Source organism: Musa acuminata, chromosome BXJ1-10, assembly GCF_036884655.1.
Source record: "Musa acuminata AAA Group cultivar baxijiao chromosome BXJ1-10, Cavendish_Baxijiao_AAA, whole genome shotgun sequence".
Classification (NCBI taxonomy): domain Eukaryota; kingdom Viridiplantae; phylum Streptophyta; class Magnoliopsida; order Zingiberales; family Musaceae; genus Musa; species Musa acuminata.
The window spans coordinates 15,749,655-15,821,743 of NC_088336.1; the positions used below are offsets into that span (position 1 = coordinate 15,749,655).

The 72,089-nt window shown below is 38.1% G+C and overlaps 4 protein-coding genes across 6 annotated transcripts; 2 read left to right on the top strand and 2 right to left on the bottom strand.

The window, feature by feature from the left end:
• The first annotated feature begins 10,596 nt into the window (after positions 1-10,596).
• Positions 10,597-17,558, top strand: LOC135595231 (probable ADP-ribosylation factor GTPase-activating protein AGD6). The gene is made up of 3 exons (XM_065085874.1): positions 10,597-11,644; positions 13,142-13,219; positions 16,937-17,558. The coding sequence occupies exons 1-3, from the start codon at positions 10,835-10,837 to the stop codon at positions 17,396-17,398; spliced, it is 1,350 nt and encodes a 449-aa protein (XP_064941946.1). The 5' UTR covers positions 10,597-10,834; the 3' UTR covers positions 17,399-17,558.
• Positions 17,559-18,724: 1,166 nt separating this feature from the next.
• LOC135595115 (uncharacterized) lies at positions 18,725-20,458 on the top strand. Its single transcript, XM_065085633.1, has 3 exons — positions 18,725-18,817; positions 19,859-20,073; positions 20,149-20,458. The coding sequence occupies exons 1-3, from the start codon at positions 18,725-18,727 to the stop codon at positions 20,456-20,458; spliced, it is 618 nt and encodes a 205-aa protein (XP_064941705.1).
• Positions 20,459-23,621: 3,163 nt separating this feature from the next.
• LOC103973638 (probable serine/threonine-protein kinase PBL7) lies at positions 23,622-27,094 on the bottom strand. 2 transcript variants are annotated; one of them, XM_009388267.3, is made up of 5 exons: positions 26,907-27,094; positions 26,002-26,219; positions 25,458-25,647; positions 24,970-25,361; positions 23,622-24,270 (listed from the first exon to the last, which is right to left on the bottom strand). In XM_009388267.3, the coding sequence occupies exons 1-5, from the start codon at positions 26,974-26,976 to the stop codon at positions 23,947-23,949; spliced, it is 1,194 nt and encodes a 397-aa protein (XP_009386542.2). In that variant the 5' UTR covers positions 26,977-27,094; the 3' UTR covers positions 23,622-23,946. The 2 variants fall into 2 exon arrangements, with proteins under 2 accessions (XP_009386542.2, XP_018677067.2); XM_018821522.2 differs by having other exon boundaries at positions 26,002-26,222.
• A 1,581-nt stretch (positions 27,095-28,675) lies between these two features.
• On the bottom strand, positions 28,676-46,915 carry LOC103973639 (two-component response regulator-like PRR73). 2 transcript variants are annotated; one of them, XM_009388268.2, is made up of 9 exons: positions 46,621-46,915; positions 45,867-46,314; positions 40,187-40,348; positions 39,943-40,076; positions 39,549-39,707; positions 37,285-37,450; positions 36,770-37,205; positions 35,865-36,684; positions 28,676-29,022 (listed from the first exon to the last, which is right to left on the bottom strand). In XM_009388268.2, exons 2-9 carry the CDS (start codon positions 46,237-46,239, stop codon positions 28,906-28,908), a joined length of 2,367 nt encoding a protein of 788 aa, XP_009386543.2. In that variant the 5' UTR covers positions 46,240-46,314; positions 46,621-46,915; the 3' UTR covers positions 28,676-28,905. The 2 variants fall into 2 exon arrangements, with proteins under 2 accessions (XP_009386543.2, XP_064941947.1); XM_065085875.1 differs by lacking the exon at positions 46,621-46,915 and having other exon boundaries at positions 40,187-40,322; positions 45,867-46,188.
• Positions 46,916-72,089: the final 25,174 nt, after the last annotated feature.

The window sequence follows — 72,089 nt, forward strand, 5'->3', positions numbered from 1 at the left end:
ACTTGACCTAAAGCCAATCACCTATGTTTCTGATCCCTAACAGACCCCTATGATGCTCCAAGACAATATGAGATAATGGCTTTATCAATTGATCTACAATATTATCTTCGGATGGAACTCTTTCCACTACTACATCTTCTCCGGCCATGATCTCTCTAATATGCTAGAACCTCCTTTAAACACTTCTGATGAGACTCGGGTTCCCTTATTTGAGCAATGGCCTTGTAGTTGTCGTAATATAAGGGAATCGTCTCCTCACTGCCTAGCACGACTCCTAGATCTGTGATGAACTTCTTTATCCAGACTCCCTCCTTTGTTGCCTTTGCTGTAGCAATGTACTCCACTTTTGTGGATGAGTCAGTAGTAGTATCTTGATTGAAACTCTTTCAGCATATTGCTCTACCATTCAGGGTGAAACATATCCCGAATTAGACTTGCTATCATCAACATCGGATTGGAAACTCAAGTCCATGTAACCTTCAACCTAAGGCTACTACCTCCATATACCAATAAAAGATCTTTGGTCATTCTCAAGTACTTAAGGATACACTTTATTGCTTTCTAGTACTCCAATCCTGGATCCCCCTGAAACCTACTCGTGACACTTAGAGCATGCGTTATATCAAGCCTGGTATATAACATAACATACATAATAGACCTTATCGTTGAGACATAAGGTATCCTATTTATGTTTGCCCTTTCTTCAGGTGTCTTTGGGGACATACTCCTAGAAAGTGATATCTCATGTCTTATCGGTATGAGATCTCTCTTGAAATTTTTCATGCCAAACATTTTGACAATTGTGTCTATGTACCTGGACTGGGATAAGCCAAGCATCCTCTTAGATTAATTTATATAAATCCGAATCCCCAAGATATAGGATGTCTTCTCTAAATCCTTCATGGAAAAGTGTTTAGATAACTAAATCTTTACAGTGGATAAGATTCCTACATCATTCCCAACGATCAAGATATCATTCACATATAAAACCAAAAAGGTGATAGCGCTCCCACTTACCTTCTTATACATACAAGGCTAATCTTCATTCTTAACGAAGTCATAAGATCTGATCGTCTCATCAAATCTTATGTTTCAACTTCGAGAAGTTTGCTTTAGTCCATAAATGGACCTAAACAACCTACACATATTATCTGGGTAGTCTTTGGATATAAATCCCTCAGACTGTATCATATACACCTCATTCTCAAGGTTATCATTGATGAACATGATTTTCACGTCTATTTGCTAAATCTCATAATCATAGTGTGCTACAATAGCCAATCGAATTCGGATGGATTTTATTATGACTATGGGTGAGAAGGTTTCATTATAGTCAACACATTGCCTTTGACGATACCCCTTAACCACTAGCCTTGCTTTATAGGTCTCTACATTTTCATCTCCTCTGATCCTCTTCTTGAAGATCCACTTGCAACCAATGGGTATAATACCCTCTGGTGCATCAACTAGGTTCCAAATCTTGTTGGAGTATATGAAATTTATCTCAGAATTCATGGCTTTTTGCCACATCCCAGAGTCTATACTCATAATAGACTCCTTGTAGGTTTGAGTATTAATATCATCAACATTCTCTCCTCTAATATGTCCTACATATCTCTTAAGAGGATATGATACTCCGTCGGACCTACATAAAGTTGGAACTTTGTGTTAGGTATATGAATAGACTCGGGCTATGGAGTGGTATTTGAGCTAGGTTTTCAAACCTCACTTAACTCTATCACACTCCCACTGTCTACGCCAAGAATGTGTTCCTTCTCAAGGAACACTGCTCTCTTGGCTATAAAGACCTTTTGGTCCTTAGGGTGATAGAAATAATACCCACAAATTTCCTTGGGGTATCCCACGAACTTGCATCGCTTCATCCTCGATTCCAACTTATCGGGGTTGTGTCTTTTAACATAGGCAGGGCAACCCCAAATCTTAACAACCTTAAGATCTGCCTTTTTCTATTTTCATATCTCATATAGTGTAGACACTATCGACTTAGTAGGAACTCTGTTCATAAGGTAAGCTGCGGTCTCTAGAGCGTATCTCCAAAATAAGATGAGTAGGTTGGTGAAGCTCATCATGGACCGCACCATGTCTAACAGTGTACAATTTCTCATTTCAGATATACCATTGAGTTGAAGTGTATAAGAAGGTGTCTATTGGGATAGAATCCCAAGATCTTTGAGGAATTAGGTGAACTTTATACTCACCTCCTCGATCTGATCAAAGAGTCTTAGTACTCTTTCTAGTCTGGTTCTCTACTTCATTCTTATACTCTCTGAATTTCTTGAAGGCCTCAGACTTATACTTCATCAAGTACATATGTCATTACCTTGAGAGATCATCAGTAAAGGTAATAAAGTAGGAGTAACCACCTATGACATAAGTTGATATGAGACCACATACATCATTATGTATAAGTTCCAACAACTCATTGGCTCTCTCTCCAATTCCACTAAATGGAGGGTTGGTCAGTTTTCCACAAAGGCAAGGCTCGCAAGTTGCATATGACTCATAGTCGAATGGATCTAAATATCTACTATTTAGCAACTTTTGAATCATTCCCTCATATATGTAACCTAGCATACAATGCCACAAGTATGTATTGTTCACCTCATCTCGTTTCCTCTTGGATATACTTATATTCATGATGTGTGAAGCAATGTCTAGCATAAACAAACCATTATGCAATGTTCCTCTCGTGATGATCTCATTATCTAATAATATTGAACAACCATTATTCTCAAAAACTAATTTATATCCACTAACTATCAAACATGAAATAGAAATAATATTTTTGATAATATAAGGAACAAAATAACATGCATCCAATACAATAATAACTCTACCAGGAAGATATAGGGTGATCTCGCCAATAGCTACTGTAGCAACATTTGCTCCATTGCCCATCTCGAGGTCCATCTCACCTCTCGCTAATCTCCTAGGTTTTGCTAGAACCTGCTACGAATTATAAATATGATAAGCACTACCGGTATCTAATACCCATGTATTATCATAAGAGTTTGAAAAATAGAGACTAATCATAAATATACTTAAAGCTTCTCCAAGCTTTTGTTTTACGCTCTCTGCAAGGTACTCTTTTCAATTCCTCTTCCAATGCTCATCTTTGCCGTAGTAGAAGCATTGGCCTTTTTCCTTTGTCGGGTCTTTCTTAGCAACTTTTGCTTTACCTGGTCTACCCTTGCCCTTGCCCTTCTTAAGGGACTTTTCTGCCTTCCTTTTCTTTCTAGTCTCACTAATATATAGAACTAGCTTCTCTTTCTTGATAGTGCTTTTTGCCTCTTTCAACATATTAAAGAGCTTAGGGAGAGTCACCTTAAGCTTATTCATATTAAAATTCATTATGAATTGTGAAAAGGAATCTGGCAGGGACTAAAGCACAAGATCCACACACAGGTTATCCTCTAGGACTATTCCTAGACTTGTGAGTTTCTTTATCCACTCTTGGATATCTCATATCATTGAGTTCTTCCTTGTTCCTCAAATAGTTTATAGACATAGGAGAATAGATCTAGCATCAAGCTTTTCATATTATCTCTATAACTCAAGAGTCATGAAGCCCAACATGTAACACTGAGCAAGAGTGGAGTCATCTATGTACTTAATGTAGCAAGCGATCTCATCCCCGCTTGCCCCTTTCTTGGGCATAGGCATCACCGTATCAAGGACATACATGATTTTCTCTATAGTGAGAATAATTCTTAGGTTGTAGAGCCATATAATTCAGACAAGTGAGCTGGTTGATATTAAGTATGCCATGTAAATAATTTGAAAGTGACATATTTCTAACAAATAGGAGATGTAGCATACATAAATAACATGCAGATTTTACAGAAAAATAAATAATCAAGATATGGACTTCTATCTTATTCTACTCTCACTATTTTTCTAGCAAGTCACGCGACACCCTCAATGCATGAAACGGAAGTCTCCAGTAGACTTCTAGTAGGGATCGAGATCCAATCAGTGTCTTAGTGTAACCTCGAGGGACTCGACCAATCACACTAAGCCCAAAAAGTAGGCAACTTTTGACGATTACAACTCCTTGTGATTCTCATCCTGTTCAGCCTCCGAACCATGATGGTCTCGAGGGACTCGACTAACCATGATGTTCGGTTAAGTTGATACCATCATTACAAGATGAGTTTGATTCGATGATATAACCTCGAGGGACTTGACCAAGCATACCATGTCCTCAGGTCACCGATGACATATCTATGTCGTAAGCAAGATATCTAATCACAATATATGTGAGCCTTAAGGGACTCGACTAACTCATTAAATGTCGGGAATCGGTCCCTACTTATAACAATGGAAGGCCATGTGGGTCAATTTAATTGTCTCATTTTTACCGACTTAATATTATCAAGAGAGAGGATTTTGATTTGGTCTCCTAATATGACATGTCATACACATACATATTTAATATACATCTACATTATATGCAAATATTTATACATATCTAGTAGATGTATAAGCAGTCACATAAGCAATCATACTAGATGATCATAGACCACAACCTAATGTGATTAGGCCCGAGCCAATGAACCTAATTACTCACATCAAGATCTATATATGTAGTAGTACATCTTCATGTCCTGTAATCGTTTATCTCGTCCTCGATTTCATCGGCATCTCGACGCATCTCTATATGTCGCGATCGTCCATCTCTGTCTCACGGGCCCCGCTATCGCTTTCACGCTCCTATTGTGCCTCCTTATGTAATTACAACTTAATTATAGGCACACATGCCCGACAATAAACAAGAATAAAATTGGAGGCTCGTAGACCCCAATAATAATAATCACATCACGTGTACACACATCACATGGTTCATGATCATCCGTCCACATCATAAATTATATGTACACATCATCATCATGCAGGGACACTAAATAATAATAATAATTAATTAAACTTTTAATTAACTAATATTTTCTAAAATTGAGAATATGTAGGAAATTTTTTGAATTATGAGGTATATTTTGGTAATTTGGATAGAAAAGACATAACTTGAAATTTTTAAAATTCTGAGGGGCAAAACTATCATTTGGCCAAAAACCCTAATTTCCTTCTCCTCCCCTATTGCGTTGCAGCCGCCGCCACCTTACCAACGCCGACCACTACGTTGTGTGGGGGAAGGGGGCGCCACCCTTGCCTGCGGGTGGTTTTGCTTGTAGGCGACACTGCCCCAGCGGGTGTTTTTGCCCACGGTCGCCGGTGCAGGTGACCATTACGGGTGAGCCCCGGCCCTATAGGCGGCTCACATGCGAGCGCTACCCACCCTTGCGGGCAGGTGACCTGCGGGTGGCGCTGCACCTACGGGCGAGCGCTGCTATGAGCCCTTTGCCCATAGGCAGCCCTGCCTGTAGGAGCCCAAACCATTGGTGGTGCCTATTGTAGGCAGGTCGTTGGCCGCCAGCCCCTTGTATGCAGATGGTGGCTAATGCTGCCATTTGTGAGGGCAACAAGGGCAATAATAATTGTTGCCCTTTCTCGCTTTTGCGTCAATAATTTTGACATCAAAAGCCTATCTAAAACACAATACACATAGTTCAAAACAATTTTTCACATGAACAACCTAGCTTTGATACCACTATAGGGAAATCTAGGGGTGACATCACATGCAAAGCAGAAGAACAGAAAACAAAAATCCCTAAATTTCTCAAAAATGTATTTATTGTTGTATGAGGATTTGTGCGCAAAACCCACAAAACTTAAAACCACACATGAGATAGTTGTGTTACCTAAGGAGATTGTATATCTCTGAATCCATATAGATCTGTAGGAGAGGATGAATGAGGTCAAGCATCCTCCTCTCTAATGGTGATCCACATAACAGGGTTACGACGACGCTCCTCAAATTTTCAGGCCTACTATTTGAGGAGGAGAAGGGGAGAGGAGAATAGGAGGTGGCAACCAAGAAAACCTTTGGCCTGTTAGTGTTTAGTTCCCTCTTATCAACTTAATCATAATGGATCTTGCCCTATTGGATATTGGATCTCCATCCAACTATCCAAACCTATTAGATTAGTGGATCTCTATCCAATAATATCTCATTGGCTCTTATTAGATCTGATCCATAAGATCCAATAATTCAGGACTTATTAGATATCCAATAAGATAGGGGATTTGACAGATATCTCATATCTGAACCTGTACTTATCGTAAATCCTACCATATTTATGTGGCCCTCTAGGCACAATATCGAGCTGGCTATGAGTCATTCCTATCAAAACTTTTCTAACTCAGTGAATTATTATTTTTATAATAATTTACAACTATCTCATGCGTGGACTTTAGTTTTGTAGATTTTGCGCACCAATCTTCGCACGACGACGAACACATCTTTGAAAAATTTGGGGATTTTGTTTTTTGTTCTTCCGCTGCGCATATGATGTCGCTCCTAGATTTTCCTACATATAAGCTACAATGACTTCAAAAATGGAGTCAAAAAGTGTTTCATCCTGGGTTTCCAGGGTACTGGCGGTACCACTACCTGATAGAGTCTCGGAGATTGGGCTCTGACGATACCACCGCCTAGTAGTATTAACTGTCGACGGTACCACCACCTAGACCACCTGGGAGGTTGAGCCTCAAACGATTCCACCACCCAGTCTGGGTGGTGCCATCGCTTGACGTGGCTCCGAGTGGCTAAATGGGTTATCCAATCGGCCCAATTCAGTCATGTTTAGGGCTCGGTTAGCCCTTTATTTAGTTAGTAGGATTTCTACTAAAACTAACTCAAATTAAAGTCCTAACTATGATAATTAAGGCTAATACAATTCCAATACAAGCAATCTAAGTTGTTTGGAACGTCAATTGTTCAACCAAACCCTCGGTGAACTTACAGTGAACTCCCAGCGATCTTCCGGCGTGTTTTCTGCGAACTCTCGGTGAATTTCTGGTGAGCTTTCACTACATCATCTGATCCTTTGGTATATCTCCCGATTCATTTGGCCCGATGCTCGATTATTGACTTTGGCTCAACATTCAATTCTTCTTTAATTGTTTTACGTTTTTCGCGATCGTATTTAGTCCTGCATCACTTATCTCAACATATGGATTAGATCATTAATTCATCAATTGATTCCATCATCAAAATATGAGATTCAATAGGTACTATCGCTAGTCTGAGCGGTACGACCGCCTGATAGAGCCTGGGAGACTAGGCTTTGGTGGTACCACCACTTGATAAGGTGGTATCACTACTTGACAGCATTAACTATCAGTGGTACCATCGCCTAGTCTGGGTGGTACTACCGCCCAAATAACCTAGCAGGCTGAGCCTTAAGCGGTGCCACCACTTGGGCCAGCTAAGGATCACTAAATGGGCCTTCCACTTGGCCCAAAATAGCCCCAACTCAAGCTCAATTGACCCCTAATTAAGTTAGTAGGGTTACACCCAAATCTATTTCAAATTAAGACCTAACTTCGACAATAAAGACTTTAAACAATTACAAGATATTACATCTAAGTTATCCGGCTTGTCATTTATTCATCCAAACTCTTGACGAACTTTCGGCACATCATCCGAACCTTCAGCATATCGCCTGATCCATCGACAAGTTGACTCCAGCAACTTTTGATCTTGACGCAATGTTTGATTCTTCTTGTTTCAATCATTTTGCCTCCAGCAACTTTTGATCTTGACGCAATGTTTGATTCTTCTTGTTTCAATCATTTTGCCCTTTCTAATCAAAGTTAGTCCTATATCACTTTTCTCAAACAACATATTAGATCGTAAACTCATTAATTAATTTCATCGTCAAAATCTGGTATTCAATAATCTCTCCCTTTTTTATGATGACAATCAATTGATGATGAAGTTTAAACTAAACTCCCCCTATCTATATGACATATTAAAAGAAATTTTGAATTTAGAAAATGATAACTTTAGAATTCAAATCAAAATAATTTTAATCATTTTCTTCGCAAACTTCATCATTTCACACTTCATATGCATAGCATTACATATATCATATGCATCATCATAATATCATTACTTCCATTATATCCATATTATTGCATGCATCATTCCTTGTATAATAGCAACTTGTCCTCACACTTGAGATATATCTCATAGTCAGTCAACTTATCATAGAGTTCTTCAAATGACACTGGAGAATCACGTGCACGTATTGCTGTTGCCAATTCCTTGTACTCATGTCCTAGGCCATTGAGGATATGGACAGTAAGTTCTTCATCATTGAGGGAATGACCTATCAAGGCCAAGTTATCGATGATAATCCTTATGTTATGTAGATAATCAGCAACAGTACTTCCCTTTTATTTTATCGTCATGAGACTGGACAGGAGACTAAGCATGTGAGTGCGGGAACAATTGGCTAGGGTGGTTTGCAACTTGCACCAAGCTTCGGCAATAGTGTTACATGAAGAAATGAGTGGGGCGAGGGATCCAGCGACCGAGGCTTGAATAGCTTGAAGGATGAGACGATCCTGGCTTAATTATAATTTGTGGTCCGGATTTGGTACTGGATTGAGTGCGCCTGGGATGTTGAGCGTCGTCGGTGGACAACGAAGAGAGCCATTGACATAGCCTAGAAGATCAGAACCAAATAGTAGATTAGAGAATTGAGTACGCCAAGATGCGTAGTTGCCACCTTTGGATAATTTGAAGGAAATAAGGGTTACTGCATTTATGGAGATAAGGCCTGTATGTGGGAAAGTACTGTGGTTCCTTGCAGGAATAGTAATGGGAGCATTAGAGATAGATGATGAGGACATATGGAGGATATGTACCAATATGTGGGAGCAACTAGAAGTCTACAACGAGACAATGATCAGGGAGGAAGAGGTGTTGGTGGCAAATGGGTTGTGGTGGTAAATGGTGGCAAATGGGTTGTGGGTTGTTGATTAATATTGACAATGATCAATATTGTGTAAAGCTGTAGATCTCTGTGTAGCAATGCTGCAGTCTTTGTGCAACAGTTCTGCAGTTGGGAACTTAGAAATGGTTTCGGATGCTGCTTGTTGAGGCGAAGAAGAAGCAGAGGATAGTAGCTTGGGAGAAGAGCAGATCACTACTGCAGCTGCTGCGGTAGAGAGGGCTACTGCGACTGCGAGGGCTGCTGCGGCTGTGAGGGCTGCTACGACTGCGAGGGCTGCTACGGCAAGGATGACGGCAGCGGCACTTCTCGCTCGAGCGAGATGCGGGAATGAGGAGGAGAGGTCGCTGGCCGGGGAGCAGTTGCGAGGCTACATCGGCTCTGCTTCTGCAGGAAGAGGCAAAGGAAGGGCGACAGTAAAGAATGCCGTTGGGATAAGGAGGAGAAGTGGGCGCGGCTTGGTGTCCCTTATGAAGGAGGCCGACGCAACGATCCTAGAGGACGTCCGTGGAAAACGCTACATTACTTTGAGATGGAGTCGCGGTCCACGAGGTAGTAGGAGAAAGAGCCAAGATTCGATGGAGTCCGGCGAGGAGATGGGTCTACTTCGAGATGTTTAGAAGTAGCCTTCATAGTGAGAGCTATGATACCATGATAGAAATAAAATAGAAAGAAAAAGATTATATTGATTGAAATAATACATAATACTTGTGAATCGTATCCTTTGTACCTGATATATTTATTGAAGAGAAAAAAATATTCAATATGCTTGATGCATCCAATAAAATGACAATCAAAAATCAATTTAATTATTTTTTAATATAAATAACGAAAAAATCTTAAAATAAATAATATATTTTATCGTGGACAAAATCAATATCTCAAAGCACAATAAAAGGAACAAATGGTATGATTATTATTTTCGATCAATTCGAATGATATACAGACTCAAATCACTCCGTCAATATAACATATAAAAGATGTTTTTATATTAAATTGGTCGATAGAAACTATATAAAATAATCTCTCAAAATGTAACTTTATTCCGAACTTAAGATATAAACAATAAATTCTTTATACGCTTTTATGCCTAAAACTAAAAAGATACTAATTTAATCATTAAGAGAGTTTTTATCGGATAAACCCAATTTAGTCTTTATAGAAGTAGATAATGGATATGACAAGTGTTTTCTACCTTGGGAGCAAAACATTCCTCCGTCCAGTTTCATCATCATCAATAATATTTCCTAACGTGGATCGATGATAAGATTTGACCATATCAGTCAAATTGCCAAATCGAGAAGGATTTTTTTGGATAAGTTTCTCCGGAATTTAGATGATGGATTGGGGTTGGAATAAGTCGGGTTGAATTGAATCGAAAGAATATAATCTTTCCTTCTCTCTTCGAGTTGAAGAAATCCATCCATATTCCTCCCAATGCTTAGACAGTCAGAGGTCAAAATACATTCCGCAGGTCGTCAACCCTCACGTTGATATTGAAAGAACATGTCCCACGTCACCAACCACAGAAGCAGCGCGACGACCTGCCCGGTGATGTGGCACCGAGATCCACGTGCAGAGGAATGCTCCGCGGTTGTCGTTGTCAAAATCGTGAGGGGTCTCCGAGGCCGAAAGCGGCCGAGTTGTCATCGTCGTTATAATACAGCGAGGCTCCGGCCACGAGTTCGGCACCGACTGTCCGCTAATCGTGCGCGATCCACGCCATTTCCACTTCGCGTCTCCCACTCAACACGCGAAACTTTATTCCCCAAAAAAGAAAACCTGAAGGCTTCCTTTGACATCGTGTCGGCGACCACCCACGAAAACGAAGCCGACGGAGAGAGAGAGAGAGAGAGAGAGAGAGAGAGATTAGTAAGGAGAGGATCAAGCCTTGTTAGATCAATCAATCCCTAATCTCTCGTCCCTCTTCTTATCCGGGACACGTCCGGATCGGGATGGCTGCCGCCGCGGCCTCGCGACGCCTCCGCCAGCTCCAGTCGCAGCCGGGGAACAAGTCGTGCGTCGACTGCGCCCAGAAGAACCCGCAGTGGGCCTCGGTCTCCTACGGCGTCTTCATCTGCCTCGAGTGCTCCGGCAAGCACCGCGGCCTGGGCGTCCACATCAGCTTCGTCCGGTCCGTCACCATGGACTCGTGGTCCGAGATCCAGCTCAAGAAGATGGAGGCTGGCGGCAACGACCGCCTCAACGCCTTCCTCGCCGGATATGGCGTCTCCAGGGAGACCGACATCGTCCCCAAGTACAATACCCGTGCGGCCGCCGTCTACCGGGAGCGCATCCTGGCCCTTGCTGAGGGCCGCCCCTGGACGGACCCGCCGGTCGTCAAAGAAACTCCCGATGCCGGGGCGAAAAGGCCGCCTTTGGTGCAGAACGGTGGGAATGGCAGAACCTTGACGGGCAACGGTGGGTGCGACAGTTGGGACAACCATGGCTTCCAGTCCTCCTCTTCCGATGTGAGAAGGAACCAATGGACGGGTGATTCCAGGGACCCGAGTGCTGGAGGGGCGCACCAGCCGCCCAGAAACAGATCGACACAGGATATCTACACCAGGGCACAGCTGGAGGCCTCCGCGGCGAACAAGGAGAGCTTTTTCGCAAGGAAGATGGAAGAAAATGGATCTCGGCCTGAAGGAATCCTGCCATCGCAGGGGGGGAAATACGTGGGATTCGGGTCGACACCGCCGCCGCCTCGAAGGAATAATTCACAGGGCGATGTGCTCCGAGATACAGTATCTGTTGTTTCTCAGGTGACGAACAAGGCACATATGACTTGCCTATCTGTATACTCTATCTTCGCATCTGTCTCTTATCTGTAGTTAGGCGACCAAGAGAATTCCATTTATACGAGTGTGAAACTCCATGATCGATAAGGTTTTCTAGAGCTTTATAAGCAAAGGTGCAATCACTTGGTGTATTGCGTTGTTCTTCTAGAAATCATAACAAGAATTGTCATTCACTAAATACTGTTTCTCACTCAGCAACATCAGTTTGATACCGAGACCCTTTTTCTAAGTCATGTGTTCTTTCTTGATCATGGAAATAATACATTAACATAAGTTCACACAAAAAATACCTTCCGGTTCATGTTCTGATATCTCAAAATAACTATGTTTTCATTGCATGAATGTTCTTCGCTTTGGGGTTTAGAAGACTCATGGGTCATGTATTTTGTGATTCCTGAAAGTATATATTGTAATAGGTGACTTTGTTGATCAATATTCTTTCTTCAGTTGCATTTATATGGCCTGCTAGGAGACCTAGTTGTGTTGCAACTTTTGAAAATTTTTGGGCCACTGGCCACTTTTTGATGACTTAGCAGATTCCTTTTTTAACTAATAAGATTTTGGGCAAGAAGCCCCTTAGTGAAATTTTTTTTTTCTTTCTTGAGTTTCATACCTATACATATATAGTTTGCCACAAAGCGTGAGCTTTTAAATTATGTGTGTTGCATTGGTCCCAAAATTTAAGGTTGATCTGCATGGAACCCCTTTTTACCATGTTGCTCTGCTAGTTCAACCTTAGGAAAGAGGACAATCGGTTGACCAGTTCATACAAACCCATTTTGATGTTTGTTTCCAATAAGTTTTAACTAGCTCTCAACTATCTATTCCAGTCCTCAACTTGAGGTTGCAACAAGCTGTTCTCATGCAAACTTAACCACCATAAAGCACACTTTCCTATCCACCCTTCAGTATGTTACCCTCTTGGTTCAAGTTTTGTTCTCAACCATTATCAACCGTGTAAACCTCAATTTTTATCTGACATTTTTACTGGATGTGTCACCATGTTAAAATTGCTTCTTTGCAGCCTGGATCATCAAGGTTTAACTCATGGAAACACCCTTTTTTGCAGGGTACAGCTGTGTATATTAGACCTCCCCAAACCATGCATTCGTTGGAGCCTTGCCTTCTTTTTCCGTTGACACTGTCTTCTGTGTTTCCTTCAATTTCTAATACTTTCTTTCTGTTTTATTCTCCCAGACAGATGTCTATACCTTTATATTTCTGATCATAGTGTTTGCTGTAGGGACCTCACCAGTTAGACACGATCCAATATTTTGCATGAAATTAGTAACTAAATTCTGAATGTGCATTTAGTTAGCACTTAGGTTCAGTTATGTAAATACTCTATTTCCCATATTCACGGTTTATGAGATTTTTCTTTGTTACCCATCAGTTCAATTTCTAGGTCATGGGGCTTACTAACTTGAATAACTTTCAACTGACTATTGTTCATGTTGTTAGGGTCTTGGCCGACTATCCTTAGTTGCAAGCTCTGCTGCTAATGCTGTCCAAGCAGGCAGAAAGGAGCTGACTTCCAAGGTAATCTTTGCCCTTTTTACCCATTTTTCATATCTCACCTTTTCAGCACAATTTGATTATTCTGGGGAATATTTCAAAATCTAGCTTTCCAAACAATGGTGTAGACGTTGTACATCTTTTGGGTGCTTCTACCATGTGACAATCTTGAGCTTCAACAAATATTGGTGCTGATATTTTTTATTGCCATCATAACCATTTTATCTTTCAGAGAACCTGTGGAAACCTCCACGCTTGTGTGCCCACAAAGCACACTTTTACTTAGAAAGGAAGTATGTTACAAGTCTATTATAAAACCGTCTATGCTTTGTTCATGTTGAGTAGTTAGTGAACAACATATCAAAAAAGCTATTCTAGCACAGATCTAAATGTTGAGATGAATGTTTGTTGTTATCTAGAAAGTCAATAAAAATGACTATTTTTATGAAAATTACTGATGGTATGAATCTCAAATAAAATGAAGGAAATCTAGTAATGCGTTGTAAGTTGGGGATCATATGGGTAACTGTGATATCCTTTGTTTTTGAATTGTTTATGATGTCCATGATTTTCTTGTTATTTTAATGAGGATTATTTAATAATTTCTTGCATTAAATGATTTTATATTGAAATCTTATTGCTAGGGACCAAATTGTGAATCCTAGCCATTGAATGTGAGGTAGGAAAGATTCATATTAAGTTAAGCCAAATATGATGTTATGACATGATTGATGTCATGAAGAAATATCAATAGTGGTTATCTTTTGAATTAGACGTGAAGTTTATAGGACTAAACTTTTCATTCAGAGGGAAGGATGTAATGTTTTTATCCGAGGACCTATTTGTAAATATAGATATTACGAGGACTAAATTGCAAAAGATACAAAAAAAGGGTTTTCTTCCCACCGCCTTCTATGCACACTTATCCCTCTACCTTTTGCCCAAGGAAAATAGAGGATTTGCTGCATCGGTGGAAGAGAAGGGAGAAGAAGGAAAGGGAAGAAGAGAAGGGAGAAGAATGAAAGTGAAGAAGAGAAGGGAGAAGGGAGAAGAAGGAAAGGGGAGAAGAAGGAAAGGGGAGAAGAAGAGAGAGAGAGAGAGAGGGCTGCGAGTATGATAGAGGAAGAAGGGAAGAATAGAGAAGGAAAGAGAGGAAGGGAAGGGAAGAGGAATTGTAAGGAAACGAAGAAGTTTTGCTTGGCTTGAGATTTTTGGATCAATTCCTCACCCTTGGGATCAAATTCTTCTAAGGCAAGTTTCTAACCCATCCTACAACAATTCGTATCCTTGATTTCATCTTGATTATGAGTACTCTGTAGAGTTTAACTATAACATTTTGTATAAAACTCTAATTTGTACGAAACTTAATTCTTTGGAAATTAGACTCGTATATCTTTCTTGCAGTATCTTATTGAAAGATTTCGAATACAAATGTCTGCCTAAACATTTGTTTCAATTGACCCTTCGGATTCTGCAAAATAAGGATGATAATTTCTGACATTTTTATACTAAATTACTTATAACTCTCTGTTGGAAACTCCAATTTGTACGAAACTTAATTTTTTAGAAACTAGACTCGTATATCTTTCTTTTAGTATCTTGAAAGATTTGGAATGCAATTGCTTGCCCAAACATCTGTTTCACTTGACCCTTCAGATTTTGTAAAACAGGGATAATATTTTATGACCTATCTATACCAAATTGCTTGTAACTCCCAATTGGAAATTTTAATTTGTACAAAACTTGATTCATTTCAAAGTAAACTGATATATCTTTCAAATGATATATCTCTTAAGTAAATTGAAGAATGATTGATTGATCAAGTAATTCGTGCAATGTGCCTCGTAGATTCTACTAGAATTTTTCCCTAAACTAAGCCTTATTTGATTGCTTTGAACTTTGGTATCTCTTGTCATTGATTTTTATCTATCTGAATGCATTATGTAAAAGTTTTATCTTGCCTCATATTGTTTCATATATGCACATTTATATTTTTGTTGTTTCACATGTGCTTCCTATACATGCTCATTTTTTTATTCACAACATCCTTTTGTACTTTAGTGTTTGTGGGATAATGTAAACCTTTGCTAGAAATGGGAAAGAGAGTTATATATAGAGCTTGCGATGCTCTTATATGGCTTCATTCGGACGTGGGGGGATGAAACTTCCAAACGTGAGAGACTTGTGTTGATAGTCATCCAGAAATTGATGGACCATATTATGTTATGATCCTATTTCACCCTCCATGTCCTTTGGCATGTTATCTAAAGTATTGCTTATGTGTTCCTATGTGCTCTTTGGATATGAATGAAATGAATATAATATCAAATATGACACTTGAGCTTATGTTTCTCATTTGTTCTCTTGACATATTCCTAAATATTCTTATGTCATTGATATGCTCCTAAATACTCTTTACTCCATTGTTACGAACAAAGTATGTTTCTAATGAAATGGCATTTGCGATTCTTATATTTAATGAAATGACAAATATGAATTCTTGTATCCCTTCCTTACACCTTGATATTAAGGTTATATAAACTACCACCTTTCATCATAGATATGTTAGTTGCTTGCTGAGCTTTGTAGCTCACCTTGTTGTTATATAAAATTTTTAGGTTAGCTTGTCACTCACTAAAATGTTAGGATTGGGCTGAGACAATGGAAAGCTAGGAGATTTTGGACAAGTCTTTGTTGGTTGATATGTTGTTGTTGTATGAGTACACTATGTTTGCCATGAATTATTGTCAACAAATCCAAACTAATGCATCTTATAAAAGTTAAAAGACCTCTTATGTTTGGAATTTTAGAATGTTAAGTTGTAATTTTATGACGATATGAACTTGTGGATTTATAAGTGGTGGTTAATGAATTTTTTTAGCTGGCCTTGGGTTTCATGAATTATTGAGTGATATGATGTATGATTATAAATATTATAAGTTTTATGAATATGAATGATGTTTGAATGATTTTCAATGTCCTCAAATATTATTTTGGATCCCGGGTTTGGATTGTGGACGAATTATAATATTCTTGATTAAAGATAGGTTCACACCTCTTAAATGTATTAATTTGAGGAGTGTGACAGTAACTGGTGGTCATAGGAAGGTCTCAAGAGACTTGCTTAGAAACAATCCGAGGATAACTGTCCTTGACAGAATTCAATAGCAAGAAATCCCTGTAGGCGTACAAAGAGTTGTTTTTTGTTGTTGCTATGACCACCAACTTAGTAGTAGCAGCCAATACTTCCAAAAATTCTATAAACAACAGAATTTACATGGAAGAACCACATTACAAAGAATGATTCATGTCTAGGGTAGCCTAGGCTGGTTCAGTGAATCATATCTCAGTTCTTGAATTTTATTTCCAAACATAATAATAAGGTATGTCGATGTGGGCAAATATTCATATTGCTGCATAACAACATGTAAATCTTATGAAATTTTGTAGCTCACTCTACTGTAGCTTCCACGGAGAGTCATCTTGTATACTTTGAAAATGTTCATATGTCCAGAGAATTGAAAGTTATATTCTAACAATTGAAAGTTATGTTCACTCTACTGTAGCATGCAATGTATTATATTCTAACAATTGAAAGTTATGTTCAGAGAATTGAAGGAACTTTTTCTTTATACCTGATATTTGAGGAATTATGTAATGCAAGTGTTTAATTTAGGCATACGAATATATCAACCAAAAGTATCATATTCATATCTTCATTTGTACTTTTCTGTAACACAGATGAAAGAGTCAGGGTATGATCAGAAAGTCAATGAAACTATGAGTGTGGTAGCCACAAAAACCACCGAAATTGGGCATAAGACGTGGGGAATCATGAAAGGTGTAATGGCAATGGCATCACAAAAAGTAGAGGATTACACCAAAGAAGGGATCAGCTGGAATGTGGACGATTGGCCACGAAAAGAGAGTGAAAAGAGCAGCTACTATCAAGAATTTGGTCAGGACAAGCGAAGTTGGAGTTCCCGTCAAGAGGACTCAAACAAACAATACAATTCCATCAGTTCCTGGGATGACTGGGATAAGAAAGAGAGGAGGGAAGAGCCTGGGAAGGGAACACAAAGGGGTGAAAGCTGGGCAGGTTGGGATGATGTTAGAGATGATGCTGGCCATGATAATCTAAACAAGGGTGTCAATCAAAATGGAAAATCTGGTTCATTGTGGACTGATGGTGGGTTTCTCTGAGGTTGATCTCTCCTTTTATCCCAATTTCCCGGGTGCATGTTTATGCCAAGTTTATATGGTCGACGAATTGTGATTTCGTCCATTAACTGTATCTGGATCTTAAACTTTTCTGCAACTATGACAATCAAATCATGCATACAAGTTTATATGCTTTGGTTCATTGGATCCCCCTCGACTGTTATTGTTAGATGAATATGGATGTCGATATGATGTGAATATGAGAAATAATGAAATAAATATTTCAGAAACTAGTTCAAATTTATCAATGGAACAGAGGAAGCTTCATTGCAAGTTTCAGCAACTCCCACAACTCCCAGTGCCATGGATATGAAGAATCCCAAAACCTTGAAGTTGATTGACAGATACATCAAAATCGTAAGATGTTCTGTTCATCGTGTGCAGGATGAGGTAAATTTCTATCAGTGTCAGTAGCTTGAAATAGCTGCTCGCACTGCCTACGAATTGATTGGTGCGGATTCATTAACCAGTTTTTAGGCGCCATTCTAGCTTGCGCGCCAGAATTTAACGGCTAACCGTCGCGTTCGGTGGCGGTTTGTTAGTTGATCGATCTTAATTTGGACAGACGACGGAATCTTTCTGGATCTGTTGCGCGTACGCGGATTCCTCGGTTCTGGGATTGTCTCCAATGACTACCGCATACGTTGCCATCTGATTCCCAAACCACAACCGTCCGATAGAGCATCACAGGTGGGATCTACCTACCGTTCGGTGGCAGTTTCGTTAGCTCATCGATCTTAAATTGGACAGCTCCGTCGCGCGTACACGGATTCCTCGGTTGTAGGATTGCCTCCAATGGCTACCGCATACCTCTGTCCGATACCGACATCAGAGCCGTCCAATAGAGCATCACAGGTGGGATCTACGGTTCGGGTGCTTAATTCTAAAGTATTTACTAGAATACCCTCGTCTCCGTGTAGCATAAAATGATGGTCGACGGGGAGTTGGGCAGGTGACCGGACCCCCAAATCATCACCTCCAGGCATCTCTCCCGAGGGATCCCGCAGGTATGGAAACCCCAGTCTGTAGATTTCATGCAGCTCCGTCTTTCCATCTGTTGTTGGATCTATGTTGTGGCGTCGTCAAAATCTGAGCTTGTTCGTCCTTGTCGACGATCCGAGAAGGAGCATTTTGATTTGATCTGGTTTCGTCTGGTGATGTTTCGTTGTTTTCTTTCTTGTTTTCCTTTGATTTGGCGAGCTAAAGGTGATGCTTTTTATCCATTTTTAATTTTCTGGGCTTGGAATCGATTAATCGGGATCTCATTCCACTTTGTTGTTGCAGGAGTGCTATTTGAGGATTGAAGCAATGGCCTTCGATCAAACCACTAGTATTGCACTCTCTGTGCTTTTTCTTGGGTCCGTGTCCTTCGCATTTGGTATAGTTGCAGAAAACAAAAAGGCATGTCTTATGTCGCAGTCTGGTTTTTAAGGCAGCATGTTGTTTTCGCATATTTTATTTTGGATATCAGCCAGCATTCCTTATGAGTATGTTCTTCTTCATGGCACATCACTTGGATATATAAATGAAACCCAAGGCTTCTGTTTGATTACATGCAACCATATGAACTTCCTAGCGTGAAGAAAATGTAGCTAAAAATTTTGAAGGTAGGCTGCTTTGTCATTTGTTTCCAATGTCATTTTGTGCTCTAAGATTTCTCCTTTTTTTCTTAATTTCTACATGTTCAAGACTCCTTCAATATAAATGATTTCTGGTTATATAATAAATTATATTAGATTGATTTTTCTATTTTATGCAAAGATCTCAGTTTCGAGCATCGGATCCATTTCGATGATCTGATCGAATATTAGTCGTTATTAGTATTTTGAAGAGAAAGAAAAAAAAAATAAAAGAGAAGATGAAGGAGTGGTGGAGAAAGGAGAAAGAAGAAAGAAGAAATGAAAAAAAAGATGAAGATGAAGGAGGAGGAAAAGAGAGGAGGTGGTAGAGAAAGAGAGAAGGAAGGAGGAAACATACTTGTCGATAGCACATGACCCATCGCCGAGTAATAACAGTGATAGCATGAGTTGAGACATGCTCATGTTCGGATGAAGAGAAGCTCGCATTCGTTAAACGGGTCGAAGTGGTCCGAAATGGGAGTCTTGATTTTATGTAGGATAGAGGGAACTCTGTGGTTGGTTGGGTTATCAGACTTTTGTACTTAATTAGTAAAAATATTAGAAAAAGAAAAGCCTTATAATTATTTATTGTCATGCCAACTTTTCGGAAACTAAATTATGGGTTGTAGTTATTATCATATTTCTCATCAAGCATTCATTCTCCTCCTTTCCAATACAAATAATGGGTCTCCACCTCACCTCTGTGCAAACAAAAAATGATTCCATGGTGATGGATTGGATGCAGTTAACATGTCTTTATCCTCTCATTTTCTTCTGTTCTTCTCAAACCCCCCTCACAAGGATCCGTTCATGTTTCCTACAGCCTGCTTTCGGCACTCCAATCCAAGGAAAGGATGTTATTATCTGCAATTTCCCAGATGATCCAACAGTGCTACTGGGAACTTCGTCTGTCGTCACACTCATTCTAGCTGCCGTAGCAGGCCATGTTGCCATTTACTTTCCCTACAAAGGCAAGTCTGTTCCAAGTAATGCTTTGTTCCAGAACACCATCTTGCTTCCATTCTTCATCGTTGCAGAGTAAGCTTCCATCATCTTCTTCAAATGCCATTTATATGAGTCATTCTTTCTGATGTTCTACTTCTCCGGTCGCAGAGGTGTTACATTTATAGCTCTGGCCATGCTGGTGTGGACTACCGTCTCCGAAGGCCTTCACAGATCTCGCAATGTCCACCATGATCTCACTACACGGTGCCCTACTGCTAAGACTGGTCTCTTTGGTGGCGGTGCTTTCCTTGCCCTCGACGCTGCTATCTTCTGGCTCATCTGTCAGATGTTGACGATGAACGCAAGATCCGATTACTTTAATGAGGATGATCCTATAGTCGAGTATGGAGAGTTTAACAGCGTCGCTGACATGGAGAGCATCCAACAGCTTAGAAGTGAATGCGAAGTTGCACTGTAACATGTAGTAGTTGATGACAGACTTGTTTTCCTCTGTGAATACATCGCACCGTTGTTATTTGCCTTTTCGTCTCTCTGCCAACATCTATATATTGGGTCGTGTGTTATTCCATTGGCGGTGGATACTTGTGATATCAGTTGCATTTACACAGCATATGCATGCATTTCATGCATCGACGTACTCCACGCCCATTCGAAGCTTTTACTGCTGTTCTCTCCTTTGGGAGTTCGTTTGAACTCGTCGTAAGAAAGAAGGATGATGGAGTCTGCGGCTCTTTGCCTTGTCTATCATAAGAACAAGACATCGCCATGTCCCACCTGCAGGTTTGCACTGATCTCACAGGAGATGCAGTTGTGGCGAACATGTTGCTGAGATATCGAGCAGTCCATCGACTTGTACTGGATGATACAAAGGACAATATCGAGCTGTCGTTGCTACCACTTGGAAACAGTGATTGCACAGATGAAGAGTACCGACGATGGCAATGGTCTACGATGGGTTGACACGTGGAACTCTGAAATACCAGACGTGGTTTGACTTGCTGGCTCCTGCTGTGATGGTTGTGGATGCTGTATCCAGCCAGCCTATGCATTGCGTAGCAGTACTACGACACTGTTCTACCGTGCTTGGTTACGTACACAACCGAGAAAGGAAGGACGAAAGCTTTTTATCTTATGGAAGGGGCTGCTCTCCTCAGCCAGAGGGGATGTCGCCCACCCACCGGACCGCAGGGGGGACTGCGAAGCTCGAGAAGGGCTGCCACCTACCAAGGCCTGTGTCTGCCGACAAAGTGTTTGCTTTTATGTCGATGTCAAATCACACGCTGCTCCTCGTTGGACTCGAATGCAAATGGTTGACCCTGTTGTGGGCGGCGGAATGTGTTTTCCGGGGGAGAAAACTACATTCGAAGTTGGGCGATTTCTTGGCATCTCCTCGCTCGCTATTCCCCTCAGATAATAAATACTTCATATTCAAAACACTTTCTAAAAATTTTCCTTTTTAGTTTTTTTTTTTATTTTTTAAATCAATTTTTAATCATTATAATAACTTATCTATAATATATTTTTAATAATATTTATAATATTTTATTAATATATTGAAGAGACGGTAAATATTATTGAAAATATATTATAAATGACATCGTATTATTATCATCGTTCATAAATCATTATAATATTATATTTTTAAGTTATTATTAATTAAATTAAGATTAAAAAGTCTATTTAGATTATTGATAGTATTTTTAAATAGGTTTTACAGTATTTTTTTATGGTGGCCAAAACACTCAGACCAAAACAATAAATGAAAAATTTTTTAGGATAATTTTGAATATATTTAAATTAAAATACTATTTAAAAAAATAATATAAAAATATCAATTAAAAATATAAAATATTTTCTAAAGAAATCGTCTTTTCAAGTTTTTCTCATGTTTAACTAAGGTCTCATGTATGCCTCTTAAGCTCTTCCATTTTGATATGCACTACTACTATAAGATTATAAGATTATGTTTCTTAGTTGATGGTTGGTTATTATATATATAACCCATTTTCTATTAAATAATAATCGGTGAATATATATTTATATATATCCTAGAATTTTGTGATGATATGACACAAGCTTACTAATTTAATTATAGAATGAGGTTTCAGACCCTCTATCTATTATAAATGGATCTATATATATATATATATATATAAACAAGTAATATGTTTAAAGCTAAAATGACAATTTGTATATTTATGTCATCAATATAATAACAAATGATAGTTTTTTGTTTGATATATCGGATCATGAATATGGTATTATAATGTAATAACACAAAGGTAACGATGAAGACAAGAATTTTGTTTTAGATCCAAGAAAGAGAAAGTAGAATGGGGCAGTTTCAGGCTGTCTCGTATGGCTGCTACAGTGGGTGGGTGTTTGGAATCTCCGTTGTCTGGTGCTACCAGCAACACGTAACAGAGACAATAGTAGGTCAAAGATTCGAGCCCTGTCAGTCCCTGTGTTGTTTCCACATGCCAACTTTATGGCATTAGATGCGTGCTTAGATCTTGATGCTGGCCATTAGATGCGTGCTTGCCTTCCTTATTTCATGGTTATGACTTATATATGGTCCTTGACTACAGTTCCGGCAGTCCGGCAGGCATGAACACCCACTCCATGAACGTGTGCATCTCTCTCTCTTCCGGCGGCGTGACGAGTCAACTGCTACTATTGGGCTCCGTGCACACAAGTCATGGATGACTTCTATAGTGGCGGAAAGATATGGTGGTGGACAACCAAGGACAGCGTTGCATTAGCAAATCCACTTATCCACCTTACCAAAACCAACATTATCCCATAAATAATTCTATAAGAAGGACCAGGATCTACTACAAGATTCTCTGACATGTTCTCACAACAGAGGGAAGAAGAAGAAGAAGAGCCTCATCAATACAATCAAAGAATGGATCCAAAAATCTGTGGAGTCATTGAATGTGATTTCTTGATCTGAGAGAGTGATGTGTCTTTGTGGTTCTGTTCTCTACAGTGCTCTTCCACCAGAGGGAGCATCAACTCGAAGAGTTCTTGAAGCCTGCAGGTGCCAGCTCTTTAATAGTACAACAAGAAGAGTAATTTGAATTTACTCCAGGGATCAAAAGGTACTATTTAAGGCTATCCTTCTCTGTAGTTTGACAATTCCTCTCTCTCTCTCTCATGCAAGTTGTGTGTGAGTTTTTTTATAGCATCCTACCATGGGCAAGACACATAATACTGGGACCTACCTGTGCACACAAGTCATCCTTTATCAATGCCACACTTGCTAGGCTGGACCTGACTGTTGTCATTTGCAAACTCACCTGATGCATGCCTATGCTGTCTTTCTCATAACCAAATCATGCAACATTCTCTTTTGTTTTTCCTTTGGATACAAAAGCATGTAACATTGTTGAGAACAGATTTTAAGCAGTCATTTTGGATCTGCATGGAACTACCAAATTAAGAAACCAAGAAAAGAAGCATGTCATTAAGCTTGTTGGTAGAGAAAGGATGGCTAATTATTGTTTCTTAAGTATGTTAAAACAAAGACAAAAGCCTCACTATAAATCAGCTCCATCAACTGGATGTGATAGCATGTGATGGTGACAATAAAAGAAAGACATACCAAAGAATTTGAGTAGAAACAAATATAAAGGCTTCATTGTAGAACCAGATCAAAAAATAATATCAATATGATACATGATGTCTAACACAATGCACTTAGATACAAAGACCAAAACTTACATATACAATCCCGAAAAAGATTACCTCCTGACACTTTATGCTCAAGCATGGCAAATTTGTTATACATACGCCAAACAGACAGCCAAAGACTGAATAGTGGTGAGACCCGAACCATGATGAACACATGGTGTAGTTTTCCTCTGTTCCGCCATGAGACATGGCATAGTGGGCGAGTTAATGGATCAACAAACGAATAAGCATTGATGCTGTTGGATGATTTCACTTCAATCCTCTCAATCGATCTCTTTCAGATCCACCGCTTGGTTTCTTTTCAATGTCCAATCGTGTCTGAGGAGGTGTACCCGGTGCTGGTAGCCGAGAAGTGTGCTGGTTTTGTTGGTTCTTGGGGTTGTAAGTTTGCGAAGCGAGGTAAGCGAGGGCTGTTACAACATCAGCTATTAGAGGCCTCATGCTAGGCTGTTCCTGCACACACATTGCAGCAACAGCAAGTGCCTGGTACAAGCCCCGGACTGGGTACTGGCCCTGAAGCATAGGATCAGCCATCTGTGAAAATTTCCTCCTGTCTCTGAATAATGGTCGTGCCTGCAACCAAATAGAGCATATCGACAAAGATTGTTGATGCATAAGAGAATCCAAGAGTTTCATAGAATTGATATCACGAAGAATCTCTCTCTGGAAAGAATCATGCAGGTCACAAGCCAAAAATAACTGTGTGCCGAACAGAAGTAATTCCAAATCGACAGGAATACTCATAATGGCAATACTCTCTTTTTTTAAATCTAACTTTATATAGAGCTAGAGATCTTGAGCCAGGACCTGTTACCTTGGTTCCAACCACAGACTTGATGCTAAGGCGATATAACAAGGTCCTAGTCAAGCATGCCCAGATGACAGCTCATAATAAAGCATAAAGCAGACACATTGGTGTCATAGCCTAGATCCAGAAGCACCAGAAACAAGGGAATTCAGGTCCTACTTAATGAAACCAAAGAGGTAGCTGTGGTATTTTGCAATTACTAGTATCGGACAAGATGAAAACATAGATGAAGAAAGTGAGACCTCAAGACTCATTTTACCTTATGTTTGCAGTCACATTGATGCATTTGTGCTGTTTGTAAACTTCAGAGGCAAAAGTAAAACAGATGGTTCAGCAGAGTGCAAGATAACTATTGACCAATGGTAGTTGAATTTTGATATAAAACAATAAAAGGGAGACAGATTAAATAATCAACCCTCATAAGATATGCATGCACAGGGAAAAAAAATACCAGAGGTACTCACCCATGCAACAAGATTGTGCTCACCAGCCGCTCTAGAATTGTCAATAGCCCTTCTTCCAGTGATGAGCTCTAAAAGAACAACCCCAAAGCTATAAACATCTGATTTTAGTGTCAGTTGTCCGGTCATTGCATATTCAGGTGCACAGTACCCATACGTGCCCATCACTCTGGTGGACACATGAGTATTATCACCGACAGGACCAAGCTTTGCCAAGCCAAAATCCGATAACTTGGGATTATACTCCTCATCAAGCAAAATGTTGGAGCATTTTAAATCACGATATATTACTGGAGGACTCGCCTTATCATGCAAGTACTCCAATCCTTTTGCTGCACCTGCAGCTATTTTCATTCTAGTGTTCCAATCAAGCCACTTCTTGTCTGGAGAAGGGTCTGTTGCATTCACATGACCAGACATTATTGAAATGGAAATAAATATTTACAAAATGGTAATGAAAGCAACATGATGATGAAGCTAATGTATCATACCATGAAGATGGTCTTCCAAGGATCCTAATGGCATATATTCATAGACCAAAAGCCTTTGATCTCCATCAGCACAATACCCGATCAGATTAACAAGGTTAGGGTGGTGAAGAAGACTTAACATCAGAACTTCAACAAGAAATTCCCTGTTTCCTTGTAAGCCATTTCGATCGAGCTGCTTGATAGCCACAATCTATTGAAAGTGAAATAAGTTTCTTGTTACCAACTTTATACAAATATATCATATATTCGACAAGCAACAACTGATTCTTAGAGTTTTAAAATGATGGCCTTGTTTTACTGTTTCCTAAATAGAAGATGAAGAGGAGGAGCTCGGAGAATCAAAAGGGATAACCAAAGCGCTCCTGACAAGATATCTTGTTGCAAAATGAAAGAATAAATGGGTCAAATAAACAACAATAACACCTTGCATATTAGAGTTTCACAACTACGTACGAAGATTTAATTCATTAATTGAAAGTCAGAGATATTGATTTGCAAGGTCAAAAGAAGTAAATAAAGGGTCAAATACATGACATGCACTGACCTGGTTGCTACCTTCCAACCTTCCTTTATAAACTCGGCCGAATCCTCCTTCGCCCAAGAGGCAATCAGCTCTAAAATTCTTAGTTGCCACAGCTAGTTCGCGAAATGTGAATGTCTGGGCAGCAATCCGTCCAGAGCCACTGCTCGAGATCTTTGTTTCCTTCACTGAGCTTTGTTTCTTTAAGACCAGTGGGGATTTTGATTTTGATTTTGACTTATCTGCTATACATCCAAGAAAGCAATGGCTAAAAATCATGAACAACGGGAAAAAAAGCGCAAACTAATCAAAAGATCTTGCATTTTACTCAACATGACCAGAAAAGTCTCTTGCTTGGGATCAATAAGATGGCACACACAAGCGGAGGCTCAAATTTTGAGGAATACAAGGAGGAACCACAGTGCAGATGTGTATTCCTTCAGTTTGGCACACCATATCGCTAATTAAAGAAGAAATATCAAATCTTCGCCAAAATCAGGCGACAAAATACTTTAGATAAAAAAGATCGACTACTTGGTCAGTAGATTGAAAGAAACAAATCGCAACCATTCTATCGATCGTCATCGTGACTTCCTAAGACATCAACGAACGGAGATCCTAGCAGTAACCAAACACCAAACCGCACCGCAAAAACCCAACTTTGGCGCATCATCTGAACAAAATCTGAAGGAACCGCTGCCGCAGATTTTGGTGGGGGTTGGGGGGGGGGGGTAGGGTGTGGGCGGTGTTATGGGTTTGTAAAGATCCAAACTTTCAGCTGGAAACCAAAGGCATCCAACCAAAACTCGATTATCCAAAAGAAAACACCAAGGAAAGAACATCACGAGCCATCGACTCGATCGATCTGGTATGGAAGACCAAATAGACTAAAAAACGTAGTTGTGCGCCAAGAAGCCCGGAGAGAGTACCTAACGGAGGTGGGATCGGATCGTTGTCGTCGGTGTCTGGCTTGCCGAGGCAAGGAAAGCAACCGCCCATCGCTCTCCCACCAAATTTTCCTCCGATTTCTTCCCTTCCCGTGTTTCCTATAGACGCAGATGAAGTAAGAATGAGAAGGAAGGAGAGTGCGAGAGACTGACAGAGGAGAAATAATTTAGGGGAAGCGAGAGGTCTCCCCTCTCATTTATAACGTAACGGCTTAAAATAGCGAAATGTACGATTCGAGCAAATTTAGCAATAACATTTTTTTATGTATATCTTTTCATAATTCGAATATCTACTTCACTACTTCGCATTCACATTCTCATAGTAATATTTTCTTTTCTTTATTCCTTCTACATATTTTCTGATGACAAAAATATTATATATATATATATATATATTGATATTGTCAAATAATGAGTGATGCAGATTTTGATCCCAAATATTTTACAGTTATCTGATAAAAGTCCGTAGTGCATTCTAGACAGCTTGAGGTACTGTGTATAATTTATACAACGGAAGATAGTATATAGATATACCTTTTTACACAATTATGAACATTTACAATAAAAACTGTTTGTACTCTGCCTTTTATCTTGATATTTATTAGATTTACTTTAAAATTAAAGGTCTTAATCTTGGCATATAATCGTAAATACAATATGAATTGGCCACCTATGTGTGGAATTAGAATTTTATTTCATATTTATTTAGTGACCCTGCGCCCACCCCCACCTCTCCAAAACAGCTTATGTTTGCATCACTTATGTATAATTATTCTTATGCCTCTGATTACCTTTTGCGTCTATTATTTTACTGATTAATTGACTATCCATTCGTCCTCCCATTCTTTAGTCTTCCAAGTCCATTTTGACCTCTTTAGTCTTCCAAAGAGACTAAAACTTTTACGGGAAAATGTCACCGCAGGGAGACTGTCAAATATGTTGGTCCCGTGAGCCAATGATACCACCACGGCATACTGGGGAAGAAGACATGCATCTCAAGTTTCTTCCCTAATTATTAAAAACAAAAAGAGAAAGAGAAATGAACTATTGGAACTATTAACAAAAGGAAGAGCAGAATCCACGTCGTGTCGATCTTTTTTTTTTTATTGCGGACATATTCCCTTGTGTCAGTAGTGATGACTTTGCTTTCAAGGAAGCTGAGTAGAATTGGGATCACATGGCCAAGATGACGGGAAGCAAGATAGCACTCAAAACTGTGGAAGTACCATCAGCTACCGAATCTTCCATGAAGCCTTCTCCTACCACTGTTAATTGACATCATGGCAGTAATGATCTTTGGAGCAATGAACCGCGAATGACGCAAATGAAGACATCACATATCGCCCTTTTTTTTTGTCCCTTGGTAAAGTGGGAAAAGAAAGGGTTACATTTTAGGAAGACCAAAAAAAAAAAGAAACGAAAAGAAAAAGCAGGTAAACAAAACTAGATTTCCATTATACTGACGAAGAGCTATATTTCTGAGACAGGAAAAGACTTGAGCCAGACCTGGATATCAAGTGGCGAAGTCATCATAGGCATTCATTGTAGATCTCGTCCTCTAGCAACAAAGTTTATGACAAAGGAAGAAGTGAGACATCCCGAAAGGCCAAGTGTCCCGAAGCCAGCCACTCATGACACACACAAGTTTCAAGTGATCGTTGCAAACATAATTCAAATTGGTAAAACAAAGCTAATCTGCAAATATAATTCCAACAGCCGACAATGTAAAGAGATCATGATAAGAGCAGAAGTTTCGAGAGCAATAATTAAAATTCTACCGATTAAGGAATGCAGTTTCATAATGTAGCTGATAGATATGGAACAAGGTTAAGAAACATTATGTAGTTGCTAATTAGTACAGCACAGAGAGTCCCTTTTTTCTAGTGTTCTCAAGCCATGTGTATACAAGATCTATCCATCAATTAACTGACTTGGATCGAGATAATGCAAATGCCTGCTGGCTAACAGTCCAATCAGATGGTCACGAAGGCCATCTTTCTGCATCTAGGCTAGTATGTTCATGCATGGATTGCCGCACAAATTGCCCACGCACACGAGGCCGCTGCTCCGCAAGTCTTTTCCTGCTCTGGTAGCGGACCTGAAAATCAAAGCCACTAAAACTTCACTTTCATCTGTATTTTCAACTTATGGTGCAATCACATGGTCACAGATGGTCTATAAAATTATCACTCAATGATCAGAATATCAAGGGCAATTGGGCACACCAACATTAACAAATCTTTGGGATATGCTACAAGGTTTCTTCTTTATAAAGCTCGTCCTAATCGAACAAGTAAATGTTCTTGCAAATTTGAGGTTATTTTATCCATAGAAGAAAAAATGAATAGTGACAACCGAAACGAAGAAGAATACAAGATCCGAAAAACATATTATGCATTACCTGATGCTCCTGAGTATACATACTGTGCTTGAAGTAAGGAAACATGCTACTTCTATTGACAATTGAGATTTTTTTTAGGCTGTGGTCAAATCAAGGATAAATTCTGAGTCCCATGTTTTTCTTTATTTTGCACTACATTCAATTTTCTCTTCTATGCTAATTACCTCCATCTCCAGATGATTATTTCTCTTTCAGGTCTAACAAAATCCACATATGTCGAGAGTCAGCACATCAAATGTAATTTTCCTCAAAAGAAAGCATTTTTTTTAATAAAGAAAGCAATTACTTACAAGAGTTTGCAAGTAGTTATATTTCATGTTGCTTCAGTAAACTCTGGTGTCAATTTTTCCCAAGAACCAGCAAAAAAACAAAAAAGCAGTGAGGTCCAGTATTAAGATTCTTCAAGATATTTTAGTAAAAGTCCATATCCATATTTTAGCTTGCCCTTTTCCTTTTAATTTGCTTCACTTTTTCTTTTTGCATTAATTTTTTCCTTTTCTACTTCTATTAGATAGAAGGCAGGATTGGTCGTTTCAACTAGGGTTTTTAATTTCGTATTGTACCGCCTGGTATGAATGGTAGGTACCGATTCGCTAGCAAACTAGCATGCGAACCACCCATTACTAGGCAATATCAGGTTTTTGGCTCCATATTGAGCGATACGAGGTTGTACCGAGCGGTACCGGTCAATTTCGACCATTACTGACCTGTACCAAGCGATACCGATCGATTTCGACCATTACCGATTGATAACGGTTTTCAAATGATCAATTTGACCGTTGGAGGTATCCTAAAGGGTTTTTAAATCCTTTCCTTCTTTCTCTTTCAATCCATTTCATTCTCACACTCTCTTAAACTCTCTAAAACTCATTTTTACTCACAATCTCTCTTTTATTATCACATTTTCACTCTCCTAAACTCAACAAAGCAATGATTTGTGGATTGAATTAAATTTAGGAGGCAAACTTGGTAGGATTAAGAGGAAGAACTTTTTATCAAGACATATGTATTCTCTTTCTAGATTTTTATTGATTTATGAGATTATTAAGCCTATTCGATGTATGACTTTATGTCTAATATGTTGTTTGATATGTTGTTGATAGTAGAATAGTATTAATTAGTGAGTAATTAAGATCTTTAATAGTGTGATTATTGTGTTTAATATTGATTTATTCGAAATTAGACACTTAATAGATTAAATGTTTATATTTCATGCATATTAAGTATTGGATCATATGTTTGTGATGGTATAATAGATTTAATTAGAAAGTTTTTTAATGTTACGATTAGTGGTTTTAATGATGATTTAATCGAAATCTGATTGATATTAGGTCAATTTAATTTCTTTAATACATATTAGGGTGTTTGACATGATATTAAAAGAGAAATAATTAGTGGGTAATTAACTATGTTAATTGTGACTAGTATATCGAATGATGATTTCATCGTAATTTGACCTATATTAGATAAAAAATACATATTTAATATTTTTTTTATATGTTTAACATATTTATGATGGTAAAATAGGTTTAATTAAGCTTTAATAAAGTTTTTTTAATATTATGATTAATGATTTTAATGATAATTTAATCAAAATTTAGTCGATATTGGATCAATTCAATGTCTTTAATACCTATTAGAGTGTTCAACATACTTATATTGTTGAAAGAAAAATAATTAGTGGATAATTAACTATGTTAATTATGTGATTAGTGTGTGTAATGATGATTTTATCGTAATTTAACCTATATTAGATTAAAATTGCTTTTTTTTATATGTTTAACATGTTTATGGTGGTAAAATAAGTTTAATTAGGTTTTAATAAAAAATTTTAATGCTATGATTAATGTTTTTAATGATGATTTAATTGAAATTTGATCGATATTGAGTCAATTTAATATCTTTAATACCTATTAGGATGCTTTACATGATTATAGCTTATTTGATTTAAATTTGGTAAGAACATGACATTAAAATAACAGCCATATGATGACGTTTGGGTTCATGCTCGAAAGATGGATGAGAATTATCATCATTGGCAATATATTTATTGTGACTACATTGGCAATGATGGAGGAATCACTCAGGTGAAGATGAATTTAACCGGTGAGTATCCCGATGTTGCAAAATATAAGAAGGTTCCGATGGAGGTCCGTTAATTATTTCGAAATAAGTTACACCGAGCAAAAGAAGATACAACAAAAAAGAATGTAAGAGTTGAGTAAGAATACTGTAGGACTATGCAGGAACTAGTTTATGACAACTATGAGGGTCGCGGTGATGAAATCGACCCGAATCTCACAACTGGTATTCGTGCATCACTAGAGCATCAGTATATGTATGACGAAGCAACGAGACATCGACGACCTGACTCACAATGGGAGCATGGCAGTAGTAGTGGAATCCAGATGTCAGCCAACATGAGCAAACCAACTGCCCCTCCTCAGTTAAGCAGAGGTCCGTACCAGATATTGTTGATATTGATTCGCAAGTCTATCCTCCACAAACAGCGAAACAAACACGGATTGACGATACATATGCAAAAGAAAAGAAGCGGAATATTGGGAAGGCAATTTCAAAATAGTTCAGCTTTCATAGGATTCCAGCAAACATGGCCCAAGGTCCATATTACTATAGCATGATCTCTTCTATTCAAAAGTATAGTATGAGGATCCAACCTCAAACACCGAGGGAGATCCACGACGTGTATTTAGATGAGGTAACATAATTAAAGGATTGGATCAAATCTTTCAAGAGACAATGAGACGAATATGGGGTAACATTAATATGTGACAATTGGACAGGATCAACAAGAATGAGTATCATAATTTTTTTTATTTATTGCAACAGACAGGTGGTGTTTCATAAGTCGGTTAATGTTTCTAACAAAATCCAAGATACAAACTATATTGAAAACTTGATGGACACTATAATAGAGGAGATTTGACCACAATATATTGTCTAAATAGTCACCAATAATAGAGCAAATTTAAAAAGGGCCGGTTTACAATTGATAAAAAAAAGAAAAAACATTGTTTTGGACTACATGTGTAGCTCATCGCATGGATATAATGCTGAAGGATATTGGCGAGCTAGCATTGGTCAGCAAGTGGGTAGCTGGAGTACAGTCAATTACAAAGTTTATATATAATCATATTTGGGTCGACTCTTTAATATAAAGGTATGTAAATGGTGAGATACTCCGACCTGGAGTCATTCGGTTTGCTGTCAATTTCATTATGTAAAAGTCATTACAGTAAAAGAGGTAGGGCCTCAAGGCAATGGTCACCTCACAAGAATGGTCTGATTCCAAATATTCGAGATTGAGCGATGAAAAGATGGAAAAGACTATTCTTTCTTCTAGATTTTGGGAGATCGTGAATGAAATCATAAAAAGTGTGGAACCACTTTATATTGTCCTCCATAAGGTCGATATGGACGAGTGTCCACAGATGCCTTATCTTAAACATATGTTGATTACAACAAGAGAGGAGGTCAGGAAAGCATTCAAAGATAATTTTAAGGTCAACCAATACTTATAAATCATTGATCGTAGGACTAAAATTCATATGGACCAAGATATCCATAATACAAGTAAATTTATATTCAGTGTAATTTAATTCATAATTTTTTATTGAATAAAAAATTTCTACTAACAATATTATGTCTTGCAGCATATTATCTAAACCCAACAATTCAATTTCGATATACTCTTGGAACGCAAAATGATTTGCTAACGACACTAAAAAATGTTATATATTGACTCTTGTCATCCACTACTAATGCAGTCGATGTTTTTATGGAGGGTCAATTATTCCGAGATACAATTGGTTAGTTTCGTGCATTACCCTATGGATCCTGGTATTTATTATCAACTATATTTGATATTGATTATTTGTTATGCTAATAAAGTCTTATTTATATCTTTTTGCAATCGAGTTGTCACGAACGATCGTCATGCACTTGCAACAACTTCGTTCAATGAACCGTTCGTCGCTTTTGCATCCATGTACAGATGCTTAGTAGCATCTTTTGCTTTGGTTTTGTGTGTTTTTGCTTGTAAAAATGCATGTTGGAATAGGTTGCAGCACTACAATGCGACCAATCACTGCGCCGGGCAAAATTACCCTAAAATGGCTCTGTTTTCACGTGCAAGCAAGATGTCAACCATCTCAGCACCCTGGAACCCCCCGGGTGGTATAGGGCTGGATGGGGCTTCGGTATAGTGTCGAGTGTTGAACAATCTTCATAAGTTCGCACGTTAACTTGATGGGAACTTGCCTTCGCGCTCAGCACCCGGTGAGTAGTTGTTTGTGGACTTGCAACTGCTCGTTCTACCTTCTAACGTCCTTGTTTTCTCCTTCCTCTCTTTTCTCTCTTGCACTCAAGGTGCTCGCTGAATTGCTTGTAAAGCTTCCCTCTTCGCGAGACGTCAGGGCTTGTCCGTCACTCATTTTTAGTCTAATCAACTTTTGTTTTACAGGTCCTTCGGGACCTATACGAGGTTGCAACTAGGCTAACCCTTTGCGGACGCATATGTCGCAAGGGCGCCTCATGACTTAAGCAATCCCAACTAAGTCCGAGGAGTTGGCGCAAGGGTACTTCACGACTTAGGCAACTTCAGCTAAGTCCGTGTCTTTGTCGCAAGGGTGCCTCATGACTTCAGCAATTCCAGCTAAGTCTGTGACAAAGTGGTGGCTACAATTTGGGGGGGATGCACTAAATTTAAGGAAGATTGTCGTTCGTGCACTTTCACAAACGATGATATCTAGTGGTTACGAACGTAATTAGTTAACGTTCGCATTAATTTATACGAAGGTCCACAACAATCGTATAAACGGTTGGAGAAACTGGTATAGGTCCACTATAACAAGCGACTAAGGTTGCGGTGTGCCGAGCTGGACAAGGAGCCAGAGGAACCAAAGATTGATCCCCTCGACCTCTATTTCTACAATGAAGATTTAGAGCTGATGTTAGAGTGGGTCGAAGTGACGGAGAACCAAGAGGATCCTCTACTTAATGGGGTGGGAGATCCTCAACGTCCTTCGTGTTTTATCACCGAGGCAATAGAAGAAGAGGAAGCACATCCCAAATAGAAGGAAAATCCCCCTCGGTCAGAACATGGCGAAAGGAGCTAGACAAGATCTACTTTAGAAACTAGAGACACCCAACCATCACAGTCATCCGCCCAACATACAAAGGCAAAGACAGGGGAAAGCAGTAGCATCAGTTGCACTGTTGGAAAAAATTGAGTCAGGCGATGAGACACCTTCACAATCGCATTCAGCAACTTGCTCGGTCCAGAGACATGGCAATGACGTGGACAACAATGCCTTGACCGATGACAGCGACGACACTAGGGAGTCGTTGGTCCCGTCTACACAATTTGAGGGTGGTGTATGGACCAAGGAGCAGTGTTTTACACATGCCACCAAAGATTCAAATCATGGAGCTCGACGAGGTACTGGTCAAGTTTATACACGAAAGGGGAAGGGGAAGCCAGTGGATGATTTTCAGTAGATGCGACAAAGCCTACACGACATAGACACAGAACGAAACTCATTGTATTCACAATTGTCGTATTATGGAGAATGTTATGGCCAACAGCAGTACGGTGATAGTTGGTCATACTTCTCCGAGCAACAATATGATACGAAGCAACAGATCAGTAGCGAAAGTAGAAGTTCTGACATTCACCAATACATGCCTCAGGAGCCGCCTCGGACACATGTGATTCACGATGATCAACCTACGACCATTACCACATTAATGCGCAAATGACATATGGTATATCAAAACACTATGTCGTGGGATTAATTTCAGGATTAGGTCCGACAAACATATCATATTAATATACAGATACATAGGATCGATGATCCCGATCCACCACCCGTGGAGGCCCATCGTTCGTTTTGGTGGTAGAATCAGGTATGTCTACACATATGATTACTTAATTTATTTGAATCTTAAAATTTAAGTTGTATACAAAATAATCTGACAATTCAAATAGTTTTTCTATAGATAATTCAATATTAATGGAAGGATGATCCGAAACAAACTGAAATTGCGAACCTTGCACAAGGCAACTCCTCAAAGCTCGAAAAAGATATGTGGCACTATTCTTGCCTAATTTACATTAGTTTTGTTAAAACTATACTAAATGTATATTTATTTCTAACTTAAAAACCTTATCCTAACTTTTTTCTATTTTCAAGATATTTTCGAAGGGGTTTTATGCATATTTTAGGCATACCACTCGATACACCCTAACATACCGCATGGTACATTGGTACCATACCATACCGAGCAAAACTCAATATGTCAGTACAATATGAGATTAAAAACCTTGGTTTCAACATGATGATGTACTGAGCTGAAGATTGTGCACCAATCAATTTTATCTCAAAGGCACAACTTTAGTTTGCCAAAGATAATTCAAATTGGAGGTGCACTGGGTGCATATGCTTCACTGTTCAAATAAATGTGCATGCTCTCAAAATAAAATCAATTTAAAACTATCAAAGCAAAGATAGAACTACCTTCTTTCCATAGTTCCTTTCTTTCCTTTTTTGCCGAAACTTCTTCAAGGCAGCCTCTCTTTGAGCTAGTCGGTTCTGATCTATTCCACTACCGCTGCCACTCCCACTTCCATTTCCACTTCCAGGGCCATTCTGTTCTGCAATACCATTAGCACTCTCCATGTTCAATCCTCCAGTTTGGATAGAAGTACTACTTCCATTATTTCCATTGCTTCCATGATTACTGCCTGAGTGGCTTCCATTTATGAAATAATTTGCAGCATTACGCTCAACTGGCCCATTAAACACACTGGATGACCCACATTGTGGTGCAGCTCCTGCATTGTTCTTTAGTGACAAGTCGCTGCAATTTTGTGGCAGCTGTGGTTTGTGCTGCTGCACATTGTGAACATGGTGGTGATGGTGATAATAGTGGTGATGATGATGATGTTGTGCCGGGACTTGATGATGGATATCCCTCAAATGTCCTGTGGCTGAAGCTGTTGTCACATTTTCCACATTCTCCTGCACAGGCTCCTGGCTTTCTGAGGCTCGATACTGCACCGGATGAAAAGCTGAGGTCTGTGCACACTTGACTAATAATGAAGATGCTGCTTTATCTTTGTATGATGCTGGTTTTGTGAAAACATTCTTGGTGTAGGATCCCATGTCATTGTTGTTACTACTGCCATTGGAGCCTTGCTTCAGGAAAGCCACATTGGAACCAGAGATAAAATTGTTTGTAGATACTGTCTTAATTGCTTCTGAGCTATTGTCAAGTGGGGAGAAGCTTCCTCCACCTCCGATGGGGGCTTGATTAGAAGCAGCAGATGTGTGATACCTTGCATGTATAAGAGCAGTTAGAACTTCTATCTTTCTGAGCTATATAATGAACAATATATTTTTAAATTGTTTGTTTGCTGCACCTTGAAAATGCAGACAAATCTGAACGTCTTACAACATTTCGGTCATCTTGAGTGGCAGTTCCACTCTCACCAATTGATCTCAACCTCTTTAAACTCAGCTCAAGGGGCAGCAAATCTTTTGAGGTGTAGTTAATCTTATTTTGGCCTTCTGAGATCTTGGAGAAGCCACTGAGAGTCTGAATAGCTCCGGTCGCCACTTGAGTATCAGAGCTATTATCAATTGCACCAGTCAGGTTAGCAGCTTGAGCACTTGAATCATCAAACAGATTGTTGCAAAGAGTGCTTAGAAGGCCCTCATTCTTGGGGTCCTTTGCGGACAATTTATCCACTATTGTGTCTGTTTGTTTGGTACAATGCTGCTCACTAGGATTAGTTTCATTTTGCATTTCTGGAGCCCTGCAGACTCCAATCTCCAAGTCTTTGCCCATGCAATCATCTAGAGGACAGACCAAAGTTTTACAAGAACACTGGAAATATGTGACAAATTAGTTGTTTTTGAAGTAATATTAGCTTACCCTGGTTTTCTCTGTTGGCAGATGTAGGCAGCAGATCTTTACAAAAGGTTTTGGGTGTCGCATGAATTACTTGTGCACAAGTACTATCAGGCGGATCAGCTAACCTATCTGAAGAAGATATAGGCTGGGAGCTGTCAACCTCTGCAGCACGCTTTGTCCAGGAACTCTGCGTGTCAAATTAGAATCTTTTCTAGCACTCATTGTGTATGGAAGCCTTATAGGTAATGCAAGGATGTTGCAAAAGAAAGGCAACAAAAGGCATTCTGTTCTTCTCAAATTGCTGAACTGTGGTAATATTTCATACATATCCTTCAGAATACTGAAATATCTTATTTATTCCTTTGAACTCCAAAACTTTCTACATCTGCAAAAGAGTAAGTTTATCAAATATGTCCCACTAATTATCCATCATTGGCCTACTGTTTTCTTTGATTGTGAGGAACAAGTTCTTGTTTGCTTTTTCAGATATGCTCCCAGAACATTAATGGTCATGAGGATTACTTCTTAATGCACCCTTGATAAATGGCTCTGGAACAGTCTGATCCATTCATTATAAATATGAAGCATCTCTCTCCTTCCATTCATAACATCACACATCTCTCTCTCTCTCTCTCTCTCTCATAAGATGATTTACACATGTAAAAGAGAGACTAGATAATGGGGGATTGAGAAAGGGAAGGATTTGGACAATTGAAATCAAATTTGGACATGATTCAGATAGGTAAAGCTGAGAGGGTAAGAGATAGGTTCATTGCATCAGTAAGTTAGAGGTGAAATGAGCATTTCTTATATTTGACTCATCCTCTCACCCCAATTAGAGCTTAGCCATAGTGCCATACCATTTAACCAACTTTTAGCCAATACTCACTAAAGGTAGCCCTTGGGAGAGATATATTTGATTTGTTATAATATATACTTTTGCAGGAAATCTATGATATTTTAAAGTTTGGAGGGATAAATTCAATGTTTGGAGGAAAAACGTATGAAAATTTCCCATTATTGATCAATCCAACTTCACATAGCTTATGAGCCATCAAGGTTTGTCATGTGAAAACGAAATAGGCACACCTCTCTATCTTTTCAGTTGGTCCAGGGTCTAGTAAATTAATCACTCTCTTCTTGGTTTTTCTTAAGAATATCATGAAAGAGAAGTAAGAGAAAATAACAGTATGGCCCACATATACATGTCAGATACCAACACATTGTAATGATATCTATAAGTAAGACATATACCATAAATAACTTCAGACAATTCTAAGCTTTGTGATCATCACAATCAAATGATGCTTAGAGGTACCACAAAGCTGTATGACTAAGGGAGGGCAAATGTACATGAAAAATTCTATACTCCAATAAGAGCCTGAAGCAAGAGTTGAATATATCAGAAGATATCTACAAGATGCACAGAAGATGAGAAAATGATTCATGATTCATGAAATGTGGTATAGACATGAATCATATGTAAGGGAGTGTTTGGTACTAAAAGAGACTCAGTTTTATACAACAAAATGTTCTGACATCGAGTTCATTGATCAATAGTAACTAGCTTAAGTGGAGTCATCCTCCCAACTGAAGATCTCAGTAGATTCAGTGATTGCTCTTTCACAATTGTTATTTCCTTTTTACATTCAGCTTATTCTTGTGATGCAATTCTAGTGGACTTTATAATCTCAATGCACAAATCAATTCTGTACTATCATTCGTCTAAATAGTTCAAAAAGGTTAGAAACAAAGTAATTTTAGACTGGGATGCTAGCTGTAAGCAAGTTCAGATATTAGAGGGTCATTATTATCATAAATGCATCATTAGAAGTGACAACAGTAAGACAAACAAATCTTCCCATAATTAGTTCACAAAACATTTCTGATCTATGCAACTTATTATAAGTAAAGTAGGTTCTTTTTAGGGCATACTAAATCAAATTATGTGATGAAATTAGTGTCATTAAGTAGTGTCAATAAGTAGATTAGGATGCACACAGGTTTTACAAATAAAAACAAAAAAGAACAAGTTGATGTTCTTCCACATGTTGCCCATGAATTTGATCATGGCATTAGAATTTAGAACCATAAGACAACTTCAGAAATCTGTAAAGAAAGGGGCATTTAGAAACAAATCGTATGTTCCAGAAAGCATTGAAGCTCCAGCGCAGAAAATTAGATGCAGCCAACATTTATTAGTTATCATATAAATATCTTATTTTTGTGCTCCCATAATGAAAGATAAGAAGATGACAAGTAAAACATGTTAGAAGAAAGTTTACCTGAGTTCCACTACCATTGTCACTGCCATCTCTTGCATTAAATCCTACACTCCCATTGTCATCATCATTGCTGCCACTATTATTGTCAGAGTCATCAGAGCTCTTTGACTTAACTGATTTCTGGGTTTGGATTCCACTCTCACTTCCGCTACTGCTGGACTGAGATAAAGCAAGTTGGTGCAATCAGAAGCAAACACAAGGGGGAAGGATAATTTACTAAAACAATCAACCAACGAATAGAGGACAAAAGGTCTCATTGTGACAAAACCAGTATCAAAGTGCCTTGACCCATCAAAAATTGAAGATACTTATGACAATGATATAGATGACTATGACTTTTGACAGACACCATAACATAAAGAGCTTGAAATTATCAGTGAACAAGATAAATTACACTGTGGCATCTTCTCCAGACATGCTGCCAAAGGTTTTTAAGCTCATTCTTCCGGATAGGCTTCAGCAAAAAGTCAACTGCACCTTTCGATAGACACTTAAAGACTGTACCCATGGAATCATTTGATGACATCACTGCACACAAAGCTCAAAAAGTGAAGCAGTTAAAAGTATCACATACAAATAATTGATAAACACTTTAAGAAATTGATGTTTTAATAATGAAATAAAAGAAGAATACTCACTGATCACAGGAATATTCTTGCAGGTTTTATGGTTCATGATCTTGCTTAGAAGACCGATGCCTGTTAAACCAGGCATGACTACCTCAGTCAAGACAAGGTCAATATGATTAGTTAGATCCGCCAATATTTTCCATGCCTGTAGACCATTTGCAACAGCAGTAACTGTCAAGAATGAAAAAGTAAATAAATCAATTACCACCTGATTATTTATATTGAACTCACTGCTAAGAAAATAAAGTAGCTTTAGTTCAAGAAAATGTGTACCAAAGACAAATTTAGCAAGCCATAAAAGTTTTTTTTATTACTGAGTAAAACAATACCTGATGATACTATAGGCATGCCACATGTTTCTTGAAATATAAAACTTAGTTGTTCTTGGATGGGTGTAGAACCAAGTTAGATCATGAAATAGTCATAATTGTAGGTCTTCATTAGAATCTCAGATGGATACATCAAGCTGATAATAAAGACTCAAGAAAATTTTCAGGGGTATCATTGCCATTAAATATAATATTGTTTTTCATTTTTCCTTGCAAATCTAAAGAGAACTTTATCCTATCTAATTAGTAGGAATACCATCAGGTCAGGAAAATGAACCATTACCATCCACCATGTGTTTAGAAAATAGAACTTTGGGCCTCGGACCTTGCATTTTATGACAAGGTCAGGTCTGCAATAGTTGCTTCTGATCTATAAACACTCATGGAGCTCAGGAGGGTCAAGGTTTATTGGTCCATAATTAAAAAGAAAATGTGATACTAAGAATATAGTTTAAAACTAAAAACAAAGCTGGTATTATACTTATACGAATTTAACTGGTTATTTTTAAATTAAGAACCAGTTGGAATAAATGAAGGCAAACCTTATTGTAGGATATAAGAAAGTAAAACTAATAATTACCATGGGAAAGAAGAGCATTAAGGAGTCTAAATACAAACACCATCTCCCAGAAATATTACCAAAAAAATATAACATCTAGAGAAGTCAAGGACAAAACAAACAAGCACCATGACAAGAAGGGAAGAGGAAGGGGGATGAAATGTTCGCCATAATATTTTACCCTTGTAGTCCTTACTGAAAAATTACCAACTTAACGAGTTTGTCAATTTGAACATGTTTGTATTGAACCAATTGGTTTGATAACTGCCACACCAAGATGGTCCCATTCATGGTTTAATCTGCATACTCTGCAAACTAAATAGCTCAGAATTCTTTGGGTCTAGATAAAACAAGTGAACCATGTCAGGAGTCAAAAAGGAAACATAAGCTCAATTGGTCATGGAAAACAATGGAAACCCTTGTGGGTACCAAAGTTTAAAACCTTGGTCCAATATTAGTTCTGAAACCTCATTGAACTGACAATACTAGACCTGTACTGCTTTGGTGTCCTTCGAAAGAATTTTAAAAAAAAGTTAACACAAAGTTGACCAAGGTTCGTAATTTCGTATCGTACCGGTATTTCAAGCTTTGCTCGGTACAGTACGGTATGGGTATAGGTGTACCGAGCGGTATGCTAGAGTATATCGCTCGGTACGTATATATATATATAATATAATATAATTAAAAAAAAGGAGGCGTATGCTGCCTCGGCGACGTCGCCTCCTTTTCTTCTCCTCGTCGTGTCAGACGAGAAGAAGACCGATCTTCTCTACATCTGCGGCGTTTGACGAAGGCTACAGACGCCTTCGGTCTTCGGCAAAGAATGCGACAAAGGCCGCAAGCATCTTCAACCTTCGGCGAAGAACGCGACGAAGAAGAAGCTGAGCCACCGCCTCTCTATTACCTTCTGGATCGGGATCATCGAGGGAGGGTAGCACTGGATCAGAAAGCGTCAAGGTTCTCCCGATTCTTCCTCTTCTTCAAACGCCTTCTCTCTCTTCTCCCTCGACATTTATTCTTCCCTCGCCGCAGCCAGGCTGATACCGCCCAGTACGAGCGCTATCATTTGAAATTAAAATCCTTGAAGTTGACAATAGGAGCTAATTTCATATTTGGAAAAATTTATTTATAAATACAAAAGGGTTAAGGTCCATTTTAGCCATTGTGGTTTTGGCCATGGACCATTTAAGCCCTTATGGTTTACTCATGTCTAAAATAACCCATACATTTTTACAAACGTAGCATATAAGCCCCTCCTGTCAAGTCTGAGGTAACAAACGTTAGAGTCTGCTTATGTGGCATGCTAACTCACAATAAACCATTAATATAATAACATGTGTAATTTAAGTTTAAAAAATTGTTAAGGTCCATTCTAGCTCCTGTGGTTTTGGTCATGAACCATTTAAGCCTTTGTGGTTTACTCGTGTCTAAAATAACTACTACATTTTAAAAAACGTAACATATAAGTCCCTCCCGTCAAGTCTGAGTTAACAGACGTTAGAGTCTGCTTACGCGGCATACTGACTCGCCAGAAACCATTAATATAAGGGTTAAGGTCCATTTTAGCCCCTATGGTTTTGGTTGTGGACCTCTTAAGCCCTTATGGTTTACTCGTGTCTAAAATAACTCGTACATTTTAAAAAACGTAGTATATAAGCTCCTCCCGTCAAGTCAAAGTTAATAGATGTTAAAGTCTGCTTATGTGACATGTTGACTCACAATAAACTATTAATATAATGACATGTGTAATTTAGGATTAAGGTCAATTTTAGCCCCTGTAGTTTTTGTCATAGACCTCTTAAGCCCTTATGGTTTACTCGTGTCTAAAATAACCCCTATAGTTTCAAAAACGTAACATATAAGCCTCTCCCGTCAAGTTTGAGTTAACAGACGTTAAAGTCTACTTGCGTGGCATGCTGACTCACAATAAACTATTAATATAATGACACATGTAATTTCAGTTAAAAAAAAAACTAAGACCTCCATCAATGGCAGGAGGCGTCGTTGTGGAAGTGACCACCAACAACATCACCGAGCCACTGCTACCTAGTAGGGCATTATACGCACGCAGCCTCTCCCGCACTGACGATGACCTGCTAGGCAGCAACGACTCGATGTTGCTATTAGTGATCATTTCCACAACGACGCCTCCTCTAGCCATTGATGAATGTCTCAGTTTTTTTTAAACTTAAATTACACATATCATTATATTAATGATTTATTGTGAGTTAGCATGCCACGTAAACAGACTCTAACGTCTTTTAACTCAGACTTGACGAGAGGGACTTATATGCTACGTTTTTTAAAATATATGAGTTATTTTAGATACGAGTAAACCATAAGGGCTTAAGAGGTCCATGGCCAAAACTATAGGAGCTAAAATGGACCTTAACTCTAAATTACGCATGTCATTATATTAATGTGTTTATTATGAGTCAACATGCCACATAAGCAAACTATAACGTTTGTTAACTCAAACTTGACGGGAGAGGCTTATATACTACGTTTTTAAAAATATAAGAGTTATTTTAGACACAAGTAAACCATAAGGGCTTAAGAAGTCCATGGCCAAAACCACATAGGCTAAAATGGACCTTAACCCTTAATATAATGACACGTGTAATTTAAGTTTAAAAAAAGGTTAAGGTCCATTTTATCAAGGAAGTGGAAGCGACGGAACCCATGGCGGTGGACGAAGGCGAAGAGACAAATGTAAGAGAGGCTGGAGGTGGAGGTGGAGGTGGAGGTGAGAGAGAGCTGGACCATCACGTTGTAGGCGTAACGGGTGAGGGCACAGGAGAGGACGAAGTGGGAAGCGGTAGGGACGAAGACACCTAAGAGGAGGAAGACCAGGAGACCACTACGTGCCTAGCATCGAGCTGGTCGACGCACATCCACCTAAGGCAGAACCGAAAGCTCATGAGCTCGTCATCAGTGCGGGAGAGGCTATGTGCGTACGATGCTCTATTAGACAGGAGAGGCTCGGTGCTGCTGCTAGTTGTCGCTTCCATGACGCCTCCTCCTACCATTGATGGTGGACGTCTGTTAACTCAGACTTGACGAAAAGGGCTTATATGCTACGTTATTTAAAATATAAGGGTTATTTTAGACACGAATAAACCATAAGGGCTTAAGTGGTCCATAACCAAAATCATAGGGGCTAAAATAGACCTTAACCCTTTTCTAAACATAAATTACACGTGTCATTATATTAATGATTTATTGCATGTCAGCATGCCACGTAAGCATACTCTAATGTTTGTTAACTCAAACTTGATGAGAGGAGCTTATATGCTATATTTTTAAAAATGTAGGGGTTTTTTTTTACATGAGTAAACCATAAGGGCTTAAGTGATCTATGACCAAAACCACATGGGCTAAAATGGACCTTAACCCAATATAAAAATAAAATAACATATTATAAATGATAGTGTATGACATGAATTTTAAAACAACAAAAAGTGGACAATATAAAATAATTTCATACTCAAAACAATTATAGATGGAGAAAAGGTGTTGCAAAAGAGATTCCATGTAATGAAACACAAAAGAACAATCTATAAACTTCTATGCACTGGAATATTCAGGGCAAGTAAGACAACTGTTCATTCTACTTGCCATAAGAAAAGCTTACAATCTATAAATTCATAAATGCAGATTAACCTATAAATATCCAAACCCCATAATGATAGAAGCCTCAAACGCTAGGTTCAGTCTTAACATTAACCTATAGATATCAAGAAGTATCCCATATTATTTTCTTCCTGAAAAGAGTCATTTAAATCATGGCATTAAATATACTAATGTTGTTTATACCATACATACGCAATCCATTTCTTTGGGAATCGAGTTAGGCTTTGCCTTGATGTGGATCAGCCTATGCCATGACTGAAATGATCCAAGCTCTAATTTTCAGACTTAAGTGCCTTGGTTTGACCCAGCACAGAGCCCATACTTAATTGTATTTACAACTAGGGAGCAATTCAACCATGATTATGTTAATGGATGGATAGACTCCCACAAGTAAAACAAAATGATATTTGATAAAAGGAATATAATAACCATGTGCACTTGATAATAATCCATAGTTCTTTAAAGGATATCACCAGTAGGCATTTGTTAGGTATCCTGTTTGAGCATGTAACACATGTTGTATGTTTAATAATCCCCAGATCTTATAAGGACCTTTACTGTTGTTATCTACAATTAAGTATCAAATTCCATCATAGGCTTACAACATTTAGACCGGTGAATTCTTTTGTCTATGACCACTATGATCTTCAATCTCCTATATTTTGATGATCGATCCCATTTAAAACAAACAATTAATGGGCATGCAAAGTAAAAACTCATCACAAGTAAAAGGAAGTGAACAATTGAAATGAAAATCTCATGGTCATTGCCTAAATATTGCAAGCAAAGTTCAGTAAGACCATATGAGCACAGAAACATTTTCCCTTTAAAGGAAAGGGAGTTCCCTCATCCCTCCATTTGGTTGAAGAAGCTGAAATAAAGCAAATAAAGCAACTCAATAGATATGTCCATCTAAATCACATATTTATTGTGTATAACAGAAAATCAACTACAGTTTACCCAACCTATAAGGAAAATGCAGAATATTTATCAAAATCAGAAGTCAGAACAACAAAACAAATGTCTAGCCCACCTAGAATGGAAAATCTATTATATTTAGAAGATATGAAGATGACAGTTGTTGCCTTTTTTTAGCACACTAAGTTCAGCACTTACAATAGAATTGAGTTAAAACTAAAGCAGAATCACCAAGAGATTGAATGTTTACCTTCATAACTGCAGTTGCGGAGTAACGCACTGACAACTTGACGCGTCGAATCATCATACTCCACCAGCAAAATCTTGAGCGTTCTGATGGGAAGGAACCTCTCCCAGCGGATGATTGGCCCTGGCGACTGTTGCTGCTGCTGCTTCTGGAGCCCACCAGACTGTTGTTCCGGTGGCACAGCATCCCCTATCTGGTTATGGTTCAACCCTCCCACTGCCTCATTGATCTTGGACTCATCTTCCTCTGAGAGCCCTTGACCTTCCTCGGCAGCGGCATCCGCTACCTCCTTGTACTCGTTCTGATCCCGATGGCTACTGCTCGCCAGCCCCTTATTCCTACCCCCATCGGGGCTCACCTGATGGGCACCTCCCATCAATAACAACTAAATGCACACATCTCGTTCCCTTCTTAACGAGCATAGAACGTAAACCCCGATCAACACCTATTTCTGAAACCACAATAAAAGATGGCGATGAACTCGAAGCACTGCAAATTGAAACCATTCTCAGACCAACAAAAGATAAAACAGCTATTTCGAGTAAAACACGATATCGCCTTCGAATCAGACTTCAAAACAAAGACAATCATCAAAATGAAAGAGTAATCCGCCGATTTGCGGCCTTACATGACGATCAACAGCGATACTAACGAAAAGCCCAAAGAGCTAATCGAGAACCACAAAGAGCAAAGAGCCAACAAAAGAATCCAACAAAACGCCAAATAGATTTCCAGACCAAGAGGAACTCTCAACAACCTTGATTAACACCATCAAGAACAGGGAAAACGTATCAGATTTCGAGTCCCTCCGCCACCGATAAAAGTGTGAAATCTCAGGAACCCGTTCCCGGAGATCCGACCAACTACAAACTCCCTGTAAAGATCCAAAAAATAAAGGAAAAGAAAATTTCAGGGAGGAGGAGGATCCGATTTGGGGAATCTAAATCTCAGGTCGGCGAGGAGCTCCTTCTTGGTCTTGGCCAGGGGGAAGCGCCATGGACTACGGCTCGGACCGGGGGGGGGCGCGGGGTGCGCGGGGGGTGGGGGATGGTGTGTCGGGGGTGGGGGGTTTCGGTTTGAGACGAGATATCATCGGAACCGGAGGCGTCGAAGGAGAGAGATATTAGGGTCGGGTCGCTGGGTGACGTGGAGCAAATGGAGGTGGGCAACAGGCCTCGAGGCCAAGTCGGACGGGAGATGGCCTCACGTGGAGGTAGACGTGGACGAGATCAATAGCCGCGAGCTGACGCTTCCCCTGCGCATCCGCTGCGATCGATTTCGGCCACGTCGGAAGGTGCGGGGCGTGCATCAGTTAGCTTACCGCAACGCGTCTGGATGCCTTATGTAGTAAATAAAAGGAGATTCGAGGGCGGTATGCTAAATCTGGCAGTGCGGGGACCAGCCAGTGCGAGAATAAAAATCATAACGTCGAGTTAACGGTGTTTATGTTCTCCCTTATTCCGGATTCGGATCACGGTGTTATTTGGAAACACTCGGACCCAAAAAAAAATTTGTATCTTTACATTTCTGTTATTACTGATATGAAAAACAGAGAGAGAGAGAGAGAGAGAGAGAGAGAGAGAGAGAGAGAGAGAAAGCTTAAAAACTATTTTATTAAAAATTTCAAATATATTTATATATTTATAAATTTTAATATGATCAACACCAAATAATTAGGATGCTATGGTTTATTGTTTATTTTTAAACATAATAATAAACCCTAATTTTTTGGTTTTTAAAATTAGAATACAAGTAAATAATAAATGATTTGTTTCTATATTATAAATAATTGGATCAATGGTAATAATGTTATGAATATCATCGATTGGTGAGTCGAGCTGATAGGTTCACTATTAACGATCGAGGTTCGTTAGGAGGACTGTTCGTAAGGGGTGATCTAGCTTTGAAATGGAAAGACCGAGTAGAGGAACGGGGCTCTCCCTTGTTGTGGGGTCATCTCCTAACAACGATGTCATCTCTTGGTTGCTGATAGTCCTGCACAGGGGCTTCCCGACTGAGCGCTTGGTGGGGGCTGTCGAGTCACCATCTTGCCACCTCCCTTACTTGGTGGGGTGAAGGTGTCAATGTGGGTGGCTTGCTTGCTTGTGGGCTACATCAGTAGGATTGTCAAGGTCATGCTTGTGGTCAGGATCCCTTCTTTTGTTCAGGTCGAGTACGACCTTCTCTTTCTCTATCTGGTTAGAAGGACAGGTGAGGTTGGGTCATGCCGTCAACCATTAATGTAAAGCGGGTCATGGTGTGCCCACTTCTTGAACTTAGACCGGATCACATGGTGTCTTACGGGGAGCTGATGACTTGGAGTCTTGCTTAGGTATTTGCTTACGTGGTTGAGAAGCTAGGAAGGGATAGGATTATCCCTATGGCCCCTTGGCGTTGGTTAGGGTGTCATAAACTTAGTTGAAATTGTCTAAGTCGTGAGACACCCTTGCAGTAAAGTCATGGACTTAGTTGGAGTTGCCTAAGTCATGAAGCACCCTTGTACCAACTCATCGAACTTAGCTATGATTGCCTAAGTCATGAGGCGCCCTTATAACATATGCGTCCGCAAAGGGTCAGCCTTATTACAACCTCGTACAGGTCTCGAAGGACTTGTAAAACAGAAAGCTGATTAGATTGAAAACGAGCGACAAACAAGTCCTGACGTCTCACGAAGAGGGAAGCTTTACAAGCAACTTATCGAGCACCTTGAGTGTAAGAGAAAAAGGAGAATGAGAAAACAAAGACTTTCAAAGGTAGAATGAACAATTGCAAGTCTACAAACAACTGCTCACCAGGTGCCGGGCGCGAAGGCAAGTTCTTGTCAAGTTAACATGCAAACTTATGAAGATTGTACAATGCCCGATAATATACCGAAGTCCTATCCAGCCCTGTGCCACCCGGGGGTTCCAGGGTACTGAGATGGTTGACATTTTGCATGCAGTTGCGGTTTCCAGAAAACAAGTCGTGACAAATAAAACGGAGCCATTTTGTGGCAATTCGACCCAACACGACAAGCGATCGCACTATAGTGCTGTGAACTATCATTGCTTATATTTTCCATGCAAAAATATGTCAAATCAATGCAAAACATGCTGCCATATCTTTGTACAAGCATGCAAAAGCGATGAACGGTTCGTTGAACGTAGTTGTTGCGAGTGCGCGACGACCATTCATGATATTCTCCCCTACTTAAACTGTCGATGCCCTCATCGACGCTTGTTGGTAGTTGTTGACGACTGCTTCTTCATATCATAGGGCATCTTCGGGCTCCTAATTGGCTTCGGTTCGGGGAAGCTTTCGTCACTTCACCAAGTACTCGGTCTGCTCAGCTCCATTGGGTAGCTTTATCTTGCGATCCGCTAAAATGGTTTCAACTCGCTTCTCGTTGGAGGCTCTGATGGGGGGTAGCCGAGTTGGAATACTTCGGGAAGCATCTTGCAGATCCAGTGGTAGGCTTTCAAGTTGCTGGCATGAAAAACATTATGAATTTTGAACCACGTCGGCAGTTGTAACTTATAGGAGATGTTGCCCACCCTACTGATAATTGGAAATGACCCATCATACTTGCACACCAATCCTTTGTGTACTTTGTGCTTAAAGAATTGGAGTGATGTTGGTTGGAGTTTCACCAACTTTAAACTCTTGTGATCGCCTTCCTAAGTATGCCTACTTCTTTATCTTTTTGGTTGCCTTCTCCAAGTAAGCACGCGCAATATCTACATTTCGGTGTCATTCTTTTGTAAAGTGATATGCTGACGGACTACTCCTAGTATATTTGATAGCTAAGGTGTGAGTAGTTGACGGTCGTTGTCCTATAATGATCTCAAAGGAGTTCTTGTTGTCCTGTAATGATCTCGAAGGAGCTATGTCCAATAGCTTCACCCAATCTCGTTGGTTGGCACTCATGTAGTGCCGAAGATATTGCTCAAGGAACAAGTTTATCCTTTCGGTTTAGTCATCCTCTGAGGGTGGAGGCTTATAGAGAAGTATAACTTAAACCCCAACAATTTGAATAACTCGGTCCAGAATCGTCTCATGAACTATGCGTCTCGATCACTGATGATATTGTATGGGACTCCCCAATACTTCACCACATTCATCATCATTAACTTGGCCGTCTCCTCTACTGAACAGTGCAGAGGTGCGGCAATGAAAGTTGCATACTTTGAAAATCGATCGACAACCATAAGTATCGATCCGAGTCCCCCTACTACTGGCAAGCTTGATATGAAATCCAAGGAAATGCTCTCCCAGGGCCTTTTTGGTACGGGAAAATGCTCCAAAAGTCCCACTGGCTTCCGCTACTCCACCTTGTCTTGTTGGTAAGTAAAGCACATTTGAACATATTCCTCCACATCAGTCCCCATCTTCGACCAGTAGAAGGCCCTCTCTATGAGAGCCAATGTTCGGTGAATGCCCAGATGTCCTGCCCAAAGAGAATTGTGACACTCTCTCAAGAGTTCGCATCTCAAATTGTCCACTTGAGGAACATAAAACCTATTCCCTTTGGTGTAGACGTGTCTCTCCTGGACCCAAAATTATTGTGTCTTGCCTTCTTTGATTAGTTGCATCAGGGTTACTACTTGGGGATCACTATACAGTCCATTCCTGATTCTAGAAAGGAAGTTGGAGTGCAGCTGACTTTCTTGGCCTCCGCCTTCTAGTTGTATGACATTCACCCACTCTACTTTCTAGCACAACACATCAGCCACGACATTTCCTTTTCCGGGCTTGTACTCCATTGTCATATCAAATTCGGCCAAGAAGTCCTTGTTGAATCTTGGATTTTGATGATGAAATCAATTGATGAGTTTACGATCTAATCTGCATTTTGAGTGACGCATGACTAACTTCAATCAGAAAAGGAAAATTGATTAAAGTAGGAAGAATCAGACATTGGACCGAAGTGGAACATGTAAGAAGATTGGACGTCGAGTCAAAGGATTGGTCGACATATCGGTAGAAGGCTTCGTGCCATGAGTTCGAGCATCGGTCAAAAGGATCAGACATTGCGCCAAGGAGATCGGATGTTGCGGAGGTCAATATGTCGATTGGGCAATACGTCGCAAGAGAGGACGATGCGCTAAAAGGATCGGATGAAGTGCCGAATGAACCAATGACATGATGGACAACATAGGATTCATGCTTGTAATCGTGTGTGTCTAGATCGAGTTAGTTAGGTCTAATTGAGTTGGTTTTAGGTGTAGCTATGCCAACTTGATTAGTGGCCAATTAGGCTTGAATCAGGGATGATTTGGGCTTGTTATTTGGCCCATTCAGTATCCTGTAGTCTCAGGGATTTAAATTTTGGCTCCACTTTTTGAAGCCATCTGAGGCCTATAAATGCCCCACTCATCCTTGCTCGGTTAAGACAAGAACTGAAACAAAAATAGTGTGAAAACTCTATAGTAAATCCTTGAGAATTCCCCTCTAGCTCTAAGTTTCAGTTTTAGTTTAAGAGGGGTGAGTGGCTTGTAAAGATTAACTCCTGAACCTGTGAAAAGGAGAAAAGAGTTGTAAGGGTAGTTGATCTTTACCCATTAGAAAGAAGATCGGTAATGGAAGCCGGTGGCCTCGAGTGAAGAGGAATCGGGAGTGGATGTAGGTCACGACGACCGAACCACTATAAAATTGGTGTGCCTCCTTTACTCTACTTGTTTACTTATTTTGTAACTACTTTATCTGCTTATTACTACTCTTGCAAATGTTTTAAGTTTAAACGTCTTTCCGATACAATTTTATCGAATGAGATTTTTGAATCAACGTAACTTTTACGAAAGCACTAATTCAACCCCCCCCCTCCTCTTAGTGCCGACTTAGTTCTAATAGTTGGTATCAGAGCTTGATTTTTCTCGATTGGATTAACACTCAAGAGAGATGATTTTTTTTAACTTTCAAGAGGGTCTTTCTATCACTCGTCCTCCTATGTTCAATAGGACGGACTACACTTATTGGATAACTTGGATGAGAGTTTTCTTGCTTTCTTTGAACTTTGATTTATGGAATATCATTGAACTTGGTTTTCAAACCCCCTCTAAACCTATGAATGAATGAAATGACATTGAAAAAAAATTATTTTCTCTAAATGTGAATGCTATGAATGCTTTATTTTATGCTTTAGATAAAAAAAATTAATTATATTTTGACTTGTGAAACAACACATGATATTTGACACACTCTTGAAATCACACATGAAGGAACAAGTAGGGTTAAAGATTCTAAAGTTAATATTTTAATATATAACTTTAAATTATTTCATATGAAACTAAACGAAACCATTGGAGACATATACTCCCATTTTACGGATATCGTCAATGGTTTAAATGCACTTGGTAAAAGTTTTTCGAATCTTAAACTTATGAATAAAATTTTATGTTCTCTTCTTAAAAACTGGGATTCAAAAGTAATTGTCATTCAAGAAGCAAAGGATCTAAATAATTTTCCGTTTGAAGAACTTATCGGATCTTTAATGTCTTATGAAATGAGTTGTATGAACAAGATGAACATGAGAACAACCTTCCAAATAACAAGAAGGATATGACACTAAGAACCAAAGAATACCACTCGAGTGATAACTCAAGTGATGATGATGATGACATAGAACTTTTGACGAAAAAATTTAAAAAAAAATCATAAAACAAGAAACTAAGAACAAAAATGAGCTAAAAAAGAACACAATAACTTATTATGAATGCAATAGGCCGAGGCACCTCAAAAGTAAATGTCCGCAACAAAAGAAGAAGACATTTAAGGCAACATGGGATGAATCGAGTATATCTGAAGACCAGGAGCAAACCAACAAAGAAGAGGTGGCGAACTATACCTTGGTGGCTTTTCACAATGAGGTAAGTGACTTAACCAAAACTCCTTTACTTTACTATGAAATTACTTGATGCCTTTCATAAGTTGTTTTTAAATTAGTATATAAAATATAAAAAAAAGGGGGGGGACCATGCTTCTCTTTCTAGTGATTTTGAAAAAATTAAAAATTTGAGCATGACAATTGCATGTTAACTCCTAGCAAAGAGTTAGATTCACTTAAAAAGAAAAATGCATTATTACAACAAATCTCCTAGCACTAAGCGAAGAGTTAGATTCACTTAAAAAGAAAAATGCATTACTACAACAAATAAAATGATTTTGATTGAAAATGCTTTATGTTTAATGAAATTATGCTTGATGATTTAATGATGCATAATGATGTAATGATGCAATGAAAATGTTAAAAGATTTGATATTATACTTGATGATTTTATACTATGCATGAGAATTTGAAGTAATGATGATTTGAAATCTTATGTTTTGGCATTATGTATTATACTTTTCATCTTGATGATTTTTGTGATAAATCTTATTTTTCAGTTTTAAACATGATGTATGGATTTGGCATAGAAAACAAGGACATGTTTGTATAAAATCAATCTATGAAATTAAAATTAAAAAAGGGGAATGCATTTTTTTCTTGAAAATTTCTTAATCCATATCTTATCGAGCTTTCAAAAAGAGATTGATGAATCTATTTGTATCATTTTATGAATCTCTTGGACTATGAAATTAATTTTGATGATTTGAATCCAAATAAGATTTTTTCAATGGAATCATAAACCTTCTCTTGATTTCTTGATATATCTTATGTGAATCAAGATCTCTTCTTTGTTCTTATATGTTTCTTTTTGTCATTTACTAAAGAGGAGAATTATCCATATGAATCATGGTTTATCTTGATTTCTCAATTTTCAATAACTTTTTCATTTGAATCAAGATCATTTACTATGATTCATCTTTTCACTATTTAATTTATCCAAAAGAATCATAATTTATCTCTTGATATTCACAACTTGAAATTTGTATTCATGAATTGTATATCTTATCACCAAGTTAATTTTTCTTGATATATTTTATGTGATGATTTAAAAAATGATGTAAAGAGAAAAGTTTTGCACTATTGTAACTTTCCATTCTTTTTTACAATGATAAAAGGAGAGAAAGAAAATTGCTAACATCTGAAGAGAACCATAATTGCTAGCTTGAATGTTAACCTTAGGTATGTTAAATCTATTAAATGCATAAATTCTTCTTATAGATTTTTCGGATTATGATCTTAATTTCTCAATTTTTATGACTTGAGTTTTCCTATAAATCAGGATTTTTTCTTTATCTAAAGAAGAGATGTATTCAAATTAACCATGATATGTCACTTGACTTCTCGATGTTTATGGCTTGAATTTTATTATGTACAATTGCCTTGTATTTATGATTTGTATATCTCATGATATGATTGAATCATTGATGTAAAAAAAAGAGAAAAATTGTACTATTGTATTCTTCCCTTCTCTTTGACAACAACAAAGGAGGAGAAAGTCTTGCTAGCTTGCATATTTTAAAAAGATACAAAAATATGCTATCTCGCATGAATTAAAAGAAGCAAAATTTTGCTAACTTTCATATTTGAAAAACTTGTTAGCTTGCATGATGATATATGCAATAATGTTTCAAAAACATGAAATTGTGTTTATAATATAATGATTTGAAATTATATCTCAAAAATTTGCTAGTTGCCCTTCTCCTTTTTGTTGAAGACAAAGAGGGAGAAGGTATGATGAAGATCATGCATGATATAATGAAATTTTATTATGTATGATGGTTTATATGCAATACTTGAACTTATGATGTAAGTAATGATATGATGTATTATATATAATTCATGATTAAAATTATGGCATGTTGATAGGGGGAGTTTAGTTTAAACTCCATCATTAATTGGTTATCATCATAAAAAAAGGGGAGATTGTTGAATCTCGGATTTTGATGATGAAATCAATTGATGAGTTTACGATCTGTGTTTTAAGTGATACAGGACTAACTTCAATCAAAAAAGACAAATCGATTAAAGTAGGAGGAATCAGACATTGGGCCGGAGTGGAACATGTCAGAATATTGGACGTCGAGTCGGAGGATCAGTCGATGTATCGACAGAAGGCTTTGTATCATGAGTTCGGGCATTAGGCCAGAAGGATCGGACATTGCGCCAAGGAAATAAGATATTACAAAGGTTAACATGTTGATTGGGTAATATGTTGTAAGAGAGGATGATGCACTGAAAGGATCGGACGAAGCGCTGAATGAACCAATGACATGCCAGACAACATAGGATTTATGGTTGTAATCATTTGTGTCTAGATCGAGTTAGTTATGTCTAATTGAGTTGATTTTATGTGTAACTATGCCAACTTGATTAGTGGCCAATTAGGCCTGAATTAAGGCTAATTTGGGGTTGCTGTTTGGCCTATTCAATGTCCTGTAGCAAGGTATGGCGGTGGTACCACCCAAATTAGTAGGTGTTACTACACAGACACAGTCTTCAAGATTGTGTCAAGCGGTGGTACCATCAGATTGGGCGGTGGTACCGGCCAAACATAGTCTTCCGGACTGTGTCAAACGGTGGTACCACCAGACTAGATGGTGGTACCGCCCAGTGTCAGACTGGCAAGCGGTGGTATCGCCCAGTATTGGCAGTGGTACCGCCAGTACCTTAAAATCTCGGGGATTTGAGTTTTGGCTCCACTTTTTGAAGGCATTTGAGGTCTATAAGTACCCCACTCATCTATGCTCGGTTAAGATAAGAACTGAAACAAAATTAGTGTGAAAACTATGTAGTAAATCCTTGAGAATTCTCCTCTAGCTCTAAGTTTCAGTTTTAGTTTAAAAGAGAGGTCAGTGGCTTGTAAAGGTTAAATCCTGAACCTGTGAAAAAGAGAAAAGAGTTATAAGGGTAGTTGATCTTCACCCATTGAAAAGAAGATCAATAGTGGAAGCCAGTGGCCTTGAGTGAAGAAAAATCGAGAGTGGATGTAGGTTACGACGACTGAACCATTATAAAATTGGTGTGCCTCCTTTTCTCTGCTTGTTTACTTATTTTACAACTACTTTACCTATTAGGAATGAGTCGACACTAAGAGGGGGGGGGGGGGGGGGGTGTGTGAATTAGTGCAGCGGTAAAAATTACGTTGGTTTGAAAATCTCGTTACGATTAAACCCGTTTCAGAAGATGTTAACTTGAAAGCATACGGAAGAGTGTAGTGGATGTAAAGCAAGTAGAGAAGGACAATTTGTAGTAAATGTAAATTTCAAGAAGTAAATACAAACTGAGTTTTAGTGGTTCGGTCGTCGTGACCTACATCCACTGCACCGATTCCTCAAACTGAGTTATAGTGGTTCGGTCATCGTGACCTACATCCACTCCACCGATTCCTCTTCTGTCGAGGCCACCGGTATCCACTAATGATCTTCCTTTAATAGACAAAGATCAACCTACTTCTTATAACTCTATTCTCCTTTTGCAGGTTCAGGAGAGAACCTTTACACCCTCTTTTTATAAAGCTTCCCTCACACTCTCCCTTAGAATGACCTCTAAACTTTAGGATGAGGGACTCTATACTTTACAAAGGTTTTCAACTCTAGAAACACAGAGTTTTTATTTACTTTTCTTGCTTCTCCATGCAGGAATAGCTAAGGTATTTATAGACCCCAAATAGCTTCAAAAATAGAGCCAAAATTTAAATCCTCCAAAATTTCAAGGTACGGGCGGTACCACCTCCTGCAGTGGGTGGTACCATCGCTTGCAGTTTGACACTGGACGGTACCACCATCCAGTCTGTTGGTACCACCACCTAGAAGACTGTGTCTAGGTGGTACTACTGCCTAGACTGGTGATACCACCGCCTGACATAGTCTTGGAGACTATGCCACGATGGCTTCACCTGTTTGGTCACTGTTTGAGCCTTTCTCTTAGCCCAACATAGCCTAAACTTGGGCCCAACTATCCCCTAATTGGTTTGGCCCAATTCTAATCCCAATTATGTACTAACTATGAATTTCAAGATATTTACTAAGCTAAACAAAGTCTGTAAGTTTAGGTTTCTTCCAACGAGCTTCCGACGATCTTCTGGCGACCTTCCAACGATCTCTCTGCAATGTTCCAGTGGACTCCCCGAAAGCTCCCGGACTTCACGATGATCTTCTTAGAGTGTTCTGATGAGCTTCTTTGGCAAGCTTTTGGACTTCTCGGTCAATTCCGATAGAACTTCTGATGAACGTTTGGACTTCCGACGAACTCTCGAACTCCCAACGAAATCGCGTTATTGACTCTGGGACTTCATTTTACTTTATGCCTTGCTATCGTAGTTAATCCTACACACATAAAAACCTACTTCGATCTAGACAATTAGTACAAAGCTTGAATCATGTTGTCCGGCACATCATTGGTTCCTCGACGCTTCGTCCGATTCTTCGGAGCATCGTCCTCTCTTGCGGTCTATTGCCTAATCGACCAGTTGACCTCCGTAACTCTGATTTCCTTGGCATAATTTTCGCTCTTCTTGGTCTGATGTCCGAACTCATGGCCTAAAGCCTTCTATCGATACGTCGACCGATCCTTCGGCTCGATGTCCAATCTTCTGACATGTTTTTCTTTAGCCCAACATGATTCTTCATGCTTTAATTGTCTCTCCCTGATCGAAGCATCCTGCATTACTCAAAACACAGATTAAATCATAAACACTATCAATTGATTTCATCATCAAAATCCGAGATTCAATAATCTCCCCCTTTTTGATGACGACAATCAATTGATAACGGAGTTAACCTTAACTCCCCCTATCAATATCTCATATTGATAGAACTCTTGGATTCAAAAATCCAAGCAATATGTTATCATAAACTTATGCATAACATCATCATACTTCTCCCCCTTTGTCATCAATAAAAAGGAGAAGTTCAACTATCAAGTATTTAGAACATATTACAGTTCAAATCATTACATTATAAATATAATCTTCAGTTTTATCATCATGCAAGCTAGCAAAAATTTGAGTTTTGCAAGTTTGTAAATTTTGCTATATATGCAAGTTTAGCATGTTTTGCTTCTCTTGAGATTGCAAGCTAGCAAGTCTTGGTGATATTCAAGATAGCAAGGTCTACATCATGCAAGCTAGCAAAATTTTACATCGTTTTAAAAAAAATGTAAGCTAGCAATATTTGAGGTGTTCAAGAAAGCAACTTTTGCTTCTTGAAATATGTAAGTTAGTAATCTTTGCTTCTCCTTTGAGATATGCAAGCTAGTAATTCTTGCTTCTCTTTTAAGTTGGGCAATCTAGCAATTTTTGGATATGCAAGCTAGTAAGATAGCAAGTTTTACATTAAGCAAGTTAACACATTTTGCACCATGCAAGCTAGCAAATTTTACATAATTTTAGAACAAACATAGCTAGCTCTTTCTCCCCCTTTGTTATTGTCAAAAAGAAGGGAAGAAATTAATTTTGTAATTTTTTTTCCCTTTACAATAATTTTCAAATCATGACAAAGGTAAAGTGTCATTCTTATTTCAAAATGTCATAATTGAGATAAAACTTGAATTCAAATCAAAGTAATTTTAATCATGATTCATATCATATGCAATACATCACATACATCATCATAATAAAAAGCATAAGTATTGCATGCATCATTCTAAATCATAAATATTTCACATCATGATGGTATCAATTTGTCAAATTACATCCTACATAATCATAACTTCTCCCCATTTTATCATTATAAACAAGAAAGAATAAGGGAAGAACATAATGGTGTAAAATATTTCAATCATTTCAAGGCATACAAGCCATAAATACAAAGAAATCATGTCATGAAAGATAAGACCACTTGAATACCCAAAGACATGATTCATACAGTAAATCTCTTCTTTAAATAAAATACCAAGAAAAAATCATAGGAGTATAAAGAAGAGATCTTGATTCAAAAAAAAAAAAATCTCAAGTAATAACTCTAAGAATTCATAAGAAAAATCATGATTCATTTGACAAAAAGATTGTTGATTGATACATTTGAATAAATATTTTTAAACCAACATCACTTCAACTCATCATGCATTATTTCAAAATGTAAAATCATTAAATATAATACAAACATTTGTTTTCAAAACCTTCATAATTACTCCCATGCATGATACTAAAGCATTCATGATACCAAACATTAAATCAACATCTTTAAACATTTATCACTTCATGATTGTTGGTACCAAACATTCATCATTTATTTTCTCATCTTTAGTAAATGACAAGAAGAAACAAGGAGAAGAAAATATCTCAATTCATAGAAAGATCTCATGTATCAAATATCAAGAAATCAAGATGATGATTCATAAAAAAAAATCACAAGTTATAATCAAGAGAAAAATCATCATTTATCTTCAAATCATTCAACTTGTTAAATCAACAAAGTCACTTTTAAGAGATTCATAAAAATAATACAAATAGATTCATCAAAATCAATAACATAGAGAAAAAGAAATTTTATAAAAAATGTTTTCCTCATTTTAGTTGTTTCAATTTAAGTGATTGATTTCTTATAAGCATGCTTAAATTTTTCGTATGAAAACCATACATCATGGTTTAAAATCGAAAGAGTAAATCTCACCATTGAAATCATTAAGATAAATAAACCATAAATTACCCAAAAATCATCATGCATAATTTCAAAATATAAACTTATTAAGCATGATCATTATGCATTACTTCAAATCAAACATGATTTCATTAATTATAGAGCATCTTTAATCAAAATCGAGAAACAATACGAAAATCAACATTTTAATGCTTCTTAAAAATATACATAGGATTTATCTTAAGCATTAGATTTAAGTCTAAAATTTTATTGTATTTTTATAAAACATGCAATTGTCATTATCATTTTCAAAATTAGCTATAAAAAGAAAAGCATGATCCCCTTTTATTTATTTATTTTTTTGTATTTTATATACTAATTTAAAAATAACATATGAAATGCATCAAGTAGTTTTAAAATAAATTAAGGGGGTTTTGGGTGAGTCATTTACCTTATCGTTGAGAACCGTTAAGGCGAAGTTTGTCGTTTCGTCCTCATCGGTTTGCTTCGCGTCATCGGATGAGCTCGATCCATTCCAAAGTGCTTTCCTCTTCTTGCGTTCATAGCAAGTAGTTACGTTCTTTTTGTTCTTTAATTTTTATTTCATGAACTTTTTAAATTTCATAGTGAGGAGTTCAAGTTCACCATCACTTGAGCTCATGCTCGAGTGGTCTTCAATTGTTCTAAGTCCAAAATCCTTTCTGTTTTTTGAAAGATTGTCCTTAAGTTCGTTTTGTGCCACATTAGTCATTTTATAGGTCATTAAAGACCCGATAAGTTCTTCGAGTGAAAATTTGTTTAAGTCTTTTGCCTCTTGTATGGCAGTTACTTTTGAATCCTAGTTCTTATTAAGAGAATGTAAAATTTTGTTTATAAGTTCAAAATCCGAAAAACTTTTACCAAGTGCTTTTAAACCATTGACGACATCCATAAAATGGGTATACATATCTCCAATAGTTTTGCTTGGTTTCAAATGAAACAATTCGAAGTCATGCATTAAAAGATTAATCTTTGAAATTTTTATTCTACTAGTGCCTTTATGTGTGGTTTCAAGAATGTACAAAATATCAAAAGTTGTTTTGCAAGTAGAAACCCAATTGAATTCATTTTTGTCTAAGGTGCAAAACAAGGCATTCATAGCCTTTGCATTTAAAGAGAAAGTCTTCTTCTCCAACTCATTCCAATTATTCATTGGGAGAGAAGACTTTTGAAAATCAAATTCGACTATATGCCATAAATCAAGATTCAATGAAAGCAAGAAAACTCTCATTTGAGTTTTCCAATAAGTGTAGTCCATCCCATTGAACATGGGAGGACGAATGAGAGAAAAGCCCTCTTGAATGTCGAAAAGAGCCATTTCTCTTGGGTGTTAAACCAAATGAGAAAAATTAGGCTCTGATACCAACTGTTAGGAACAAGCCGACACTAAGAGGGGGGGGGGGGGGTGTGAATTAGTGCAACGGTAAAAATTACGTTGGTTTGAAAATCTCGTTGCGATTAAACTCGTTTCAGAAGATGTTAACTTGAAAGCATACAGAAGAGTGTAGTGGATGTAAAGTAAGTAAAGAAGGGCAGTTTGCAGTAAATGTAAATTGCAAGAAGTAAATGCAAACCGAGTTATAGTGGTTCGGTCGTCGTGATCTACATCCACTCTACCGATTCCTCTTCCGTCGAGGCCACTGGCATCCACTAATGATCTTCCTTTAATAGGAAAATATCAACCTCCTTTTTACAACTCTATTCTCCTTTTGCAGGCTCAAGAGAGAACCTTTACACCCTCTTTTTACAAAGCTTCCCTCACACTCTCCCTTAGAATGATCTATAAACTTTAAGAGGAAGGACTCTATACTTTACAAAGGTTTTCAACTCTAGAAACATAGAGTTTTTATTTACTTTTCTTGCTTCTCCATACAGGAATAGCTAGGGTATTTATAGACCCCAAATGACTTCAAAAATAAAGCTAAAATTCAAATCCCCCCGAAATTTCAGGGAATGGGCGGTACCACCGCCTGCAGTCTGACACTGGGCGGTACCATCACTTAGAAGATAGTGTCTAGGTGGTACTACCACCCAGACTAGCGAAACCATTGCTTGACATAGTCTCGGAGACTGTGCCATGATGGTTTCACTTGTTTGGTCATTGTTTGGGCCTTTCTCTTGGCCTAACACAGCCCAAACTTGGGCCCAAGTATCACCTAATTGGGTTGGACCAATTCTAATTTCAATTATGTGTAACTATGAATTTTAAGACATTTACTAAGCTAAACAAAGTCCGTAAGTCTAGGTTTCTTTCGGCGAGCTTCCGACGAACTTCCGATGATCTCTCGGTAATGTTCCAGTAGACTCCCGGCAAGCTCCTGGACTTCACGACGATCTTCTTATAAAGTTCCGATGAGCTTCTTTGGCAAGCTCCTAGATTTCTCGGTCAATTCCGGTAGAAATTCTGAGGAACGTCCAGACTTCTGACGAACTCTCGAACTCCCAACGAAATCGCGTTCTTGACTTCGGGACTTCATTTTGCTTTATGTCTTGCTATCGTAGTTAATATTGCACACAAAAAAACCTACTTCGATCTAGACAATTATTACAAAGCTTGAATCATGTTGTTCGACACATTATTGGTTCCTCAACGCTTCATCCGATTCTTCGACGCATCATCCTCTCTGGCGGTCTAAAAAACCTACTTCGATCTAGACAATTATTACAAAGCTTGATTCATGTTGTCTGACACATCATTAGTTCCTCAATGCTTCGTCCGATTCTTCGGCGCATCGTCCTCTCTTGCGGTCTATTGCCCAATCGGCCAGTTGACCTCTGCAACTCTGATTTCCTTGGCGTAATTTCCGCTCTTCTTAGACCGATGCCTGAACTCATTGCCCGAAGCCTTCTATCCATACGTCAACTGATCCTTTAGCTCGACGTCCAATCTTTTGACATGTTTTTCTTCGGCCCAACATGATTCTTCGTGCTTTAATTGTCTTTCCCTGATCGAAGCATCCTGCATTACTTAAAATGCAGATTAAATCATAAACACTATCAATTGGTTTCATCATCAAAATCTAAGAATCAACAATACTTGCTTATTACTACTCTTGTAAATGTTTTAAGTTTAAATGTGTTTCCGATACGATTTTATCGAACAAGAATTTAAATTGACGTATCTTTTACAAAAATACTAATTCAACCCCCCCCTCTTAGTGCCGACTTGGTCCTAACAGTCCTGTCATCATACTTGCTTTAGGGAGAGTTTCTTTTGAGTTTGGAAGTAACTCAAAGCGATGTTATCTATCATTAGCATAAATCGCGATCCGAGAAGGTAGTGCCGCCAAACTCATAGACAATGGACTACCATTGTCATCTCCTTCTCATGCATCGGATACCATCGGTCAATCTCGTTGAGCTTACGACTCTCGTAGGCCATCGATGACCCTCCTACATGAGTACTCCCTAAATAGTGAAATCTGAAGTATCTATATGGACTTTGAAGGGATATCTATAATCTAACAATTTGAGCACCGGTTCTTCCAACTCAACAGCCTTTAAATCTTGGAATGTAGCTTCATATTTGTCAAACTATCTGGAAGGTTGCTCCTTCTTCAGCATGACATACATGATAGACCCTATCGATGAGGTATAAGGTATCCTATCAATGTTTATCATTTCTTCAGGAGTCTTTGAGGACATACTATTAGGATTCTAGCTAGGAGAGTCCTAATTGAGAGGAGTATTCATGTTAACCTACCTAGCCGACCCTTATTAAAGAGGTGAAGAGGCCGGCTAGGGTTAGGAGGTTATTTCTTAGAGAAGCATTAGGAGTTGTAAAGGAATAGAAGTTTTAAGTAGGAGTCCTCTTAGGAGTTGTTTTTAGAGAAGCATTAAGAGTTATAAAGGAATAGGAGTCTTGAGTAGGAGTCCTATTAGGAGTTAGGGTTTAGAAGCTCTATAAATAGGCATGTATTCATCCTATTTTAATAAGCAATAGATAAATCTTTTTTACAGCCTTTGAGCAGCAATTTGAAGGACGGAACCCTTATAGAGTTCCAAGGAGGTCGATCCCCTAAAGAGATAAACCCCAAGCTTAGAATCTGTAAGGGTTCTATCACTTGGTACCAGAGTAGCATTCTTAACAGCTCGCTACCCTTCCATAGCCATCCATCAGCCCTCCACAATCGCCCAAAGCAATTCCCACAATTGCTTAAAAGATCGTTGCCGAATTCCGTCGTCATCTCCACTATCGCGGATCATCCTTTGATCTCCCCGTGAATTGTAATAAGTTCTGGTTTCCTACCTTACTACTGCTGTAATTTAGTTATCCTTATTCAAAAATCTAAAAAAAAATTATTTCTATATTCCTGTGAATTCCTTTTGTTGCAAAAGTTATCACCTTTGTGAACGAAGGATTGTTGTAGAAAATTTCAATCGAATATTGTTGCCTTAGCCAATCTATTTACGACCCTTTTTGAACAAAATTTCTTATACACTTCATAGATCATCTTGGCTTCTATCTAAGATTGATCTATTGAGGAATTTATCTCTAAAAACATTCTTGTGTTGCTGTAAATTTTCATTGTAACCCACTGAAATTTTTCGACGAGAATTCTGCTATTGCAACTTGTACCAATTTCCTTGCTATTATACTGCTAAAATTTTCTTGATTAAATTAGTTATATTTACTGTTATATAAACCAAGATTTTACTATCAAATTCCCTCATAAAATCTCTCGGTTTTTGCTAAAAATTTCATCGAGAAACCATTATTTCTTCGACGATAATTCTGCTCTTACAAGACAACACATATCTGTAGCAACTTCCACTGATTTCTATCAAACCTTTGCTGCCATCTACCATAGATCTGTTAAGATTAAGAGCAACACTAAGAGGGGGGGGGGGGGGGGGGGGGGTGAATTAGTGCAGCGGAAAACTTTCCCCATTAAACCCGATTCTGAAAAATATTCATTTCGATTCAATCTGTTTCGGAGAAAAATTAAACTTGAAAGCTTTCGTAAGAGTGCAAAGAGAAGATTAAGGAGGTTTGCAATAATGTAAATTCCATAATTAAAAAGCAAACCAGAATTTAGAGTGGTTCGGTCATCGTGACCTAAATCCACTTTCGGATTCCTCCCCTGTCGAGGTTACCAGCATCCACTAATGGCCTTCCTTCAATAGGCGAAGACCAATCACTTCTTTATAGCGCTTTCCCCTTTTCACAGGTTAAGGAGAGAACCCTTACAAATCTCATATCTCTCTTGAATGATCTCAACACTGAAAAAGGGAGGAGGACCCTAGCACTTTTATAACTCTTTAACACTTCAAAGACTCAAGATTATGCTAATACTTTCGTACTCTTTCATGCAGAAAATGGTGGGGTATTTATAGGCCCCATTGGCTTCAAAATTGGAGCAAAAAAGTGTCATATCCCTGGATTTCGAGGTACTAGCGGTACCATCGTCATTACTGGGCGATACTACCACCTGCAGTCTAACACTAGGTGGTACCACCACCTAGTCTGGGTGGTACCACTGCCGATCGAGCTCTGGCGGTACCACCGCTTGACTGGGGCGGTACCACCGCTGGTAGAATTAACTGCCAGCAGTACCATCATCCAGACCACCTTGGAGATTGGGACTCCTAAGCGGTGCCACCGTCGGCCCTGGTTTCAAGGGCTGAATGGGCTATTCAATCTAGCCCAATTCAACCCTATTAAGGACCCAGTTGGCCCCTAACTAAGTTAGTGGGATTACCTCCCAATTCTAACTCAATTTATAGACTAACTATAATAATTAAGACAATTGACAAAGCATCTTATTTCGGTACGTCAATTGCTCTTTCGGCGATCTTTCGGCGAACTTCCGACGAACTACCGGTAATGTTCCGGCAGACTCTCGGCAAGCACCTGAACTCTATGATGATCTTCTTGGCAAGTTCCGATAAACTTCTTTGGCAAGCTCCTAGACTTCTCGGTTGGTTCCGGTAGAACTTCCGATGAACATTCGGACTTCTGACGAACTCTTGAATTCCTAACGAGATCTCAATCTTGACTCCGACATAGCACTTGCTTTTTGTCTTACTGCTATCATAGTTAATCCTGCATACTTTTCTCAACATATAAATTAGATCTAATAATTTACAATTAATTTCATCATCGAAATATGAGATTCAACAATCTCCCCCATTTTGATGATAACAATCAATTGATGACGGAGGTATCCTTAACTCCCCCTATCTATATGCCATACTTTGAGAAAAGATATTTTTGAATTCAAGTATCAAACCGATAAGTTATGTTCATTTAAACTTATCAACATGCACATCATGATTCCTATTATGATTTAACATTCTTAAAATACGATGCCATGTATTTATCAATAAAAATGATGTAAACGCATGACATCCATTCTCAAGTCTAATGATAGACAATCATCGTTTTCAAGTATGATACGTATTTCAAATATAAAACATATCAAGATAACAAAGATAGCAATTCATCATTCCATGGCAAGATATCAATTGTAAAATAGTAAGCTAAGCTCAAGATATCTTATCATAATGAAATACATTTATCTACAATGCATATGAAGTATATTTTGATATGTTTCAAGCATTTGCAATGTGTTGCAATGTATATGATGATTCAAATTATATTTCAAGCATACCACAAAGCATACAAGTGTTTATGATAAGCATTTACGATAAGATACATTACGTACATCTACAATGCCAATTTATCATCAATTTACCATGTTTTGGTATTATTTCTCCCCCTTTGTCATCAACAAAAAGGTGAACAATTTAACAATAAGTGTGGTAAAAAAATCAAGTATCAAACTAATTTATCCAATCGATATTGTATCGTTGCATGGTAACATTCACAAATTCTCAACATCAAAATTTATCAACATTAAAGTGATAGATTCTATCAACTTCTCCCCCTTTGTCATAAAAAACTTTGCATGAAGAAGAGGAAGGAAGGTAAGGAGGGAATCTATTAAGAACCAAATTTGAGAAATGATTTGAACTAAGTAAAAAATAGTAAATAAGTTTCATTAAACCATGCTTCAATTTTGACAAAAAGAAGGGATTTATAAAAAAGGATCAAAATATTCATGTGAAATCAAATCCTCATTCTTGCAAGTGATCATCTCATACTTACAAATTCATAAAAATTCTTCCTTCATGAGAAGAGTAAGGAAGAATTTATGTGAAAGAAGCATCATATGAAAGAGAAATTCCATGAATAAACCTTCATAAATCAAATCTATTTCTCATTAAAAATTTAATATTTAGTAGATTCATATTTTAGATTTCATGAAAGCCTTATTTATAAAGTAATTTGATGAGAGTTTTAAAGAATCGAGAAAGTTCGAAAAAGATATACATCAAATTCATGTATTTGGATAACTTTAACATTCCTAACTCCCTTCTAATAAAATCAAATTGTTCTTCATTTAGAGGTTTTGTAAAGATATCGGCTAATTGATATTTTGTATCAATAAACTCTAAGATTACATCATGATTATTGATATGATCTCGTATAAAGTGATGCATAATATCAATATGTTTAGTTCTAGAGTGTTGAATAAGATTTTTCGTTAAATATATTACACTTATATTATCATATTTTATGAGAATGTTCTTAAGGTAAATCTTATAATCTTCTAATGTATTTTTCATCCATACAACTGTGCACAACATGCACTAGTAGCTATGTATTCGACTTCGGTTGTAGATAGTGCAACCGAGTTTTGCTTCTTAAAAGACCCAGAGACAAGTGCATGACCTAAGAATTGACATATTTCGGATGTACTTTTTCTATCTAGTTTGCATCCAGCAAAATCCGCATAAGCATAAGTAATTAATTCAAAGTTTTTAGATTTTGGATACCATAATCTTAGATTAGTGATTCCTTTAAGATATCTAAGAATTCTGTTAACTGCTTTAAGATGAGATATCTTACGATTAGATTGAAAAATAGTATAAAGTCCTATGCTAAATATGATGTCTGGTCTAGTTGCGGTAAGGTACAGTAAACAACCTATTATACCCCTATAAACTTTTTGATCAAAGCTTTCTCCACTTTCGTCAATGTCTAGCTTAGTGAAGGTACTCATAGGAATATTGATAGCCTTTGAACTATCCATTTAAACCGTTTTAATAAGTCTAATGCATACTTTGTTTGACTAAGAAAAATACCATCATTAAGTTGTTTGATTTGCAAACCTAAAAAGAAGGTTAGTTCTCCCATCAAACTCATTTCAAATTCTAGACTCATATTCTTTGCAAATGATTCACATAAAGATTTATTCGTAGAACCAAAAATAATATCATCAACATAAATTTGAACAATAAGAAAATTATTTTTAAAAATTTTAATAAATAATGTGGTATCGACCTTGCCTTTAGAGAAATTATTTTGGATAAGAAATGAGCTTAGTCTCTCATACCAAGCCCTTGGGGCTTGTTTCAATCCATAGATAACTTTAGTCAATTTAAACATATAATTCGAAAAATTATCATTCTCAAATCCGGGAGGTTGTTCAACATAAACTTTTTCAGAAATAAAGCCATTAAGAAAAGTACTTTTAACATCCATTTGAAATAACTTAAAATTATTATTACTAGCATAGGCAAGGAGCATCCTTATGGCTTCTAATCATGCCATAGGAGCGAAGGTTTCTCTATAATCGATACATTCTTCTTAGTTGAAACCCTTAGCCACTAACCTAGCCTTTTCTAACCATGATACTAAATTCATCTTGCTTGTTTCTAAAGACCCATTTAGTACCAATAACTAAATGGTCATTTGGACTCGGAACAAGCTTCCACACCTCATTTCTCTCATATTGATTTAACTCTTCTTGCATTGCGATAACCCATGAATCATCTTTCAAGGCCTTGTCAATGCATTTAGGTTCAATTTGGGAGAGAAAAGCGACGTTTACATAAAAATTCTTAAGAGAGGAACAAGTTTGAACCCCTTTTGATGTGTCTCATATGATTAGCTCCTTAGGATGAGCATCTATGTACTTCTATTCCTTAGGTAAGGATATTTGGGAAGAAGATGTATCCAAGTTGCTATTTGGAGGAGAGGGTTTATTTAAATTTAAAGCATCAAAATCAAGATTATCATCAAACTTATTTTTCTTAAATTTGGAAACTTCGTTAAAGACAACAAGAATAGACTTTTCTATAACCAAAGTTCTTTTGTTAAAGATACCAAATACTTTAGAAATAGAAGAATAGCCAAGGAAAATCCCTTCATCGGATTTTGCATCAAACTTTCCTAAGGCATCTTTTTCATTCAAGATAAAACATTTACACCCGATAAATTTAAAATATGAAACATTGTGTTTTTTGTTGTTCCACAACTCATAAGGAGTTTTGGTGAGTAATGGTCTTACTAGAACTCTATCATGACATAGCATGCCATATTTATAGCTTTGGCCCAAAAATATAAGGTTTTTATGTCTAAAGTGTAGTAGTTTGGATGTAAAAGATCAGTGGTTTATATTAAGAATTTTTTGACTAAATTAAAGGGAAATCTACTGTTAGGAAGTGTCAAAGCTATCGTAAAAATTTAGTAGAGATTTGGACAGAAAAAACATAGTAGCAAGATTAAACAAACTGTGCTATGCAGTTGGAATTCTGCAGTGCATCTTTCGTCGTAGATTTGAAAACTTTGTGATGAAAAGTTTATGCAGCAATATAGGAATTTTTTTTTTTTGAATTTTTGAATAAGGATAACTAAATTGCAGCAGTAGTAAGGTAGGAAACTAGAACCTGTTGCAATTCATGGGGGGATCAAAGGATGATCCATGGGAGTGGAGATGATGGCAGAATTCGGCGACAATCATTTAAATAATTATGGGAATTGCTTTGGGCAGTTGTGGAGGGTTGATGGATGGCTATGGAAGAGCAGCGAGATGCTAAGAACAATGCTCTGATACCAAGTGTTAGAACCCTTACGAATTCTAAGCTTGAGGTTGATCTCTTTAGGGGATCGACCTCCTTGGAACTCTATAGGGGTTCCTTCCTCCATATTGCTGCTCAAAGGCTGCTAAAAAGATTTATCTATTCCTTGAGAAAAGAGGATGAATACATGACTATTTATAGGGCTTCTAAACCCCAACTCCTAATAGGACTCCTACTCAAGACTCCTACTTCTAATCAACTCCTAATAGGACTTCTACTCAAGACTCCTACTTCTAACTAACTCCTAATGCTTCTCTAAAAAGCAACCTCCAAACTAATCCTAACCTTAGCCGGCCTCTTCACCTCTTTAATAGGGGTCAACTAGGTAAGTTTTACTATTGAATCTTGGATTTTGATGATGAAACCAATTGATAGAATTTATGATTTGATATGTATTTTGAGTGATGTAGGAAGCTTCGATCAAGGAGAGACAATTAAAGCAAGAAGAATCATGTTAGGCCAGAGTAGAACATGTCAGAAGATTGTACGTCGAGCCAAAGGACCGGTCGACATATCGGCAGAAGGCTTCGGGCCAAAAGAGCAGAAATTGTGCCAAAGAAATCAGAGTTGCAGGAGGTCAACTGGCCGATTGGGCAATAGGCCGCAAGAGAGGACGATGCGCTGAAGAATCGGACGATGCGTCGATGAACCAATGACATCCCGGATAACATGATTTAAGCTTTGTAATAATTGTCTAGATCGAAGTAGGTTTTATTTGTATAGGATTAACTATGATAGTGATCAAGACATAAAACAAAATGAAGTCCCGGAGTCAAGAACGAGATTTCGTTGGGAGTTCGAGAGTTCATTGGAAGTACGGACATTCGTCGAAAGTTCTATTGGAGTTGACCGAGAAGTCTAGGAGCTTGCCGAAGAAACTCATTGAAACTCACCAAGAAGATCATTGTGAAGTCCAGGAGCTTGCCGGAAGTCCACTAGAACATTGCCGAGAGATCGTCGGAAGTTCACAGGAAGATTGCCGGAAGCTCACCGGAAGAAACCAAGACTAACTGGACTAGATTTACTTAGTGTATGCCTTAGAATTCGTAGTTAGCACATAATTAGGATTGAAATTAGGCCAACCCAATTAGGGGCCAGTTAGGCCCATGTATGGACTGTGTTGGGCTATGTGAAAGGCCCAAATAGTGACCCAATAAGTGGCACCATCATGGCATAGACTCCAAGACTGTGTCAAGCAGTAGTACCACCTAGACTCAGTCTCTGAGACTGTCAAGCAGTGGTACTGCTAGTCTGGGCGGTGGTACCTCCTAGTGTCGGGCTACAGGCGGTGGTACCGCCTAGTGCAGGCGGTGGTACCACCCTTACCCTGAAATTTCGGGGGATTTAAATTTTGACTCCAAGTTTTGAAGCCATTTGGGGTCTATAAATACCCCAGATATTCCTGCATGGAGTAGTAAGAAAGGTTATCAAAAACTCTATGTTTCTAAAGTTAAAATCCCTGGTAAAGTGTAGAGTCCCTCCTAAATTTTAGAGACCATTCTAAGGGAGAGTATAAGGGAAGCTTTGTAAAATGGGGTTGTAAAGGTTCTCTCCTGAACCTGTCAAAAGGAGAATCGAGTTGTAAGGGTAGTTGATCTTCGCCCATTGAAGGAAGATCATTAGTGGATGCTGGTGGCCTTGATGGAAGAGGAATCGGTGGAGTGGATGTAGGTCACGATGACCGAACCACTATAAAAATCTAGTTTATATTTATTTCTTGCTATTTACCTTTATTGTAAATAGAATTCTTACTTTCACTACACTTCAGCATGCTTTCAAGTTAATCATTTCTAAGATCGGATTTTATTATACGAAGAGATTTTCAAATCGACGTTTTTATCCGTTGCACTAATTCACACCCCCCCTTTTAGTGTTGACTCATTCCTAACAGTTGGTATCAGAGCCACGTTATTTCTCATTTAGTTTAACACCCAAGAGAAATAGCTCTTTTCATATTTCAAGAGGGTTTTTCTATTGTTCGTCCTCCCATATTCAATGGGACGGACTACACTTATTGGAAAACTCAGATGAGAATTTTCTTGCTTTTTATAGATTTGAATTTATAGAATATTATCGAAAACAATTTTAAAAGTCTTATACTCTAATGAAAGAATGGAATTATTTGGAGAAGAAAACTTTTTCTTTGAATGCTAGAGCTATGAACGCTCTATTTTGCGCTTTGAGCAAAAATGAGTTCAATCGAGTTTCTACTTGCAAAATGGCTTTCGATATTTGGCACACTCTTGAAATCACACACGAAGGCACAAGTAGGGTTATAGATTCAACGATTAATCTTTTGATGCATGATTTTGAGTTGTTTCGTATGAAGCCAAACGAAACTATTGTTGACATGTATATCCTTTTTACGGATGTCGTTAATAGTTTAAAAGCTCTTGGCAAATGATTTTTGAATTTTGAACTTGTAAACAAAATTCTAAGATCTCTTTCTAAAAATTAGGATCCGAAAGTAATCGCAATACAAGAAGCGAATGATTTGAACTATTTTTCACTTAATGAACTTATTGGGTCTTTGATGACCTATGAAATGTCTTGTATTAAACATGATGAACATAAGAACTACCTTCCAAAGAATAGGAAGGATTTGACACTTCGAACTATAGAATACCACTTGAGTGATATCTCAACTTATGGTGATGATGACTTTGAACTTCTCACTATAAAACTTAAAAAGTTAATTAAACAAGAATTAAAGAATAAAAATAAACTTAAAAAGAAGTTTCTAAAGAAGAAGAGAGTACTCAAAGTGACTTGAGATGAAATGAGTGTATCCGAAGAAGAGGAGCAAACCGATGA

Bases quoted from the DNA above. Each gene is read 5' to 3' on its own strand.
- LOC135595115 (XM_065085633.1), top strand. From the start codon at position 18,725: ATGGCCTTCGATCAAACCACTAGTATTGCACTCTCTGTGCTTTTTCTT. The intron at 18,818-19,858 runs GCATGTCTTATG...TGTTTCCTACAG, and splicing joins TAGTTGCAGAAAACAAAAAG to CCTGCTTTCGGCACTCCAAT. The intron at 20,074-20,148 runs GTAAGCTTCCAT...CTCCGGTCGCAG, and splicing joins CCATTCTTCATCGTTGCAGA to AGGTGTTACATTTATAGCTC.
- LOC135595231 (XM_065085874.1), top strand. From the start codon at position 10,835: ATGGCTGCCGCCGCGGCCTCGCGACGCCTCCGCCAGCTCCAGTCGCAG. The intron at 11,645-13,141 runs GTGACGAACAAG...TCATGTTGTTAG, and splicing joins CAGTATCTGTTGTTTCTCAG to GGTCTTGGCCGACTATCCTT. The intron at 13,220-16,936 runs GTAATCTTTGCC...TCTGTAACACAG, and splicing joins GAAAGGAGCTGACTTCCAAG to ATGAAAGAGTCAGGGTATGA.
- LOC103973638 (XM_018821522.2), bottom strand. From the start codon at position 26,976: ATGGGCGGTTGCTTTCCTTGCCTCGGCAAGCCAGACACCGACGACAAC. The intron at 25,648-26,001 runs GTCAGTGCATGT...CACTTTCAATAG, and splicing joins GGTTGGAAGGTAGCAACCAG to ATTGTGGCTATCAAGCAGCT. The intron at 25,362-25,457 runs GTATGATACATT...TGAATGCAACAG, and splicing joins CTTGGAAGACCATCTTCATG to ACCCTTCTCCAGACAAGAAG.
- LOC103973639 (XM_009388268.2), bottom strand. From the start codon at position 46,239: ATGGGAGGTGCCCATCAGGTGAGCCCCGATGGGGGTAGGAATAAGGGG. The intron at 37,206-37,284 runs GTAAGCTAATAT...TCTGTCCTCTAG, and splicing joins TGCCAACAGAGAAAACCAGG to ATGATTGCATGGGCAAAGAC. The intron at 36,685-36,769 runs GTGCAGCAAACA...TATACATGCAAG, and splicing joins GATTTGTCTGCATTTTCAAG to GTATCACACATCTGCTGCTT.